General features: G+C 43.8%; 3 protein-coding genes across 11 annotated transcripts; 1 reads left to right on the top strand and 2 right to left on the bottom strand.

Moving 5' to 3' along the window:
* Window positions 1–17621: 17621 nt before the first annotated feature.
* GEMIN6 (gem nuclear organelle associated protein 6) lies at window positions 17622–24155 on the bottom strand. 3 transcript variants are annotated; one of them, XM_062209302.1, is made up of 3 exons: window positions 23823–23970; window positions 23227–23373; window positions 17622–18239 (listed from the first exon to the last, which is right to left on the bottom strand). In XM_062209302.1, the coding sequence occupies exons 2-3, from the start codon at window positions 23352–23354 to the stop codon at window positions 17819–17821; spliced, it is 549 nt and encodes a 182-aa protein (XP_062065286.1). In that variant the 5' UTR covers window positions 23355–23373; window positions 23823–23970; the 3' UTR covers window positions 17622–17818. The 3 variants fall into 3 exon arrangements, with proteins under 3 accessions (XP_062065286.1, XP_062065285.1, XP_062065287.1); XM_062209301.1 differs by lacking the exon at window positions 23823–23970 and adding an exon at window positions 23979–24155 and having other exon boundaries at window positions 17697–18239; XM_062209303.1 differs by lacking the exon at window positions 23823–23970 and adding an exon at window positions 23979–24155 and having other exon boundaries at window positions 17700–18194.
* Window positions 24156–32675: 8520 nt separating this feature from the next.
* Window positions 32676–50630, bottom strand: LOC133773044 (tetratricopeptide repeat protein 39B-like). 2 transcript variants are annotated; one of them, XM_062210181.1, is made up of 3 exons: window positions 50408–50630; window positions 38198–38258; window positions 32676–34967 (listed from the first exon to the last, which is right to left on the bottom strand). In XM_062210181.1, exon 3 carries the CDS (start codon window positions 34842–34844, stop codon window positions 33024–33026), a length of 1821 nt encoding a protein of 606 aa, XP_062066165.1. In that variant the 5' UTR covers window positions 34845–34967; window positions 38198–38258; window positions 50408–50630; the 3' UTR covers window positions 32676–33023. The 2 variants fall into 2 exon arrangements, with proteins under 2 accessions (XP_062066165.1, XP_062066163.1); XM_062210179.1 differs by having other exon boundaries at window positions 38198–38255.
* Window positions 50631–50861: 231 nt separating this feature from the next.
* SRSF7 (serine and arginine rich splicing factor 7) lies at window positions 50862–56724 on the top strand. 6 transcript variants are annotated; one of them, XM_062209297.1, is made up of 8 exons: window positions 50862–51005; window positions 52003–52183; window positions 52424–52600; window positions 53484–53558; window positions 53643–53720; window positions 55235–55288; window positions 55798–55833; window positions 56428–56724. In XM_062209297.1, exons 1-8 carry the CDS (start codon window positions 50978–50980, stop codon window positions 56480–56482), a joined length of 684 nt encoding a protein of 227 aa, XP_062065281.1. In that variant the 5' UTR covers window positions 50862–50977; the 3' UTR covers window positions 56483–56724. The 6 variants fall into 6 exon arrangements, with proteins under 6 accessions (XP_062065281.1, XP_062065280.1, XP_062065279.1 ...); XM_062209296.1 differs by having other exon boundaries at window positions 53643–53744; XM_062209295.1 differs by having other exon boundaries at window positions 53643–53753.
* The last annotated feature ends 1789 nt before the right edge of the window (window positions 56725–58513 follow it).

Here is a 58513-nt window from a genome sequence, read left to right as displayed (position 1 = left end):
CTTTCATCTTTATCTCCCTGTTCTGTTATCTGAGCAGTTGAATTTAAAGAATATATCTAGGGGCTGGCATTGTGGCCAAGTGGGGTAAGCTGTGGCCTACAATGCCAACATCTCATATGAGTGCCAGTTGAAGTCCCAGCTGCTCCACTTCCCATCCAGCTTCCTGCTAATGTGTATGGGAAAGCAACAGAGGATAACTCAACTACCTAGGCCCCTGCATCCATGTGAGAGACCTAGATGAAGCTCCTCGCTTCAGCCTGGCCCAATCTGGCCATTGTGGCCATCTAGGGAGTGAACTTGTGAATGGAAGACCTCTCTCTGTATCTCCTCTCTTTCTCTGTAACTCCGTCTTTCAAATAAAATAAAATAAATCTTAAAAAAAAAAAAATATATATATATATATATGCACAGCCTGTGCATCTGTAGGCCTATGGTAAATGTCAGTTCCTTTCTAGACAATGGCTTGAACATACACCTAAGAGGCTCTCATAAGATACTGTGGACGTACTTTTAAGTGTAATACAACAAATGTAAAGCATTAGGACCAAGGATATGATTTTTGGTTGCAGCCCAGGCGTGTTTTATAGGGATGTAGTTGTGCTCTCAGTTGCTGGTCTAGAAGAGGGGAGCATGGGCCTCACACTCTAAGGGTGTCTTGTGTCACGCAGTTGCTACATATATAATGGATTCCTAAAGGCAGCAGGATATGTGCACACTGCCATTATTATGCTTGTACAAGCCTACGCCAAGGCTTGCTTTTTCCTCCTAAATCGTATGGGAATTAAGCATAATTCCTAGGACTTATTTTCCCCTGCATACAAGGGGGAATATTTGCTTAAAGTACTTAGGCCGTTAATAAATAGAAAGTTGGCTGCTGTTTTCAGAGAGTTAGATCCTGATCATGAATCTGTGTCAGTCAATATTTGAGAGCTCAGTACAGCATGCCCCAGATGGAAACAGCATAGAAACAGCTAATATGTTTTCACAGCAGTAGAGTTCCAGACTGTTCCCTGTCATTTTGGCCCTATAAATGTAAAATGATGCAATGGCTGGATGAACAGCTAATTGTGATGACTCTTTAGAGAGAGACTTCATAACCATTTCTAAGTTATGATATATCAGAGATCGGCCTTAGATAAGATTTGTAGCCAATCACTAATCCTTAAGGTGCTTTAAAATCTTAGATGCTTCAATAATTTGTTTTATCAAGGAGCAGAAAAAGTTCTTTTGAGAATCACTCATTCCTTATACATGAACTATCGGGAATGACTGGAATCAGTGTTTTCTGAAGATAAAGCCCAGCACCCCAAACATGCACTTCTCACAGGCAGTATGAGCTCTCTGGCCCATCTTGGCCCCATTTAGGCCAGCCCACGTCTATTTCTGGGTCAGTTCTAACCCAGCTGTGAGTAAATAGCACAGGACATAGTGTCCCCTGGGAGATGCTATGACAAGAGATGGCTTAGAACCAGTCAACCGGGTTTTTTCACCACCTTCAACTTTTTAGGAAAGCAATAGCAACAAAAACCATTATGAAGGGTTCATTGGTAAAAGCAGCTTCCACGAGGTGGCTTTAGAAATTCAGCTCAATGCCAGGTGCTGTGGTGCAGCAAGTTAAAGCCCTGGCCTGCAGCGCCGGCATCCCATATGGGCACCGGTTCAAGTCACGGCTGCTCCACTTCCGATCCAGCTCTCTGCTATGGCCTGAGAAGGCAGTAGAAGATGGGCCAGGTCCTTGGGCCTCTGTACCAGCATGGGAGACCTGGAGGAAGCTCCAGGCTCCAGGCTTTGGATCAGCTCATCTCTGGCCATTGTGGTTATTTGGGGAGTGAACCAGCGGGTGGAAGACCTCTCTCACTCTCTGGCTCTACCTTTCTGTAACTCTTTCAAATAGATTTAAAAAAAAAAAAAAAAAAAAAAAAAGGAAGGAAGGCAAGGAAGGAAGGAATTCAGCTCAGGGGGCTGGCACTGTGTTGCAGCAGGTTAAAGCCCCGGCCTGTGGCGCCGGCATCCCACATGGGCACCAGTTCATGACCCAGCTGCTCCTCTTCCTATTCAGCTCTCTGCTAATGCACCTGGGAAAGCAGTGGAAGAGGGTCCAAGGGCTTGGGCCCCTGCACCCATGTGGGAGACCTGGAGGAGGCTCCTGGTTCCTGGCTATGGATTGGCTCAGGTCTGCCCGTTGTGGCCACTGGGGAGAGAGAACCAGTGGATGGAAGACTTGTCTCTGTCTCTGTCTCTGCCTCTGCCTCTAACTCTACCTTTCAAATAAATAAATAAATCTTAAAACAAAAAAAAAACCCTGACAAAAGGGAACAGCATCTCAGTATCTCAGTGACCTGTGGGACAATTATAAGTAGTCTAATGTTCTGACAGAAAATAGGACAGAATAAAGAGGTAGTGGCCACATGTCTAAAAAGTTTTCAAAAAAATAAAATTCAGCTCAACCCCTTAGCTACCCACTACCAAACACTGAGACTCAGCATTTAAAGGGATGACCCTGGCTTACTACAAACAGGAGAAAATGTGGTTCCTGTTTTAAACTAGTGGTTTTCAAAGACATCATTGTCACAACTTGGGAGGTGGGGGTGCTACTGGCATTTAGTGGATAGAGGCCTGGGATGCTGCTAAATACCATACAAGGCACCGGACACCACCAACAAAAAACTTTCCAGTCCAAAATGGCAACACCCAGGCAAACCAAGCCCTGTTTGAAGTAAGTAACCACCTGTAAAATCTAATAGCTTTTAGTCAGATATAAATGATGCCCCTGGACATCTCTGAAAATGGAAATGCATTTTAGACTACTGAAAGTGCAAATTTCTGCAGACCAACTCTAACCAACAAGTACTGTGTGAATAAGGGCTCAGAGTACATTGTGTTGCTAACAAGAATACAGAATACAGGGCGGGGCAGCGCTGTGGCATAGCGGGTAAAGCCGCCGCCTGCAGTGCTGGCATCACATATGGGCGCCAGTTAGAGCCGTGGCTGCTCCACTTCCAGTCCAGCTCTCTGTTCTGGCCTTGGAAAGCAGTGGAAGATGGCCCAAGTCCTTGGGCCCCTGCATCTCTGTGGAAGACCTAGAAGAAACTCCTGGCTCCTGGTTTTGGATCGGCTCAGCTCCAGCCATTGTGGCCAGTTGAGAGTGAACTAGTGGATGGAAGACCTCTCTCTCTCTCTCTCTCTCTCTCGCTCTCTCTCCCTCTCCTCTCTCTGTGTAACTTTCAAATAAATACAATAAATCTTTAAAAAAAAAAAAGAATACAGGGTTCGTGTTGTCATATGCTATTAGAGTGCAAGTACAAGTCCTAGCTGCTCCGCTTCTAACCCAGCTCCCTGCTAATGTGCCTGGAAAAGCAGTGGAAGATGGCCCAAGGGCTTGGGCCCTTGTACCTATGTCAGAGACCTGGATGGAGTTCCTGGCTCCTGGTTTTGGCTTGATCCAGCCTCACGTATGGCAACTGCGGCCATTTGGGGAGTGAACTAGTGATGGACGATCTATTTCTCCATCTCTCCTTCTCCTTCCCTCTCTTTCAGATAAATAAGTGTTTACAAAAAAATACAGAATACTGATAGACTTGTGGAAATTGTATGGACATATGAGAAAATCATGCATAGATATATATTTTCCTTAAAAACATGTTCTACTTAAAAGTTGATCTGATTTTTTAAAAATCATTTATTCTGAAAATGTGAAGATATGATTTGTATGTGACTGATAATACTGCTAATATTTGACACTGCAAAACTTAAGATTTCACACTTAAACCCACTTTTGGATTTTCAAAATACATATACATTGGGGCTGGCATTGTGGCACAGCAGGTAAAAAGTGGGCATCATATAGCACTGGTTCAAGTCCTGGCTGCTCCACTTTCAACTCAGCTCCCTGCTAATGTGTCTTGGAAAGCAGCGGAAGGTGGCTCAAGTGTTTAGAGCCTTGTCACCCACAGGGGATACCTGGAAGGAGCTCCTGGCTCCTGGCTTCCACCTATCCCAGGCCTAGCCACTGTGGACATTTGGAAATGAACCAGTAGATCAAAGATATATATTTCTTTCTCTCTCTCTCTCTCTCTCTCTCTCTCCCTCTATGTAACTCTGCCTTTCAAATCATAAATAAATTAAAAAAAAAAAAAAAAAAACACCAGGACCTTATCTTTAAGTTAATTGAACAAAGTCTAACCCAGCAGACTTTGGCCAATATGATAAAGCACAAATTGGGGTAAAATATATGGGGGAGGGAGAGCGGGCAGCATTGTGGCTTAGTGGGTTAACCCACGGTCTGAGACATCAGCATCCCACATAGGCACCAGTTTGAGTTCTGGCTGCTCTGCTTCCAATTCAGCTCCCTGCTGATTCATCTGGGAAAGCAGCAGCAGATGATCCGAGTGTGTGGGCCCCTGACATCCACACGGGAGATCCAGATGGAGTTCCAGGCTCCTGTCTGCAGCTTGGCTCAGCCTCATTCATTGAGGCCATTTGGAAGTGAACCAGCAGATGGAAGATCTCTTTCTCCCCACTCTCCCTTTAACTTTGGCTTTTACATAGATAAGTAAAAATATTTAAACAAAAAAAGAAGAGGGGGAGGTAGGCATTTAGCACAGCAGTTTCAGTTGCCACTCAGGACACCCACAACTCATATGGAAGTGCTTGGGTTCAAGTCTTGCCTGGCTCTGCTCCCAGTTCCAGCTTCTTGCTATTGTGTCTCCCCAGACAGCAGCAGATGAAGGACCAAGTACTTGGGTCCCAGACTTGAATTGAATTCCAAGCTCCTGGCTTCAGCCTGGCTTGGCCCAGGTTCATGCAGGCATTTGCAGAGTGAACCAATAGATGAGATTCATTCTCTCTCTCTCTCTGGCATTGCAAGTTAAGCCACTGCCTGCAGTGCCAGCATCCCATATGGGACCAGTTTGAATCCTAGCTGCTCTACTTCTGATCCAGCCCCCTGCTAATGCACCTGGAAAAGCAGTAGAGGATGGTCCAAGTGCTTGGGTGCCTGCACACACGTGGGAGATACAGAAGAAGCTCCTGGCTCCTGGTTTCAGCTTTGCCCAGGCCTCTATCTCTCCTTCTTTTTCTGCAGCTCTTTCAAATAAATCTTAAATAAATCAAACTCCAGCTGTCCCCATTCTTTTTTTTATTTTAAGATTTTTTTTTTTTATTTGAAAGGCAGAGTTACAGATAGAGAGGGAGAGACAGCAAGAGAGGTCTATGGCTGGGCCAGGCTGAAGCCAGGAGCTTCTTCCAGGTCTCCTATGTGGGTGCAGGGACCCACCTGGGCCATCTTCTGCTGCTTTCAAAGGTGCATTAGCAGGGAGCTGGATCAGAAGTGAAGCAGCCAGGACTTAAACCAGCACCCACATGGGATGCTGGCATCACAGGCAGTGGCTTTGCCCTCTACACAACACCAGCCCCATGTCCGCATTATTTCTAAATCTTTGTACCATCCTGTACTACAGTAAGCATGGTTAAGACTGGATTAATTGAAGCATGCAGTCAGATTAGTTAACAAAAAGTCAATTGTCCCCTTTATAACTGGGTGCTACATGGCTAGTTTGAAGCTCACACTGGGGTTGCAAACTAAATGCCTCCCACATTTATGCTTAATCAACATATTTTTAAAGATTTATTTATTTATTTGAAAATCAAGAGTTACAGAGAGGCAGAAAAGAGAAAGAGGGAGATCTTCCCATCTGCTGGTTCGCTCCCCAAATGGCCGCAACAGCCAGAGCTGGGCCCATCCAAAGCCAGGAGCCAGGAGCGTCTTCCAGGTCTCCCAAATGGGTACAGGGGCCCAAGGACTTGAGCCATTTTCTACTGCTTTCCCAGGCCATAGCAGAGAGCTGGATTGGAAGTAGAGCAGCTGGGACTTGAACCAGCATCCATATGGGATGTCAGTGATGCAGGCAGTGGCTTTATGCACTACACCACAGCACAAGCCTCATAATCAACATTTTTTAAACAGGTGCTACTACATGCCAGTCAGTAACGCTGCTACAGTACAAAGATAGAGAAGAATAAGGAAGTGAAGTTTACTTGAATGAATTTAATCTGGAACACACTTAGCCTAGATGAATAGTCTAGAGACATGCTTGTTGAAACTGAAAGGAACTAAGAGCTTCAACGAAATAGCTGTTTTGTTGTTTTTTGTTTTTTTTTTTAATTTTTTTTGAAAGGCTGAGAGAGATCTTCCATCCACTGGTTCATTCTCCCAAATGTCCACAGGATCTAGGGCTGGACCAGACCAAAGCCAGGAGTCTATAACTCAATTCAGGTCTCCTAAGTGAGTAACAAGGACCCAAGTACTTGGACCATCTCCTGCTGCCTCCCAGGGCACACATTAGCAGGAAGTTGGATCAGAAGTGGAGGATCTAGTACTTGATTATGGGATGTAGACACCCCAAGTGGTATCTGAAGCACTGTACCAAACACTTGCTCCCAACCAAGTCTCTTGCTTTTTTTTTTTTTAAAGATTTATTTGAAAGGCAAAGAGGGAGGTATGGAGGGAGGGAGGGAGACAGGGAGGGAGGAAGGGAGGGAGGCAGGGAGGAAGGAAGGAAGGAAGGAAGATTGATAGGGCTGGCGTGGTGGCACAGTAGGTTAATCCTCCACCTGCAGAGCTGACATCCCATATGGGCGCCAGTTCTGGTTGCTCCTCTTCCAATCCAGCTCTCTGCTGTGGTCTGGGAAAGCAGTAAAAGATGGCCCAAGTCCTTGGGACCCTGCACCCACATGGGAGACCAGGAGGAAGCACCTGGCTCCTGGCTTCGGATCGGCGCAGCGCCATCCATTGCGGCCATTTGGGGAGTGAACCAACAGAAGGAAGACCCCTCTCTCTGTCCTCACTCTCTGTAACTCTACCTCTCAAATAAATAAGTAAAATCTTAAAAAAAAAAAAAAAAAAAAAAAAAAAACATAGATCGATCTGCCATTTCCCAAATGGCCACAACCAGAGCTGGGCCAGACTGAAGCCAGAAGCCAGGTACTTCAAGTCTCTTTCTTCTGTTTTATAAGATTCATCTTGTCCAGCAATTAGAAGTAGCTTATTTAAATCTTGTGAGCAAACTTCTGCATGTAACAGTCTGAATGCAAAATTTATACGGAAATGCAAAGGACTCCGAATAATAAAACAATTTTTTTTTTTTGACAGGCAGAGTGGACAGTGAGAGAAAGACAGAGAGGAAGGTCTTCCTTTTGCCGTTGGTTCACCCTCCAATGGCCGCCGCGGTAGCGCGCTGCGGCCGGCGCACCGTGCTGTTCCGATGGCAGGAGCCAGGTGCTTCTCCTGGTCTCCCATGGGGTGCAGGGCCCAAACACTTGGGCCATCCTCCACTGCACTCCCTGGCCACAGCAGAGAGCTGGCCTGGAAGAGGGGCAACCGGGACAGGATCGGTGCCCCGACCGGGACTAGAACCCGGTGTGCCGGCGCCGCAAGGCGGAGGATTAGCCTGTTGAGCCACGGCGCCGGCCTAATAAAACAATTTTTAAAAGGAATAAAGTTTGGGCCGGGCGCTATGGCACAGCAGGTTAAAGCCCTGGCCTGAAGCGCTGGCATCCCATATGGGTGCTGGTTCTAGTCCGAGATTCTCCTCTTCCAATTCAGCTCTCTGCTATGGCCTGGGAAAGCAGTGTAAAATGGCTGAAGTCCTTGGGCCCCTGCACCCACGTGGGAGACCTGGAGGAAGCTCCTGGCTCCTGGCTTCAGATCGGTGCAGCTCCAGCCATTGCAGCCATCTGGGGAGTGAGCCAGTAGATGGAAGACCTCTCTCTGTAACACTTTCAAATGAATAAAATAAATCTAAAAAAAAAAAAAAAAAAAAAAAGGAATAAAGTTAAAGGACTTACACTTAGGGATTTCAAACTTTCCTTGTAAAGTAACAGTAATTAACATAGTATGTTACTAACACAGGATAGACATCCAGATCAATGAGTACAACTGCAAGCCCAGAAATGAACTCTTGCAATTTACAGGCAACTTATTTTCAACACAAGTGCCAAGGCAATGATAATAAAACAGCCTTCTCAACAAATGGTACTGGGATAACTGGATATCCTTATGCAAAAAGGTAATCTGAGATTCTTACTTCACACTTTATATAAAATTAAAATGGGGGGGGGGGGCAGTACTGTGCTGTAGTAGGCTAAGCATTCTCCCGTGGTGCTGGCATCCCATCTGAGTGCCGGTTCAAGTCGTGGCTGCTCCACTTTCAATCCAGCTCCCTGCTGATGGCCTGGGAAAGCAGTAGAAGATGGCCCAAGTGTTTAGGCTCCTGCACCTGCACGGGAGACCCAGAAGAAGCTCCTGGCTCCTAATCGGCCCAGCTCCGGCTGTTGGGCCATTTGGGAAGCGACCAGTGGATGGAAGACCTCTCTCTCTGTCTCTCCCTCTCTCTGCATATAACTGCATCTTAAGTAAATAAATAAATCCTTAAGAGAGAGAGAATATTGATAAAAAAAAAATTAAAATGGAGCAAAGCCTAAGTTTAAACACAAAAAAAAACATTGTTTTTTAGAAACTTAGTTGTTATGACCTTGGGTTAGCCACAGTTCTTGGATACATAAAAGCAAAACAATTGATAAACTGTCCTTAGTCAATTTTTAATACTTTGACACTTCAGAAGCGCCACTGAGAAAATATTTGCAAATCATATATCCTTTAAAGCACTTGTTTCAAAAAATATAAATAACTGAGGTAGACACTCTATCTTAAAAAGATAAAATATTTGAGTAAATTTTTCATCAAAGAAGAGAAATGGATGGCTTACTAAGGACAAAAGAAGACTCTCAATACTCCCAGGCATTAGGGGAAATCAAAACAAATTCACAGAGATACTGCTTGACAGTCACTACAATGGCTACGATCAATTAGACAACAGAAGTGCTAGCAAGGACGTGGGGAAACAGAAATCCTCATACAATGTCAATGGAATGTGAACCAGGGCCTCCATGTTGGAAAAAGTTTTGACAGTTTCCTAAAAATTTACCTTTTTGACATAATTTTTTTAAAATATTTTTTTGAAAGGCAGAGTTAGAGAGAGAGTGAGAGAGAACGCTAACGAGATCTTCCATCTGCTGGCTCACTCCCCAAATGGACACAAAGCCAGGAGCTAGGAGCTTCTGCCTGTTTTCCCACATGGGTGTAGGGGCGCAAGCACTTGGGCCATCCTTCGCTGCTTTCTCATACCTTTAGCAGGGAGCTGGATCAGAAGTGGAACAGCAAAGACTCGGACCAGCGTCCATATGGAATGCCAGCGCTGCAGGCGGCAGCTTTACCTGCTACACCACAGCACCGGCCCTGACATACAAATTTAACACAGAATTATACCCATGTTTATTGGACAACTCAGCATTCCACTCCAAGGTACTTCATTCATGAGAAATGAAGCTAACATGTCCATAAAGACTTGCCACAGATGTAATCTGGGGGCTGACGCTGTGGCACAGCAGGTTAACACCCTGGCCTGCAGCACCGGCATCCCATATGAGTCCCGGCTGCTCCACTTCTGAGCCAGCTCCTTGCTAATATGCCTGGGAAAGCAGCAGAAGATAGCCCAAGTCCTTGGGCCCCTGTACCCACATGGGAGACCTGGAGAAGCTCCTGGTTCCTGGCTTCAGATTGGCTCAGCTCTGGCTGTTGTGGCCATTTAGGGAGTGAACCAGCAGATGGAAGCCCTCTCTCTCCCTCCCTCCCCACTTTGTAACTCTTTCAAATAAATAAAAATAAATCTTAAAAAAAAAACAGCTGCAATATGGAAGCAATCCAAATACCCACCAACTGGTGAATTAATAAACAAACTGTGGTAACTTTAGATTGAATTATTGTTTAGCAATAAAAAGGAAAAAGCTGGGGTTGACATTTGGCTCAGTGACCCAAGTCACCACTTGGAATGCCACATACCATACTGGCATACCTGGTTTGAGTCCCAGCTACTCCACTTCCACTATGGTTCCCTACTAATGCACATCCTGGGAGGCAACAGATGATGTCTCAAGTACTTGAGTCCCTGCCACCCACATGGGAGACCCATACTGAGTTCTGGGTTCCTGGCTTCAGCCTGGCCCAGCCCTGGCTGTTGCAGGCATTTTAGAAGAGAACTAGCAGATGAAAGATCTCCATGTCTTTCCTTCTCTGTCTCTCTGCCTTTCAAGTAAAATTAAAATAAATAAAATTTTAAAAGAATGGGCTTCTGTCACACCCAACAACATGAATGAGTTTCAAAAACTATGCTATGTGAAGGAAGTCAGACACAAAGATTACATACTGTTCTTATTTATATGAAATATATAGAAAAGTTGAATCTATAATACAGACAGTAGATCAGGGGTTACCTGAGACTGGTGGCATGAATAGGGATTGACTGCAAAATGGACACCTTTTGGGGTGATGGAAATGTTTATCAATTGGATGTAATGATGCCTTTATAACACTAAATTTACTGAAGTATCCCTGGGTTCTACACTTAAAATGTATAAATCCTATGTTTCTTTTTAAGATTTTATTTACTTATTTGAAATTCAGAGTTTTAGAGAGGGAGAGACAGAGGGTCATCTTCTATCCACTGTTTCACTCCCAAGTGGCTGCAACAGCCAGGGCTAAGCCATGCTGAAGCTAGGAGCCTCATAAGAGTTTCCCATGTGGGTGCAGGGACCCAAACACTTGGGTCATCTTCTACTGCTTTCCCAGGCCCACCAGCAGCAAGCTGGATCAGAAGTAGAGTAGCTGGGACATGACCTGGCACCCATATGGGATGCAAGCAGCAGCTTTACCTGCTACACCACATTGCCAGCCCCAATACTAACTTAATAAGAAAGAAACCTGAGAGACACCACCTTAACCAAGTGATCACAGTTGCTATCAAGAGAAATGGGACAAATCAATGCCACATGCATCCTGAGATGATGTATCAAGAACATACATCATTTTCAGGATAGTCTCACCCACAAAAAATGCACTCTCAACTGAATCATAACATCAGACAAACCCAAATTGGGCATTACTCCACAAAATAGCTGGCTTGTATTTTTAAAAATGCCAATGAGGAGCTAGTCCAGATGAAAGGAAACTAAAGAGGAATGCGGCTGAATGCAACACATGATGCAAGTTATCTTTTTGGCCATGAAGGACATTGAGACAATTGACAAAATCTGGATAATGTCTATAAAAAACAGTACAGTGTTGGCCGGTGCCACGGCTCACTAGGCTAATCCTCCACCTTGCGGCGCCGGCACACCGGGTTCTAGTCCCGGTCGGGGCGCCGGATTCTGTCCCGGTTGCCCCTCTTCCAGGCCAGCTCTCTGCTGTGGCCAGGGAGTGCAGTGGAGGATGGTCCAAGTCCTTGGGCCCTGCACCCCATGGGAGACCAGGAGAAGCACCTGGCTCCTGCCATCGGATCAACGCGGTGCGCTGGCTGCAGCGCACCGCGCCAGCCGCAGCGCACCGCACCGGCCGCAGCGCGCCAGCCGCGGCGGCCATTGGAGGGTGAACCAACGGCAAAGGAAGACCTTTCTCCCTGTCTCTCTCTCTCTCACTGTCCAATCTGCCTGTCAAAAAGTAAAAAAAAAAAAAAAAAAAAAAAAAAAGCAGTACGGTGTCAATGTTAATTCCCTGATGCTGATGATTGTGCTAAGGTTATTTTATTTTTTTAAATATTTATTTATTTATTTGAAAGTTAGAGTTACACAGAGAGAGAAAGAGAGGCAGAGGCAGAGGCAGAGGCAGAGAGAGAGAGAGAGAGAGAGAGAGAGTCTTCCATCTGCTGGTTCACTTCCCAATTGGCCACAATGACCAGAGCTGTGCTGATTCAAAGCCAGGAGCCATGAGCTTTTTCTAGGTCTCCCACCTGGGTGCAGGGGTCCGAGGACTTGGGCCATCTTCCACTGTTTCCTAGGCCACAGAAGAGAGCTGGATCGGAAGAGGAGCAGCCAGGACTCGAACCAGCGCCCATACGGGATGCCGGCACTGCAGACAGCAGCTTTACCCACTTCACCACAGCGCCAGCCCTATCTACAGTTATTTTAGAAAATATCCTCATTGCCCCATTTTGTCCATGATTTACTCTCAAACAGTTCAGGGGGCAAAACAAATACATAGAAAAAAGCGAATGAGGGTAAATGTTAACATTTCCTAAGCAAAGAATATACAGGAATTCTTTACCCTAGTCTTGCAAATTTCCTGCCAATGTGAAATCACATCAAAATAAGTTAAAAAGGAAAAGAGTACACGTATGATGTAGTTTTATTTACATATCTGAGGTAGACAGAAACAGAATGAAACAGACATGACAGAATGATTAAATATGGGAGAAATAATTTGTCCAATTTTTAAAATGATATGAGTCAAACAGCTCCCATATTCATTATAAACAGACACATGGAGAATTGCTAATTAATAAAGAAACTTAAGAGGCCAGCACTGAGACATAGCAGGTACAGCAACCGCCTGCAGTGCTGGCATCCCATATGGGCACCGGTTTGAGACCTGGCTGCTCCACTTCCGATCAAGCTCTCTGCTATGGCCTGGGAAAGCAGTAGAAGATGGCCCAAATCCTTGGGCCCCTGCATCCACATGGGAGACCAGGAAGAAGGTCCTGGCTCCTGGCTTCGGGTCCGTACAGCTCCAGCCATTGCAGCCAACTGGGGAGTAAACCAGTAGATGAAAGACCTCTCTCTCTCTTTCTCTCTCTGCCTCTCCTCTCTCTCTGCGTAACTGTGACTTTCAAGTAACTAAATAAATCCTTAAAAAAAACAAAACCTCAAGTTAAAGCAACCTTAAAACATTATTTTTTAAAGATTTACTTATTTATTTGAAAGGCAGAGTTATACAGAGGCAGAGGCAGAGGCAGAGGCAGAGAGAAATCTTCCAACCACTGGTTCACTCCCCAAATGGCCACAATGGTCAGAACTGAGCCAGGCCAAAGCCAGGAGCCAGGAGCTTCTGGGTCTCCTACGTGGGTGCAAGGGCCCAAGCACTTGTCCCATCCTCCACTGCCTTCCCAGGCACATTAGCAGGGAGCTGGATCAGAAGTGGAGAAGCTGGGACTTGAACTGATGCCTATACAGGACATTGGCATCACAGGCAATGGCTTTACCTCTTATGGCACAGTGCCAGCCACTATGTAAAATTCTTTTTAAATGTATTTAAAGTAATATGCAAAGTGGAAAGCAGGCATGGGTGTTGGAAAAAATTTGAAAAATATTTAATGCTGTAAGATTGTTTAAGTATAGAAACAAATTGTGGGGCCAGCACTGTGGTGTAGCGGGTAAGCTGCCACCTGCAGTGCCAGCATCCCATATGGACTCTGATTCGACTCCCAGCTGCTTCACTTCTGATCCAGCTCTCTGCTATGGCCTGGGAAAGCAGTAGAAGATGGCCCAAATCCTTGTGCCCCTGTATCCACATGGAAGACACAGAAGCAGCTCCTGGCTTCTGGCTTCAGATTGGCACAGCTCTGTCCGTTGCGGCCAATTGGGAAGTGAACTAGCAGATGGAAAACCTCTCTCTCTCTCTCTCTCGATGGAAAACATCTCTCTCTCTCTCTCTCTCTCTCTGCTTCTCCTTCTCTCTGTGTAACTTTCAAATGAATAAATAAATCTAGTCTCTCTATGCTCTGATTCCTCTCAAAATTTAAGCATGAATTATGTAGTAATCCCTATCTGTGATTCTAGTCTTCAGCCTACTTTGAGACATAAAATATTCACCAATTCTCATCAAACTAAAACGATTGTGAATGTTTTTAGATTTTTACTTAAAAAAAAAGTTAGGAGGCTGGCGATGTGGTATAGTAGGTGATGTCTCTACCAGTGGTGCCAGCATCCCACATGGGCACGTTTGTGTCCTGATTGTTCCTCTTCTGATCCAGCTCTCTGCATATAGCCTGAGAAAGCAGTGGAAGATAGCCCAAGTGCTATGGGAGACCCAGAGGAAACTCCTGGTTCCTGGCTTCAGATCGGCCCAGCTCTAGCCAGTGTGGCCATTTGGGGAGTGAACCAGCAGATGGAAGATCTCTCTGTGTCTCTGCCTCTCTAACTCTGCCTTCAAAAAGATAAAGGGGCCTGCACTGTGACGCAGCAGATTTATGCCCTAGCCTGAAGTGCCAGCATCCCATATGGGCGCCGGTTCTAGTCCCAGCTGCTCCTTTTCCAATCCAGCTCTCTGCTATGGCCTGGGAAAGCAGCAGAAGATGGCCCAATTCCTTGGGCCCCTGCACCCATGTGGAAGACCCAGAAGAACCTCCTGGCTTTGGATCGGCGCAGTTCCGGCTGTTGCGGTCATCTGGGGAGTGAACCAGTGGATGGAAGACCTCTCTCTGTCTCTACCTCTCTCTGTAACTCTGTCTTTCAAATAAATAAAATAAATCTTTTAAAAAAAAAGATAAATAAAAACCTTAAAAAAAACTGGAATTAAAAGATAATTTTTTTTAAGATTTTACTTTTTTATTTATTTGAAAGACAGAGTTACAGAGAGAGGTAGAGACAGAGAGAGAGGTCTTCCATCCACTGGTTCACTCCCCAGATGGCCGCAATGGCTCGAGCTGCGCGGATCAGGAGCCAGGAGCTTCTTCTGGGTCTCCCACACAGGTGCAGGGGCCCAAGGACTTGGGCCATCTTGCACTGCCTCCCCAGGCCATAGCAGAGAGCTGGATAAGAAGAACAGCCGGGACTGGAACCGGCACCCATATGGGATGCCAAGGCTTTAACCCGCTGCGCCATAGCGCCGGCCCCAATAAAAAAAAAAATTTAAGGAAAAAAATTAGTTAGTGGAAAAATCCATTTCAGCAACATTTGTAGGAGGAAGTGCAGAGTTTTAGGAAATCAGTTATACCATGGGATGGGAAGAACTCAGTGCAAAGGTTAGAAACTTTGCTTCCAAGGAGACCAGAACTTCTCAAGGATAAGTCAAAACAGTACTTTGTTTTAAAAAGTACTCTTGAATAAACTAGAGTGTCAATTTGTTGGGTCAACAACAGGAGCCACTGTGCGCTTGCTCCTGATGTGGGATCTCTGTCCTTAATGTACTGTACATTGTGATTTAATGCTATAACTAGTACTCAAACAGTATGTTTCACTTTGTGTTTCTATGTGGGTGCAAACTGTTGAAATCTTTACTTAATATATACTAAATTGATCTTCTGTATATAAAGAGAATTGAAAATGAATGTTAATGTGAATGGAAGGGGAGAGTGAGCGGGAGAGGGGAGGGTTGCGGGTGGGAGGGAAATTATGGGAAGGGGAAGCCATTGTAATCCATAAGCTGTATACTGGAAATTTATATTCATTAAATAAAAGTTAAAAAAAAAAAAAAAAAAAAAAGTACTCTTGATACTGTGTTCAGAGACTGGACTGGCTGACATCCAGAGCTGGCAGTTAGCAGAGCCAGCTTTGGGGAGGACTCTCTCTCCAGAGAACTTGGAACCACAGATGCTGACAGCCCCAAGGAGGGATCTGAGACAGGTGAGTTAATCTCTGAGGAAGAATCCTGGGTGAGGAGCTGGCTAGGGAAACTCCCTCAGTAGGCAGGTTTCTATGCCTACGGGATCATTAACCCTTCCCAGCACTCAGGTTTTGTGTGCAGGCAAACCCTTTCAACAATCAGAGCACTCAGTTGCCAAGATACAACCTATGTCCTCGGCTCATTAGTCTGATGACAAATAAATCTACCAACACCGATGCACCAAAACCTGCCCCTGGGCCAAGATCGAGTCTGATACTGTGGGTTTTCCCTACATGATTTCTCCCTGTCCAAGGGCCTTCCTCACCTTGTCAGAAACATTTTCATGCTGAATTCAATTACCTCTAAATCCATCCACCATCCCCCTTTTTAAGATTTACTCATTTATTTGAAAGAGAGGCAGGGACAGAGAGACCTTCCAGCCACTGGTCGACTCCCCAAATTCCTGCAATAGCCAGAACTGTGCCAGGCCAAATGCAGAAGTCAGCACCTCTATTTGGATCACCTACGTGGGGGGCAGGAACCCAAGTAATTGGACCATCATCTGCTGCCTCCCAGACACATTAGCAGTAAGTTGGATAAGAAGCAGAGTAGGGGCTGGCATTGTGCTGCAGCGGGTTGAGCCACCACCTGCAATGCTGGCATTCCACATGGATACCAGTTCAAGTCCTGGCTGTTCCACTTCCAATCCACCTCTCTGCTAATGTGCCTGGGAGAACAATGAAAGATTGTCCATTTGCCAACCCCAGTTCTAGGGAGTTAGGGGCTTGAAGTTCTAATCTCATGTGGGCCCCTTGGGGGCCATTCTAGACATGCACCTGAAAAGACTCCCAAACTAATAGATGCCTTTCTAGTCTGGAAGCTCTACATAGAGTCTTGGCCCCGACTGGCTTCCAAGGGATAGGGTCAAGTGTAGATAAAATACAATTATTATCTTTTCTCTCCAAAGCAAAGGATGACTCAGGGAAGAGAGACTACAAGCAAAGAGTTTAAGGCTGTAGGCTGGCCTGAATTCACTAGGCAAATGAACTCTGTTGCATTCAACAGAATACCTTGTCACACTTTGGGAGGTGGAGGGGGGAAGACAGTAAGGGATCTTCCATCCACTAGTTCACACTGGCTGCAACAGCCAGGGCTGGGCCAGGCCAAAGCCAGTAGCCCAGAACTCCAGGTCTCCCATATGGATGGCAGGAGCCCAAGTACTTAGGCCATCATCTGCTACCTTCCCAGGTGCATTAGCAGGAAGCTGGAGTGGAAGCAGGGTAGCCAGGACTTGAACTGTCACTCTCTTATGAAAAGCTCCACCATAACACCTGCCCCAATACTGTGATTTTACCTTGACATTTTATATTCATTCTACCATGTTACATTTTTTGCAAATACATCTCTTGCCCAAAAAAAATGGAAATATATATATAATACATGTATATATATATTTAAAGATTTATTTATTTATTTGAAAATCCGAATTACAGAGAGGGAGAGACAGAAAAAGAAAATCTTCCATCCACTGGTTCACTCCCCAGATGACTGCAATGGAAAAATCTGGGCCAGGCCAAAGCTAGGAGCTTGGGGCTTCTTCCAGGTCTCCCATGTGGATAGCAGGGGCCCAAAGACTTGGACCATCTTCCGCTGCTTTCTCAGGACATTAGCAGAAAACTAGATCAAAAGCAGAGCAGCTAGGACATGTTTTGGTGACCATATGGGATGTCACTTAGGCAGCGGCTTAACCTGCTATGCCACAACCCCAGGCCCTGGAAATATATCCTTATTACAAAAAAAAGACCCCTACGATTCTGACAACCCAGTGCTAATTTTATTGCATGTGATACTCTCCTTGCTCCAGTTCATTTCTCAAGCAAATAAGAAATTAAAATCTGCTTATTTGGGGCCAGCGCAGTGGCACAGTAGGTTAATCCTCCGCCTGCAGTGCTGGCATCCCATATGGGCACTCTTTCTAGTCCCGGCTGCTCCACTTCCAATACAGCTCTCTGCTATGGCCTGGGAAAGCAGTAGAAGATGGCCCAAGTCCTTGGGCCCCTGTACCCCTATGGGAGACTGGAAGAAGCTCCGGGTTCCTGGCTTCGGATCGGAGCAGCTCCGGCTGTTGCAGCCATCTGGGGAGTGAACCAGCAGATGGAAAACCTCTCTCTCTGTCTTTCCCTCTCACTGTCTGTAATTCTACCTCTCAAATAAATAAATAAAATCTTTTTTAAAAATCCACTTATTTGATTTTGGGAAATAACAAAGAATTAACACACACTCATGTGCCTTTGAAGTCCTGTAATAGAATGGATTTACATTCAAAGCATTTCATAGTGGAAAAAAATGAAGTTTATTTCAATCAGTGTGTCCACAGTTCTTGGCCTCTCACTGGGAAGCTGCAAGATGTCCTTGAATAAGATCCTGAACACGGGACAGAATAATCTCATTAGAGCTGCTGCAATTTTCTGGACCATATGGTGGTTCTATAGTCAGGACTCCAGCCACACAGAGAGTGCTTTGTGAATCTCCCTGTTCAGTGATGGGGATGTGGTTCTTCTCAAGCCATTTCTTCAGGCTGTTCTTCCGCTTCTCCAGATCCTCAGGGCTGTAAGCTTGGCAGTCTCCAGACGTGAACAAATGCATCAGCTTCTCTCTCACTCTCTGGTCTCCTTCACTCACGATTTCAACAGTCTGCACGGCATGTCCCATAATTCCAGTCACAGACATGCTGCCATCTTCAAGGAAGTTCACAAGGACAATACTTTGGAAGAAAAGTAAGTTCAGAGCAAATATGCAAAGGAAAAACCTATGGTTGACAATTAATAGAAAAGTTCAAAACAGCAAAGAGGATTTTGAATGTTTCTAACACAAAGAAATGATAAATGTCTGTTCATACCTCCAGCTCCCAAATGTCTGCTAATTACCTTGATGTGAACGTTACATACTGCATGCATTGAAATGTCACACCATTTCATAAATATGTACAACAATTGAAAAGAGAAGAAAAAAGAAAAACCCAAGTAAAGAAAGAAGCAATGAGGGGGCAGTGATGTGACACAGTAAGTTAAAGCCCTGGTCTGTGTGCTGGCATCCCATATGAGCACCGGTTCAAGTCCTGTTTGCTCCACTGCCAATCCAGCTCTCTGCTGTGGCCTGGGAAAACAGCAGAAGATGGCCCAAGTCCTTGGGCCCCGGCACCCACGTGGGAGACCTGGAAGAAGCTTCTGGCTCCTGGCTTTGGATCGGCACAGCTCTGGCTGCTGTGGCCATTTAGGGAGTGAACCAGCGGATGGAAGTCCCCCCCCCCAGCCCTGCCTCTGCCTCTCTGTAACTCTGCCTTCAAATAAATAAATAAGTCTTTAAACAACAACAAAAACAGCAATGAATGAGAGGCATCATCAACCCAAACAGATCACGAGATCAGTAAGGAACAGTCTTCCCTCTTTGAAATGACTTCTCTCCCTACCAAAGGCTTTTTACTTGTTCAACATTCACTGAGGACACCAAACATCTCAACTTTTCATCTAGCTTAAAGCTAATCAGAGTGGAATACGGTTAATATATTATTCAAAAAGTTATATAAATGCCTAAAATATGTATTAGAAAAGAAGGCAGAGTATAGCTTTGACTTTTAGAGAGTTAAATAAAATAATAAACCACTATATTCCTAAAGCTGTACCTATGAAATTTGTATTCATTAAATAAAAGCTTTTTTAAAAAAAAAAAGCACAAAATTAATGAAATAGAAAACAAAAGTCAAAAAGAAGATCATGAAACCTAAAATCTATTCTTTAAAAAAATACATTAAATTCATAAAACTCAAGGAAGATTAATAGAGAAAGAGAGAAGGTACACACAAATATTAGGAATAAGGTAATACAGATTAATAGAAAAAAAACATGAATAAATTTGTGCCAATCATTTTGAAATTCAATTTTTTAAAAAGATGTATTTATTTATTTCAAAGGTAGAGAGAGAGAGAAAGAGAGATCTTCTATCCACTGGTTTATTCCCCAAATGGCCACAGCATTCAGGTCTAGGGCCAGGCTGAAGCTGGGAGACATTCCATCCTGGTCTCCCACACAGTAGACAGGATCCCAAGTACTTGGACCATCTTCCACTGCCTTCCCAGGCCGATTAGTGGGAAGCTGGTTGAGAAGCAGAGCAGCTGGGACTTGAACCAGCACTCCAATATGGCATGCCGACACTGCAAACTTGCTGTGCCACAACACCAAACCCTGTTTTGAAATTTAAAACAGAAAACTGCAGCAGACATTTGGCATAGAATGCTGCTGCTGGGAACACCCACATCTCATACTGGAGTGCCTAGGTTTCAGTCCTGGCTCTGCTTCCAATTCCATTTTCCTGCCAATGTGCACCCTGGGAGGCAGCAAGTAATGGCTTGAGTCCTTCACTCCCTACCACATGGGAAATCTAGATTGAGTTCCAAGCTTCTGGCGGTGCATTTGGGGAGTAAATAAGCAGATGAGGAATATCATTCTCTCTCTGTATTTCAAATAAGATGAAAATAAATGATAAAACTTCATAGAAAATATAGAAATATAAATATTATACAAATATAAATACTAAATAATAATAAAGCTTCAAAGAAAATATGAGTTACTGACTCAAAGAAAAGAGAAAGGGATACCTGTAAATCATATAATCTTTGATAAGAACTGAATATTTCGGGCCGGTGCCGTGGCTCAACAGGCTAATCCTCCGCCTACGGCGCCGGCACACTGGCTTCTAGTCCTGGTTGGGGCGCCGGATTAGGGCCAGCTCTCTGCTATGGCCAGGGAGTGCAGTGGAGGATGGCTCAAGTGCTTGAGCCTTGCACCTACATGGGAGACCAGGAGAAGCACCTGGCTCCTGGCTTCGGATCAGCGCGGTGCGCCGGCCACAGCGCGCCAGCCGCGGTGGCTGTTGGAGGGTGAACCAACGGCAAAAGGAAGACCTTTCTCTCTGTCTGTCTCTCTCTCACTGTCCACTCTGCCTGTCAAAAAAAAAAAAAAAAAAAAAAAAGAACTGAATATTTTAAAGTATTTCCATGGAGGATGAAAAAAAGGCCCAATTTTATTGGTAAGTTCTATAGAATTTTCAAGGGTCATACATTTCTTTATTCCATTTTTCTAGTATGAGAGGCTGACAAAGAGAGAGCTCTTATCCACTGGTCCATGCTCCAAATGCCTACAACAGTCAGCAAGGTGAGCAGTGGGCTAAGCCAGGAGCTGGCACCTCAGCCCAGGTCTCCCACATGATAGGCAGGAATCCAATTACTTTGGCATCAGTACTGCCTCTCAGGATCTGCATTAGCAGGAAGTTGGAGTTAGGAGATGCAGCTGGGGACTGAACCCAAGCATTCTGACAATAGGATCCAGGTCTCCTAACATTTCTAAAGAGATTCTAGAAACTATAGAAAGAAGATTTTTCCTTAATTTATTTAAATGAAACTAATATAACTTTGATGCCAAATGCAGGGGACAGGATGAAAAAAGCAAACCATGGGGACTGGCACTGTAACATAGCAGCTAAGGCCGTGGCCTGCAGAGCCACATCTGCAATTTGAGATTTCCAGATGAAGCCCTTGGCTCCTGGGTTTGGCCTAGCCCAGCCCTGGCTGTTGCAGCCATTTGGGGAGTGAACCAGCAGATGGAAGATCTCTCTTCTCTCTCTTTCTCTGTCTCTCCCTCTCTTTCTCTGTAACTCTGACTTTCAAATAAATAAATGTTTAGAAAAAAATAAAACTGTAAGTTAATCTTATTAATACAAATGCAAAAATTCTGCATAAAATATATTGTGATGTGAAGGGACTCTCACTTTGGTCATACCCTTCCCCAAAACCTATGACTCCAGTCTACGAAAAAATACCACAAAAACCCAAACTGGGAGACGTTCTATAAAATACCTTACCATTACTCTTCAAATCTATCAAGGTCATAAAAAACAAGGAAAGACTGAAAAACTCACAGGTCAGAGGAGACTAAGGAGACATGACAACTAAATGTAACCTGGGATCCTGGAATAGAAAAATGGCATTAACAGAAAAACTGACAAAAGCCAAATAACCTCTGTAGTTTAACGTAAATTCTTAGTTCTGGAAAATGTGCCATGACTACATAAACTGTTAACCTTAGGGGAAGCTGGTTAAAGGGATACTGCCTGTACTCTCTTTGCATTCTTCTATAAATCTAAAATTGTTCCAAAATAAACAGTCTATCTGTATGTGTATCTCCACTTTTAAAGCAGCCATGCAAAAGATACACCTGGTCCTCAATAATCTCTGAATCTGAATACCAATTTACAGGACACATGGTGGATGAGAGAACATTTAAATTACACCCTCATGATGCAATGAACTACATCCAGAATGTTTAATTCTCTCAGACAATGAACCAGTTTTTCAAAAACCAATGACATGGGTGGGGGGGGGGGGGGGGAAGCCATTGTAATCCATAAGCTGTACTTTGGAAATTTATATTCATTAAATAAAAGTTAAAAACAAAACAAAACAAAAAACCAATGACATGAGCAACAAAAAATAAGAGAGAAAGTACAGAGACATAAAGATACTGTAGAGACATATCAACCAAACTGAATCAACTAATACGAAAAGAACTCTGACACAACTGGGAAAAAATCTGAATTGTTTTAGAATCAGCTAATATTAAGGTTATTGTTGCTTTTGTTAGGGGTTACAAAAGTATTCTGAACAAGACCACATGGTTGTGTAGCAGGTTAAGGCTCTGCCTGCAATGCAAGCAGCCAGCTGATCCACTTCCGATCCCAGCTCCGCTCTGTTAATGCACCTGGGAAAGCAGCGGAAGAAGGCCCAAGTGCATGGGCCCCTGTACCTATGTGGGAGACGTGGAAGAAGCTCTGGGCTCCTTGCTTTGGCCTGGCAGAGCCCTAGATGTGGCCATTTGGGGAGGGGACCAGCAGATGGAAGGTCTCTCTCTCCTCTACTCTCTGTAACTTTGCCTTTTTTTTTTTTTTAAGATTTATTTATTTATTTGAAATTCAGAGTTACACAGAGAGAGGAGAGGGAGAGAGGGAGAGAGGGAGAGAGGGAGAGAGGGAGAGAGGGAGAGGGAGGGAGAGGGAGAGAGAGAGGTCTTCTGTCCGCTGGTTCACTTCCCAACTGGCTGCAATGGCCAGAGCTGCGCCGATCCAAAGCCAGGAGCCAGGAGCTTCTTCCGGGTCTCCCACGCGGGTGCAGGGGCCCAAGGACTGCTATCTACTATCTAGTAGATAGCAGTCACTGCTATCACAGGCCATAGCATAGAACTGGATTGGAAGTGGAGTATCTAGGTCTCAAACCGGAACCCACATGGGATGCCGGCGCTTCAGGCCAGGGCATTAACCCACTGCGTCACAGCACCGGCCCTTACTTTGCCTTTCAAATAAATTAAAAATAAATCTTTTTTATAAAAAAAATTTTGATTACATGTATTAAAAAGTCCTCCTAAGACACATGTTGAAACTTATGAACAATTCTGTGATGTCTAGCACTGGCTTTAAAATACCTAGAGGAGATTTGGGGTCTGTATCTGATGTACCACTTTCCTTGTATTTGTGTATTTTGAAATTTTTCACTAAAAATAGGAAAAGAACTTGTGTGACTGATCTCTATTAACTTGGCTGGTCTGACAGGGTAACCCAGTTAGAACAGCACCCAAGATTCAAAGGCAACTCTATTCAATTCTTTCTTTCCCTTCTTTCCCAGTTTGGATAGAGCATACATACAGGCAGCACAAAAGGAAGCCACGACTTCAGAGAGGACGAATACTCACTTGGCAGAGACTGGGTCTGTAGTTAAAACCCATCCTTTATACTCGTTCTTCTCACTGGCTACCACTCTGACTTCTTTGTAAACGTAATCTTGCCATTCTAAAGGGCCTTTCTTCGTCCATTCACTCATGGTTGCCAGCTGGCTAGATCTAAAACCACCACCAAGTTTGGGTTAATATGTTTAGGCTCCACCCAAGCAAATGCCTTCCCTCTCAGCTCCGTCCCGGGGTTCAGAAAAACGTGTGATTTGCCTCAAGTTCTTAACAAGTTACTTAATGCAATTAACTATTAATACATGATACTGTTCAAGCAACCGAGAGTATGGCTGGGGAACACAACATACGGGTAGAGGATGCATGAGATCACAAGGCGTAAGGTGGCTAATATTTTTAGCGCGGTCTGAAAGCCAAGGGGACACCGAGCGGCCGCGGGTCGGGTCTGGTCTGGGGAAAGTTATCCGGCGCAGTTCTGCTTCACGCCCCCAAAGCCGTGCCAGACAGCCTCACTCCCACCCCGCGCTCTGCTCTGCACCTGCCGCTCCAACTCTTCAACTCCGCCTTCCCTTCCACCACCGGAATTCGCCCCACACTACTTTTACCCAAAAGTGAAGCAGAGAACTCCCCTGACAGCCACCCTCTCGCTCTCTGGTTATGCCAAGGAGATCTGGCCGAGGAGACGTCCCCGACTTGTGACAATTTCCTCTTAAAAATTTGAGCGGAAGCACAAACGAGGGGGCAACAGCTATGGCTCATACCCGGTCCTGTCTGCAGCCGCACGGTTCTCCACGCGGTCCTCGAGCCGAGCGGTACTTAACTTTTGTCTGATCCTGACACAGGGGAAATAACCGGCTACACCTCCTTGCAACACCACGTTATCCGCAGCCACGCCGAGTGAGGCTGAAGCATCGAGCGGAGCCCGCCTGAGACCAGCATGCTTTGCGCCAAACGTCACTTCCTTCCCCCAGAATTCTCTGCTTTGTAGTCTTCGGCTTCGGTCGCTCCCTCGGGCTATAAGGGTAGCTGCGCTGAGCTGGGGCGGAGATTTTTAATAATAATGACAGCGGTAGTTAAGCTCTCGTGTTCACTAGGGTCTCCCCTCTCCATTACCACAATGGACATTTCAAATCATCTTTTTTTTTTTTTTTTCCAGCAGTGAAGGCTCGTGCTGTGTCCTCAATGGAAATAGACGTAGAAGTGCGCGTTTACCCTGGGCCTAAGGCACTTGGACCAAAGCTCTAGAAATGTGAGATGAACATGCGTGGAGAGGAGCCATAGGCCAGGGTCTTGTTTGGCTCGCCCGGGGCAATTAAAATGCCTGCTCTTTGGAGATGAAGTGCACCGGTTCAGATTGAATTCACCCCAGCGGACCCTCTGTACAACTCTTCTAATCAAAGTGGAAAAAGACTTGCTCCCGCCTCTGCTTAGTGGTCACGCACTAACTTGGCTACTCGCGGGGTCTAGAATCTTTTGGGAATGTGATCCCGACAAATGGTACAAGGCAATAAACATTGAGATCCTATAAGTGTGAAAATCAAGGGAGATACCTCTTATTTTTCTCATCAATACTTTATAGTTTTCAGTGTACAGATCTTTACCTCTTTGGTTAAAGTTATTCCTAAGTGTTTGTTTATTTTTATGCTACTCTAACTGGGATTATTACTTTTTGGATAGTTCATTGTTAGTGTACAGAAATGGTATCAATTTTATATTCCACAACTTTATTAAATTTGCTTGTTAGTTTGAAAAAAAATCAAGGGAGATATACAAAAACCTAATTGGAATACTATCAAACCAAGGTGTAGAAAACACGGAAAACTAATCAGATTTTCCATTACTACTTTGGATTAAAGTCCCACATAATCCTTGAAACATTTTTTATTGTCACCATTTCAACAACCCTTCCCAAAACCTTTGCTCTTTGAATGATTGTCTGATTACATTAATGTGACAGCGCTTTGTTGATTAGATTATATTTTACCACTTAGAGCGCGCTATAAATCTGCAAAAAGCTAATATAAATACCAGTTGTTATAATATGAGTTAAAACATTTGGCTTAATAAAAATCCAGCTAGAAGAGCTACACCCAGTTGTGACAACTGTTCATTTGCACTTTAGGCTTTATTCTATTCAGTAGAATGAAGGACTTTGGCTTTTTTTTTTTTTTTTTTTTTTTTGACAGGCAGAATTAGACAGTGAGAGAGACAGAGAGAAAGGTCTTCCTTTTTCTGTTGGTTCACCCCCCAAGTGGCTGCTATGGCTGGCACATTGCGGCTGGCATGCTGCACCCATCTTAAGCCAGGAGCCAGGTGCTTCCTCCCGGTCTCCCATGTGGGTGCAGGGCCCAAGGACCTGGGCCATCCTCCACTGCCTTCCTGGGCCACAGCAGAGAGCTGGACTGGAAGAGGAGCAACCAGGACAGAACCAGTGCCCCAACCAGGACTAGAACACGGGGTGCCTAGTGAGCCGCGGCACTGGCCCAGGACTTTGGCTTTTGAGATATACCTATAGGAGAGGAATCATTAGAAAATTCATGAGGAGCTAGCAGTTAGCCTATCAGTTAAATATGTCTGCATCTTATAGAAGGGTGCCTGATTGGAGTCCTGGCTCCTACACTTCTGATCCAGCTTCCTGCTAATGGGTCCCCTGGGATATAGTGGTGGTGGCTCACATACTTGTGAGTCCTTGCTACGTATGTGGGATACGCAGATTGAGTTCTTGTCTCCTGGCTTCTGCCTGCCCCTGCCCTGGTTGTGGCACACATTTGGGGAATGAACCAGCAGATGAAAGGTCTGTCTCCTTGTTTCTCTGCTTTTCAAATAAAATTTTTAAAAACTTAAACATTTTGGCCGGCGCCGTGGCTCAACAGGCTAATCCTCCGCCTAGCGGCGCCGGCACACCAGGTTCTAGTCCTAGTCGGGGCGCCGGATTCTATCCCGGTTGCCCCTCTTCCAGGCCAGTTCTCTGCTGTGGCCCGGGAGTGCAGTGGAGGATGGCCCAAGTGCTTGGGCCCTGCACCCCATGGGAGACCAGGAGAAGCACCTGGCTCCTGGCTTCGGATCAGCGCAGTGCGCTGGCCACAGCGGCCACTGGAGGGTGAACCAACGGCAAAGGAAGACCACCTTTCTCTCTGTCTCTCTCACACTGTCCACTCTGCCTGTCAAAAAAAGAAAAAAAAAACTTAAACATTTTAAAAGGATGATAACTAGAGTAATTTCCCTCCTTTCTTGGCCCCTTTCCCTTCTTAAACTAAAAGCTCATTCCCAGGAATTGCTGATGCAAATAACTGGCTTACAATAAACTGGTTCACAGCCCATTCCCTAACACAAGCTCTCAGAAGGCCCTCTCTTGTAGCTGGTCCTCACTGCTTTCAAATGGTGCCACCTCATTTCTCAGGTCAGCCCCAACCATTGGTCCCCTGCTGCCTTCCTAGCTTCAGTTGATGTCACTCCCCTTACATTCTCTGATTTCTTTCCTCTTTCCCCTCTGTTTCCTTCGAAAGATTTGCCTCTTCCCATCAAACCTATACACAACTTAAACATTTTCCTACCAACTTCAAACTTGCTTTAGATTTTCAGGTACATTTTTTAATTTTAGCAAAAATTTATTGCGATAGAAACATTTCTTCTTAAATGCCCTGAAGAAAATAAAATTTAAAAACTGTCAATCTTATATATATTTTTAAAGATTTTTTATTTGAAAGGCAGAGTTACACAGAGAGAGGAGAGGCAGAGAGAGAGAGGTCTTCCATCCGACAGTTCACTCCTCAGATGGCTGCAACGGCAGGAGCTGCGCCGATCCAAAGCCAGGAACCCGGATCTTCTTCCGGGTCTCCCATGTGGGTGCAGGGGCCCAAGGACTTGGGCCATCTTCTACTGCTTTCCCAGGCCATAGCAGAGAGCTGATCAGAAGTGGAGCAGCCGGTCTCGAACTGGCGCCCATGTGGGATGCTGGTGCTTCAGGCCAGGGCGTTAACCCACTCCGCCACAGCCCCAGCCCCAACAATCTTATATTTTTTAAAGACTTATTTATTTGAAAGACAGAGTTATTGTGGGGGTGCTTCCATCTGCTGGTTCACTCCCCAAATGGCCTCCATGGCTGGGGCTGGGGCAGGCCAAAGCCGGGAGCCTAGAGCTTATTCTGGGTCTCCCACATCAGTGCAGGGGGCCCAAGGACTTAGGCCATCTTCTGTTGTTTTCCCAGGCATTTTACCAAGGAACTACATTGGGAGCAGAACAGCCAGGACTCAAATAGTTGCCAGCATCGCAGGGATCAGCTTAGCCCACAACCACACTACCAGTCCATGTCAATCTTCTTAAACTGTGTAATGATCTTTATTGTGGGGCAAAGATAATGTTGCCCCAGCCAAACTGTCACAAATTTCAGTTCATAGTGTAGGGTATGAAAACTAGGTAGAAGATGGAGAGAGACAGTAATTTGCTGAGTATACCTCATGGAAGATATGATCAGGAGACCAAAAAAACATTGCTAAGATGTGGATATGGTTTGAGCATGTTCCCCAAAGATTTGTGTGTTAAAAGCTTGGTTCCATGTAGCGATGTGCAAGGTAACTTGGTCACTGGGGGCTAAGCACTTAGAAGGGATTAATGCAGTTCTCATGGGAACCCAGTTAGTTCACAAGAGAGTGTGTTGTTATTAAAAGAGCCTGACTCCTAAGTTGTTCTAGCTTCCTGTCTTACCAGATGATTTCTGTATACACTTCCATCATGTGTGTACTATAGCCAAGGGGGCCCTTACTAGAGTTGAACAGATAAGGATACCATGCTCTTCAAGGTCCAGAACTATAAGCTAAATCAGCTTCTTTTCTTTATAAAATAACCAGCCTCAGGTATTTTGTTATAGTAACTGAAAATGTACTAGAACACAAAGTATAATCAGGCAAAAAATAACCCTGGTCATTTTGGTCCAACACTTTTAAAACACTCCAGGTTTTCCATTCATTCAACAAGTAGTACCCACTGGAAGTATCTCCTTTAGTTTTGTAATATTTATTTGAAAGGCAGAGTGACAGGGAGAGGGAGAGAGAGATCTATCTTCCATCCACTGGTTTATGCCCCAGAAGCCCACAACAGCCAGAGCTGGGCTAGGCCAAAGCCAGGAGCCTGGAATTCCATCTGGGTCTCCTACATGGGTGGCAGGAACCCAAGTACATTGGCCATCATCTGCTGCCTTCCTAGGCACATTAGCATGAAGCTGGATTAGAAACAGAGAAGGTAGGACTCAAACTGATACTCCAATATGAGATACAGCTGTCCCAAGCAGTGGCTTAGCCCAGTGCATCACAATGCCTGCTATTAATTTATTAATTATTTTTGAGAGACAGAAGGAAAGAATGCTCATCTGCTCGTTCACTTCCCAAATGCTCACAGCAGCCAGGGCTGGCCCAGGGCCTAAGCTGGGAGACAGGAATGTTGATACACATCTCCCATATGGGTAGCAGGGACCCATCTATTTGTGCTATCTCATGCTGCCTCCTAGGGCTGCTTTGGCTGAAAGTTGGAGTCAGGAACCAAATAAGGTATCAAACCCAGTGGCCAGCGCTGGCGCCGTGGCTCACTTGGTTAATCCTCCGCCTGTGGTGCTGGCACCCCGGGGTTCTAGTCCCGGTTGGTGCACCAGGTACTAGTCCCGGTTGCCCCTCTTCCAGGCCAGCTCTCTGCTGTGGCCCGGGAGGGCAGTGGAGGATGGCCCAAGTGCTTGGGCCCTGCACCCACATGGGAGACCGGGAGGAAGTACCCGGCTCCTGGCTTCGGATCAGCACAGCGCTGGCCGTAGCAGCCATTAGGGGAGTGAACCAATGGAAAGGAAGACTTTTCTCTCTGTCTCTCTCACACTGTCTATAACTCTGTCTCTCTCTCTCACTGTCTAACTCTGCCTGGCAAAAAATAAAATAAATTAAAAAAAAAAAAAAGGTATCAAACCCAGGTACTCTAACGTGGAATACAGGCATATTATTGCAAGGCTGAGTGCCTGCCCCCTATTCTATATTTCTGTATTTATCCATTCAAGCATATATTGATGTAGTTGTTTATGCTCTACTTTTTTTTTTAAAGATTTATTTATTTATTTGAAAGTCAGAGTTACACAGAGAGAGGAGAGGCAGAGAGAGAGAGTATCCGATAGTTCACTCCCCAGATGGCCACAACGGCCAGAGCTGTGCCGATCCGAAGCCAGGAGCCAGGAGCTTCTTCCGGGTCTCCCATGTGGGTGCAGGGGCCCAAGGACCTGGGCCATCCTCTACTGTTTTCCCAGGCTTTAGCAGAGAGCTGGATCACATGAGGAGCAGCCGGGACTAGAACTGGCGCCCATGTGGGATGCCGGCGCTTCAGGCCAGGGCATTAGCCCATTGTGCCACAGCGCAGGCCCCTATGCTCTACTTTTTAAAAACCAGGATTCAAAAACTAACAAAACATTTATTTTGGTGGAGTTGGTAATTTCTCTATGTACATGTCTTTCTTTTTTAAATATTTATTTGAAAGGCAGAGTGGCAGAGGAAGGGAGAGACAGAGCAAGATATCTTCCATTCACTGGTTCACTCCCTAAATGGCTACAACAGCAAGGGCTGGGAGAGGCGGAAGCCAGGAGCTCCAGCCTTGTCTCCTATGTGGTAGCAAGTCCCAAGTACTTGAGACATCTTCCTTTGCCTTCCTAGGTGCTTTAAAAGGAAGGTGGATGGGAGGCAGAGTAGCTGGGACTTGAACTTGCATTCCAATATGGAATGGCAGCGTTGGAAATGGAGGCTTAATCCACTATACCACAACATCCCTCACGCAGTCTTCTCTAGGTGCTTCCTTGATCTGGCTGCGGCCTTGCCCTCTCTTCAATTGTGGCCCTCAATACCATTTTGTAGTTGACATTTGTATGTGTGGTGGCAACTACTGGAGGTTGGCTCATTGAACAGTTCTTTTCCAGAACCTCCTAAAGACATTCGAAAGCTACAACTTAATATGCAGTGTCCCTCGCAAGTAAGAGTAGTCTCATGAGTAGTTCTAACCAATGAGATAACTGCTGATGTCCCTAGGATGGAAATAAAAAGGCAGAGCCTCTGGGAGGGGGAAAGCCTTTTTCATCCCTTACCATTTTTCCAGCCTGCCTGACTTGGACATAAGGCCTGGAGATGAGGCAGTCTTTTTCCACCCCGAGAGGAACAGGACCAAGAAGGCATATGTGCTAAGCAGAAAGATAAAAAAAAAAAAACCATTGCACACGTGAACTATCTACTTTTAGATTTCCTCTTTGGGAGGACAAAGAAATTCTTATTTGTTAAGTAAGTGTTTTAAATGTTTCCAACCACAATAAAACCCATTTCTAATTATCTCCCTGATAAGGCCCTCAGGAGAGAGATCATGCTTTATATCCTTAGTACTGTGTTCAGTGCCTCCATATAGTAGGTATTCAATAAGTATTTACCTAACTGATTAACATAACTGCTTTCCATTGGAGAAAGCTGGGGTATTTTATATAACACAAAGCAGTTATTTAGGCAGAGAGTTACTCGTAAGTGACTAAGATGAATTAAGAACCGAAGAAGCAAGTTAACAGGTCGAAAAGCAGGTAACAAAGGAATGTTTGCTTCTTCCAAGCAAGTTCTCTGTTCTAGATAACAACGCACTACTATTCTTAGTAGAGAAAAGAACAATGCATTTAGTGAGTCAACTTTTAATACAGTAAATCCATGAGATAGGTACTATTATTCTATTTTACAGCTAAGGAAACCAAAACCCAAGTTGGTAACAGCTAGGATAAAAATCCAGGCAATCACGCCAGAATCTGCCTCCCTAACTATTACACTATACTAGTTAAAAAATAGGGGATCATTCAAGCACAATTGTTCATTTAAAAGTCAAAATGTATGAGGGAAATGTTTTTGTAAGCATTGCTAAATTTGAAATACTAATTCCTCACTATGATCCATTTGGTTATCTGGATACCCAAAGCATTAAGATAATGTGCCTTCCTGATGTATCTCAGGGAGTCAGACTTTTCCAGCAACTTCTGTTTCAAAGTGTGCCTTTAAGAACACACGCTGAGAACACGCGCTGCCAGAAATTAGGGGCTGGTGTTTATGTCTAAAGCAGGTAAAACCACATCAAGTCCCACCCTTAAAGGTGTTATTTATACTCAGATTAGCAATGAATGGATTAAGTGGTTTTAAATGTTGAAACACTGATCTTAACAGGAATTATACTTTAGGGAGGGCAGTTAAGGGAAGGTTACTTGGTAACTAAACTCTTCCTCCAACTGTTTAGTTTTTTTGTTTCTTAACTTAACAGAGTTATAGACAGAGAAAGAGAGAGAAAGGTCTTCCTTCCGTTGGTTCATTCCCCAAATGGCCGCCACGGCTGGCACTGCGCCGATCTGAAGCCAGGAGGCAGGTGCTTTCTCCTGGTCTCCCATGCGGGTGCAGGGCCCAAGCATTTGGGCCATCCTCCACTGCCCTCCCAGGCCACAACAGAGAGCTGGACTGGAAGAGGAGCAGCCGGGACTAGAACACAGCACCCATATGGGATGCAGGTGCCGCAGGCAGAGGATTAACGAAGTGACCTGCGGCGCTGGCCCCTGGCCTTTTGTTTTTTAATCCAGTGACCTATCTTGGCCCCCTCCAATCATCTTCAAAGGAGATGTGTGTGTGTGTGTGTATATACATACACAAGGTGGGGGGAGGGGGCTTCTCTCTTCTCTGTAGCCATTATAAATCCATATCTGAGCTTCCTAATGAAACAGGACAAAACCTAAAGCCAGTAGAAGGGATCACGTGGGGCCGGCCGCTGTGGTGTAGTGGGTAAAGCTGCTGCCTGCAGCGCCGCAGCATCCTACATGGGAACCGGTTTGAGTTCCGGCTGCTCCACTTCTCTGCTAGGGTCTGGGAAGGCAGTAGAAGATGGCCCAACTCCTTGGGCTCCTGCACCCGCATGGGAGACTCAGAAGCTCCTGGCTTCGGATTGGCACAGCTCCAGCTGTTGTGGCCAACTGGGGAGTGAACCAGCGGATGGAAGACCTCTCTCTCTCTCTCTCTCTCTCTGCCTCTCCTCCTCTCTCTGTGTAACTCTTTCAAGCAAATATATCTTTTTTTTTTTTTGGACAGGCAGAGTGGACAGTGAGAGAGAGAGACAGAGAGAAAGGTCTTCCTTTTGCCGTTGGTTCACCCCTCAATGGCCACTGCGGCCCACGTGCCGCAGCTGACAAGCTGCGGCCGGCGCACCACGCTGATCCAAAGTCAGGGGCCAGGTGCTTCTCCTGGTCCCCAAGCAAATAAATCTTTAAAAAAAAAAAAAGAAAAGAAAAGAAATGATCATGTGTAAGTCCATGCTACTCCCATTCAGTGCACCATTGTTGAAAACTCAGTAAGACCTGAAATAATTTAAAAAAATAAAAATAAAATAAAAACATTTATAGAGCACTAAGATCCCTAGTGTAGCTACTTATACTGTTTTACTTGCATATTGCATACATTATCTACTGAGATGTTGAAAACATTTTTTGAGATTTGGAAAACGTTATGTGACATAATCAATACATTAATAACATAACAGAGAGCACTTTCATAATGTATGTCATTTGCCCTTTTTCAAGGATGAGTATCACTCCATTTGCCAGTCTAAGACATTCCATTTTATAGGTATGCAGAAGGAAACAGGGAAAAGTCATGGCAAAGTCCTTTCTTACTTGCTACTGATCAAATTCTTAGCAGCTGCCTCTTGGATTTTTCTCCACAAAGAAATCATTTTTTCTACCTGCTAACTGTTGATTGCAGATATTTCACTCATAATACGCAAAGCTATTACTTTTCTTTAGCTATTTGCTCAAGGGCTATATGAGCCCTAAACTGTAACCGGGCTTCCATGGAATAGTCTTTGTAGTTTTTTATGTTGTCTAGGTTTTTTGTTGCACTGGCATAATCTCCTTTTAGATAGTGTAGAATTCCCAGTTCATAGTAAGTATATGGCACCAGATAATGGTCATATTTTAAGAATTTTTCCTTTTGAATGACACGATTAAAGTAGTGCTCAGCCTTCAAATATTTACCTAAGTGTTTCAGGCACAGACCTTTCAGTAAATTTAACAAACTTAAGTCATCTGTGCCATATTCTTCATTTGGGTTTTCTTGTAAAAGGCCTTTTCCTTTGTCAATTATGGATAGCCAGCTTGAAATAAGCTCTATTTTTTTGCTCATGACTCGGAAACCACTCCAGGCATAAATGAATTCCAGAAGGGGCTGTGCTGTAAACCAGCCTGTAGTCGTAGCGTAGCGCTGACCTTTCTCAGCAACAAACTTTTCTATTGGCACAGGAGTTCCTAAAAATTTGATTCTCAGGCTATCCACTTTTAAGAAGAGAGCATTCCTGTCCTCACTCACTGATTTCACAAATTCAGAAGGAAGCAAAGCCAATATGATAGCTTTACTGTACATATAAATTGCCTTGGACCACCTGCTATGTTGAGACAGTAGGTTGGCATAGTGGTAAGCCTGCCTCCACTCTTGCATAAAGATGTGACACCACATGAGTTCCCAGTAGCAGAGGTGATGAATCTGTTTCCACTCATTCTGAGTAAAAATGCACTCCTGTAATTTTAACTGTGCCCTTTCAAAATTTCCTCTCAGCATAGTAAAACGTGCATGAAAAAATTTAAGTACCACACAGTTTGGAAATTTATGGAGGTAGACTAAGAAGAGATTCTCTGTAGCAGATATTGAAACCTTTTCAACACCAAAAGCTACAAAGATGTAACTATAATAGAAGAATAAAGTTAAAACACTTAGAATATTATTTATATGGATCTCAGATGCACTTTCATTAAGCAAAGCCAAGCCTACCTCTCTATCACCAGAATATCCAACAATATTGAGCAGTTTCAGAGTCTTTGGTGGCACAAGTGATAACATTAAATTGAATGCTCCAAGTCCAAATTTGACTCCTCCAACCAGGTGCTTGTGGGCTTTGCTTTGGTTATTAGGTATATGCATTAATACTTGCTGACAGTCTTTGTATATTTGGTAACTTGACCCAACGTTGATCCCACTTTTAAGAAAACCAAGCATGCTGTCATCCTGTATAAATGTTATGGTGGATTTCAAGATCAGACACTCAGCATAACAGACTTCTGCATGCAATTCTTCTTCTTTGATAGCTTTTATTCCCTGTCTACTCACAAGACGAGACAAAGCCATTATCCTAGGCTTTTTTCGGAAACTGTTACAGGTTTTCAAAGCTTCCTTTGCGGCAGTCATTCCAATCTGTATGTCTTGTGGCTCAAAAGTCAGAATGGCCTTGACAACCATAAGGATACCATACATGAGGGCATGGTATGTGCTGTTTTTAGACCATGGATAAATGAGACTTATTGCATCTGAGAATCTGTTATTTAGAAATAAATACAATGCAGTTGTACATTCTTCCAAGGAAGATAGTAGATTCATTGTTGTTGCCACGGGGATGGTTTCATAGGCATCCTCAAAGGTGTCCTCCTGATCAGTTTCTCTTCTTAGAGAAAGTGATCTATTTAACATGATCTCCCTGTCACTCCCTGCTTTAGTTAGAGTAAGTGACATATTTAACTTGTCCTTCTGATTATTTTCTCTTTTACTTAGAATAAGTGACATATTTGCTTCCCCACTTAGAGATGGGAACTATCTAACATGGAGTGATGTGGTCACAACGAGGGTAGCTTCTTGCTCTCCTGATGGGGGACACTTCTTCCACACAAAGCACGGCCTGAGGTGTCGCTGTTAAAATGGAGACAAACAAACAACCAGCTGTGAGGTACAGCATTAGGATAGTCTCATCTATGTCAGACAGGGGGAAAAGAAAAGAGAGTTTTATTTCATTTAAAAAATTGTTTAAATAAAGGCAGAGAGACAGAGACAGAGATTTTCCATCTGCTTGTTCATTTCCCCAAATGCCCTAAGCAAAGCTGAAGTCAGGATCCAGGAACTTCATCGAAGTCTCCCATAAGGGTGGTAGGAACCTCAGTACTATAGCCATCATTTGCTGCCTTTTAGGGTGCACATTGGCAGGAGGCTGGAATCAGGTGCAAAGCTGGGATTCAAACCCAAGCACTCTGATATATGGGATGCAAGCACTTAACTATACACCAAACACCTGTCCCTAAAGATAATTTTATTTATCTAGAAGATGCATTTGTAAAAAGTTCAGATCATTTGGCATGTAGTAAAGTAAACCTGCTGTTTAAAAACACTCTGAAGTAAATCCTTTGTAAACAAAAGAGGTTCTTTTTGAACCATCTTTTTAATGTACCAATTTCAAAAGAGCATACTTTATGTATTTCTATTTTAGAATTGTATACCGGCCAGCGCCGTGGCTCACTAGGCTAATCCTCTGCTTGTGGCCCAGCACTCAGGGTTCTAGTCCCGGTTGCCCCTCTTCCAGTCCAGCTCTCTGCTGTGGCCCGGGAGGGCAGTGGAGGATGGCCCAAGTGCTTGGGCCCTGCACCCGAATGGGAGACCAGGAGGAAGCACCTGGCTCCTGGCTTTAGATCGGTGCAGCGCCAGCCATAGCGGCCATTTGGGGGTGAACCAACGGAAGGAAGACCTTTATCTCTGCTCTCTGTCTCTCTCTCTCTCACTGTCTAACTCTGCTTGTCAAAAAAAAAAAAAAAAAAAAAAAAGAATTGTATACTGATAGCTGTAAATTTTCTATATGGGAAGCTTCAGGGGACACAAACCTGGCTGGAAATGGGAAGGTATTTACATGGCTCTCCAATTAAGACTAAAGGGATGAATTATCCAAAGAATTAAAAATGCATCCTGGGGTCGCTGCTATGGTGTAGTGAGTAGAGCCACTGCCTGCTGTGCCAGTATCCCATATGGGCGCCAGTTCAAGTCCCGGCTGCTCCATTTTCAATCCAGCTCTCTGCTATGGCCTGGGAAAGCAGTGGAGGATGGTCCAAGTCCTTGGACTCCTGCACCACGTGGAAGACCTGGAGGAAGCTCCTGGCTCCTGGCTTCGGATCAGCACAGCTCCAGCAGTTGCGGCCAATTGGGAGTGAACTAGCAGATGGAAGACCTCTCTCTCTCTCTCTCTGCCTCTCCTTCTCTCTCTGTGTAACTCTTTCAAATAAATAAATCTTTAAAAAAAAAAACGCATCTCATGCTGTTCTTAGGACCATCACTGCACTTGCATGTATTTTCATGAAAAATCAGAAATGAAATATTATGGTCAGTCATATGGGACTGTGGACATGGAGACAGCATTATAAACTGAAATGACTTCCTAGCACTATTGACATTAGGAAGAAGACATTTAAGTGTAATATTATCACAATACTACTCTAAAATTTTGGTAGATCTCTTTTCTCCAGGAAGGAGGGGATGAGGGTGGGCACAATGGAAGCCCAGTTTCAAATATCAAGCTATTTAACACTATACAACACTAGAGGTTCAATTAATCTATTTTTAACAGTAGAAACAGCTAGCAGAACACTTTAACAGAAACTATTAAAATGATGATTTATAATAATCACAAGTGTACTTAAGAAGCAAAAGAGCATAATCAAAAGAAAAATAAAAAGAGGTGCAGATTTTTAAACAGACGGGGAGAGCAAATGGATTACATTAGAGGGACAAAAATGATGGGAGCACAGCCTCCGAGTTGTTATTTTAGAGAAATTCTTGTTTTTATTCCTTAAAGTTCAGTTATGCTTCAGGAATTTAGTAACTGAAACCACTATGCTTTGCAAGGCTCAGTTTTACACATAGACCTGAAAGGCTCAGTTCTGCGAGGAACAGCCTTGAAGACCATTAGGAGGGAAATCATTCTTGAGGCAGCAATAGTACCTGCTAGATCAAGGTTATCCAAAGAAACCTACATAACAGCCAGATGCAATCCAAGAACAAAGGTTCCTTTCCTCTGGCCTAAACCAAATGAATTCAAATTTCTATGCTCTATGCAAGACAGCTCAAATTTTACTTTTCTGAAACCTCATCAAATTCTGTCTGCATAATCACTCTCCTGGCCCTCTAGGTCTCTATTTGTGTTTCTCTAGCTGCATTCAAACTACTTATACACCTGTTTTTACCAGTAGCCTGGGAGCTTCAAGGCTTCACTTGTGTTTTATTCAGCTTTATATCCCAGTTTTAGCACATTCCCTGGAACAAAGTAGGCATTAATAAATGAACTTACTAAGTGAATTCAAGTGTCCAAAAAATAAGTCTAGGAATTTCTTGAAAACAAGCTGTGAACTTTCTACCACATAATTTCTGGGTTCCCTATTCCCAAGGAACACATATATATAGTCATTTGTTTTTCTTTAGTATTTTTTAGGATTGGGATTCTATTTTTCCCCACTTCAAGGACTAACACTTGTGTTGTCAATAATGTTAAGTTTTCAGAGATGCTGTTGGGGGGTACTTATTCTCTCTTCTTAGTGATTCCATTAGGGAAATTTTGTACTAGAGGAATATTCCTGGCTGGTGAGCTGATTGCTAGCTGGGAGGTGACAGAAGGTACTGGAAAAGTGTGGTAATGGAGAACTAAATGCCTTCTGGATTCTTTTGTTTTGGAGCCAGCCTCTCTGAAGTCTAATATCAAAAAATAGGAAGAGTTTGTTTTTTGATCTCCAGCTGTGCCTGGCACCAGGTGGGTAAATCTGTTTAATGAGGGGTGAATTATTAAAGAGTGCACCTGACAGCACATGAGAAACCACAATCACTATCAACTTAATCATAAAGGTCATACTTTGGTCTCCTTCCACCTGAGTCTTGCATCAGCCTCTCATGAGTTCTGAACTCAGGGGAGAAATAAGGATATTATTTATTGACCTCTAAAACTAGCACCTTCTTCTACCTCAGACTCCCTGTCCTTTTCCCCTCCCATGGGTGACCAAACCCTATAAATTCTCCTTGCTGATTTGAGGTGCCTCTTACCTCTCCAACAATGCTTATCACTAAGGTTGTCAAACAGTAACAAGCACAGACTGTGAAGCCAAACTGCTTACCTTTGAATCCTGGTTTTGTCCCTTCTTGGCCTTACTGCGTCCTCTGTTTCCTCATCTGCTACTAGGGAAAAAGAGTCATGATCAAAGAGTTGTGGGGAACAATGAACATGAGGCAGTTAGACAGTACCTGTACACGCAGTGAGTCCTCAGGAGAACAGTATTATTCTGTACATCCTCCCCACCCAGTCTCCACACATGGCTTGCCACAAGGTGTCCACTGAATTGTTTTAAGTGATGTTTAGGGTGCTGACCTCTTTGTATAGAAGCCCCAAAATGTTTGCTAATAAAGGTGGAGTCACACTCCTGTTGCTCTTATTTAAAATATTCTCTCTGAAGTGGCTTCTTTACCTTTACCTGCTGTGTAACTTTTTCATTTGGGGGTCGGCGTTATGGCCTAATGGGGTAAGCCACTGCCTGCAATGCTGGCTTCCCAAGTGGGCACTGGTTAGAGTCCTGGCTGTTCCACTTCCCATCCAGCTCCCTGCTAATGTGTGGGAAAACAGTGGAGGGTGACCCAAGTGCTTCGGCCCCTGCACCTATGTGGGAGACCGGGAGGAAGCTCCTGGCTCCTGGCTTCAGATTGGCTCAGCTCTGACCATGGTGGTAATTTGGGGAGTGAACCAGCAGATGGAAGATCTCTCTGTCTCTCTCTGTCTCTCTCTCTCTGTAACTCGGCCTTTCAAATAAATAAAATATATCTTTTTAAAAAATATTTTTAATTGGAAAGATCAATCTGGTGAGGAGAATGGTTTACGGGAGGCTAATATTGAGCCAGGAAGATCAATCAGTTAGGGGGCTTGAGTGAGATGGAGAGGGAGAGGTTGAGATGACCAAAAAATAAAAAAAATTAAAAAAAAAAAAAGAGGCAGAAGTGACTACACAGAGAACAGATGAAGGGAGGAGCTGCGATGGACAAGGATGAGGCAAACCTCTTCTACCAACACACAAGAGGCTTCCTTCTTTTCATTCAACACCTATTTAAATGAATTCCTATGGGCCGGCGCCTTGGCTTAACAGGCTAATCCTCCACCTTGCGGCGCCGGCACACCGGGTTCTAGTCCTGGTTGGGGCACCGGATTCTATCCCGGTTGCCCCTCTTCGAGGCCAGCTCTCTGCTATGGCCCGGGAAGGCAGTGGAGGATGGCCCAAATCATGGGAGACCAGGAGAAGCACCTGGCTCCTGGCTTCGGATCAGTGAGATGCGCTGGCCGCAGTGGCCATTGGAGGGTGAACCAACGGCAAAAAGGAAGACCCTCCTCTCTGTCTCTCTCTCTCACTATCCACTCAGCCTGTCAAAAAAAAAAAAATTAAAAAAAATGAATTCCTGTGAATAACACTCTTATGGAATTGATTTTCTTAAGGGAGAGACACTGGTGGGAGGAGAGAAACAAGAAATAAAAGAATTAAATAACATGCCAGCTGTTTTTACATGCTGCACCAGTTAGGGCAGAATAAGGAATCTGGAGAGCTACTTGGTATGAAATATTTGCTTTTTATGTACAAGAGTCAGGGAAGTCCTCCCTGATCAGGTGACATTTGACCAGAGGTTTAGAAGACATGGGGGTCTCGATCTTTTTTTTCAGACCAAAATAAGCAGATATCCTATGTGCTCCTGCAATGCCCTGTGCTATCACAGCACTTGGAATACAGTCACCCCTCGGCAGCCATGACGGATTGGTTCCAGACCACCCATAGATATTGAAATTCAGATCCTCAAATTCCTCATATAAAATGTTCATATTTGCATATAACCTATGTATATCCTCTATATATTACGTTTTATAAAAACTAATACCTTGTAAATGCTATATAAGTATTTGTTATATTGTATTATTTAGTGAATAATAACAAGGAAAAAAATCTGTACATGTTCAGTAGACTCAATTTTTCCAACCCACAGTTGATTAAATTCATGGATATGGAACCCTCAGCTGTGAGACCTGATTCTCTAGATTTTTTTATTTTTAAATATTAATTAATTAATTAGAGAGGCAGAGAAAGAAAGAGCGCCCATCTACAGGTTCGGTCCCCAGCTGCCCAAATGAGCCAGGGCTGGAGCCAGGAGCTAGGCACACAATTCGGGACTCTGATGTGGGTGGCCAGAACCCAATCACTTGGGCTCCCAAGTTTCTGCACTGGTGGAAATCTGGAGTCAGGAGCTGGAGCCAGGAAACGAATCCAACATTTCCATATGGGAGGTGAGCATCTTAACCGCTAGGTAAACTGCCCTCTCCCTGGTACTACATATATATATTTTTTTTTTAAAAAAAGATTTTATTTATTTATTTGAGAGGTAGAGTTACAGTGAGAGGGAGAGGCAGAGAGAAAGGTCTTCCTTCTGTTGGTTCACTCCTCAAATGGCTGCAACGGCTGGAGCTGTGTCGATCCAAAGCCAGGAGCCAGGAGCTTCTTCTGGGTCTCCCGTGTGGGTGCAGGGGCCTAAGCACTTGGGCCATTCTTCTACTGCTTTCCCAGGCCATAGCAGAGAGCTGGATTGGAGGAGAAGCAGCTGGGACTAGAACTGGCGCCCACATGGAATGCCAGTGCTGCAGGTGCCACGGCGCCAGCCCCATGGACTGCATATATTATTAAAGCCTGTTTTCTAACTATGATTTTATACCTGTTTTTATCACCAAGTGTAACAGTTGGCATTTAGTCATTAATATAACATCTTATCAAATGGTTATGACACTTTTCAAGTTATATACACTAAAATAAATCAATTGACTATGCATACTAAAAGTCATGGAAACACATCAGTGAATACAAAAAGGATAGATGTCCTTAACATTGAAAGAGTCCCTTTGAATCAAAAGATAGGTAAAATACTCCAAATTGTCGATAAACTTCTGTTCAACCTATTAATCAACATAATACACATTAAAAATATCTATTTTTAAAACCAAATGTTTACAAAGCCATAAAATTACAAAACTATAAAGCCCAGCATTAGCTAATACATGGTGAATCAAATAACCAAGTGGACTTGTTGACAATGTGTTTAAATGGGTGGGACAATTTTGGAGTGCTAATTGACATGCTTTAAAAACTTTTTATACTTTTCAGACTCTTTAGCCCAGCAATTTAACTTATGGAATTATTCTAAAGAAACAATCAGGGATGTGCATAAAATCTATGCAAGCTATTTTCATTCCAACCTTTATGTAAAACATATAAAACAAAAGCAACCTTAAATTTCTTACAACAGAAGATATCCATATAGTGAATTACTATGTGAACATTATAATATTGTAGAATATTTAGTGACTTGGCAAATTGTTTATGGTATAATGCACAGTATTAGTCAGGGTTCTCCTGGGAATATTTATGTCCATGCCTATATCTATGTTGATATTATATCCTCTATATACACATCTATCTATCAAGATTTATTATAAGGAATTGGTTCATGCAATAAGAGTGGCTGAGAAGCCTCAAGACCAGGAGCCAATGGTGTAATTCCAGTGAGAATTCAAAGTCCTGCAAACCAAGAGAGCCAATGTTATAAATTTCCATCCCAAATATGACAGATTTAAGACTCAAAAAGAATCAATTTTACAGTTCTAGTTGGAAGGCAGGAAAAGAGAAATATCCCAACTCAGTAAGGCAGGAGGAGTTCCCTCTCACCCTTTTTTTTTCTGGGACCTAAATGACTAGATAAGGCCTCCTCGTATTCAGTAGATCAATGTCCTCTACTCAAATGTTAATGTCATTCACAAACATCCTTATAGACACATTGGGAATAATGTCTGGGCACCCCATGGCCCTGTCAATTTGACACATTAACAGTCACATGCAGCAAAAAAGCAGGTTTCAGGGTGAGTGTTATGGCACAGCAGGTTAAGCCACCACTTAGGATACCTACATCCTATCCTGGAGTGTCCAGTTTGAGTCCTGACTCTGCTTTGGATGTAACTTCTTGCTAATGTACATCCTGGAAGGAGTGCTAATTGACATGACTTAAGCTCAAGGCTTAAGTAATTGAGTCTGTTCCATCCATATGGGAGACCCAGATGGAATTCCAGGCTCTGGACTTTGACCTGGCCCAGTCCTGTCCCAGCTGTTGAGGGCCTTTCGTAGTCAGTGGATGGAAGATATCTTTCTCTCTTTCTCTCTGTCTGTCTGTCTGTCTCTCTGTTTCTCTATGTAGCTTTGCCCTTCAACTAAATAAACTTTAAAAAATAACAAAAGGCAAACATATTACCTTTACAGAATGCCTACAGATCTGTAGCAGTGAGGGAGACTCTCCTTTAAAAAATTATATTTTCTAAGACTGTAGAACAGTTGAGCTTTTGGATAAAATCTGGAGGCACAAAATCCTAGAAAACATTTAACCAGATTGTCTTCTCATTGGTGGGAGGGTGGAAGGGCCGGAAAGAACATACTAACACAAAATATGGACGAGTGTGCTTGAAGACAACTTAAGAGATGCCAGATTGAGCAGGTTTATACAAACCAATGACTGGTTATAAACAAAGGATCTACATGGAAAGAAATTATGCAGTGATAAGAATACCATAAGAAATAGTTGCTCTGGAATTTCACAGCACCTAAAGTCAGGAGAGAGAAAAGAGGGAAATGATTTGTGAACAATTTGATTAGAACTCTGAACAAATTTGATGAGCACTCTGAAAAGTAATTTGGTTTTAAAAATATGTATTTTATGTGTTTGTATCCTACTAGACTTATCTGAGGGCAAAGTCCTTACATTTATCTTTTTATTCTGGTGCTTTCTTAAGTACAATAGCTAACACTTATTCTAACACTTATTAAGTGTATCATACAGGCTTTTGAAGAATGGAAGATGAAAAGGAGTATACCTAGCATAACTAAGATTGTAAATCAGGTGGTATAAAGGTTGTGTTGGGTGATTTATACTCTCCCTGCAGTATTCCAAATATTCAGTTGTCCTCTTTTTTTTTTTTTTTTTTTAAGATTTTATTTATTTATTTGAGAGGTAGAGTTACAGACAGAGAGGGAGAGACAGAGAAAAAGGTCTTCCATCTGCTGGTTCACTACCCAGATGGGATGTAGGTACAATAGGCAAAGGCTTAGTCTACTATCCCACAGTGCTGTCCCTTTTTATAAAAGCTAGAAGGCTGGGGGCTGGCGCCGTGGCTCACTTGGTTAATCCTCCGCCTTGAGGTGACGGCATCCCATATGGGCACTGGGTTCTAGTCCCGGTTGCTTCTCTTCCAGTCCAGCTCTCTACTGCAGCCAGGAAGGGCAGTGGAGAATGGCCCAAGTGCTTGGGCTCTTGCACCCACATGGGAGACCAGGAGGAAGCACCTGGCTCCTGGCTTCGGATTGGCACAGTGCCAGCCGTAGTGGCCATTTGGGGAATGAACCAATGGAAGTAAGATCTGTCTCTCTCTATCACTCTCTCATTATCTATAACTCTGTCAAATACATAAGTAAAAAATTTTAAAAAATAAATAAAAGCTGGAGGGCTACTATGGGAAACAAAACTTGGACCTCATTAGCACCTTTTCCAAGACAGTAGTAAAACTGCTTCACTGAAATCTGAGGTAATGGAAATCAAAATGCCTTTCAAGATTGTGACAGAATAAGTGTAAAGTCCAGGAAAATAATGGGAAGACCGACTAAGAATTTTAAAATTATAGTTAAAATGATCTGTGTGAGAAACATTGGGTGAGAAACTCTGAATAAGCTGCATCTGGCTGAGGAGGGATAGGGGTATTTGTGCATAAAAATACAATAAACAATTTTTCACAGAACATAACCTAATACAGCAATTTTAGGGTAAAATGGGGTAGGTCTTTTGAATTGTTTATAATTTTTGTTTAAAAAAATTTTACTGGGGCCAGCACTGTGGTGCAGTAGGTTAATCCTCCACCTGCAGTGCCAGCATCCCTTATGGGCACTGGTTCTAGTCCCAGTTGCTCCTCCTCCCATCCAGCTCTCTGCTTATGGCCTGGGATAGCAGTAGAGGATGGCCTGGGTCTTTGAGCCCCTGCACCCACTTGGGAGACCCAGAAGAAGTTCCTGGCTCCTGACTTCAGATCGGCGCAGCTCCGGCCGTTGTGGCCAACTGGAGAATGAATAAGCGGCTGGAAGACCTCTCTCTGTCTCTACCTCTCTCTGTAACTCTGTCTTTCAAATAAATGAAATAAATCTTTAAAAATTTTTACTATTTAATTTATTTATTTGAAAAGCAGGGAGAGAGAAATGTGAGAGCGAGACAGAGATCCATCTTCCATCTTCTGGTTCACTCCCCAAATGTCTGCAACAGCCATGGCTGGGCCAGGCTGATGTCAGGAGCTCAGAATTCCATCTGGGTCTCTCACATGGGTGGCAGGGACCCAGTTATTTGGGTTTTCACCTGATGGTTCCCAGGAGGCATTAGCAGGAAGCTGGATTGGAAGCAGAGTAGCTGGGACTGAAAACTGCACTTCAGTATGGGCTGTGGGTATCCCTAAGCCAACTCTCAAGAAATTGATAAAATGCTAAAACAAATTACTTTTAGGGAAGAAATCTGCTGTCACAGAAACCTCTCTGGACTGTGAGAATCAGAGGTTCTGAATTTGGGCACTAAGCAGCTAATTGTATAGCTTTGGGAAAATTATTCATCTTCTAATACTAATTGAGCAATAATGCAGTGAAGAAACTGAAATAGCTTTTTAGTAAAATTCATTAATTTAACAAAACGTTATTGAGAACCAGGTGTAGGTCTAATTACAATGCTAGGCAGTGAGAATGCACGAGGGTGAAACAGTCCTTGTGCTTGTGGATCTCGCACTGTAGCTGGGAGAGACTCCAATGCAATGAGCGAGTAAGTCAGAGGGTGAGAAGAGCTACAAAGAAAAATAAGGCTGATAGCCGGCGCCGCGGCTCAATAGGCTAATCCTCCGCCTAGCGGCGCCGGCACACCGGGTTCTAGTCCCGGTCGGGGCACCGATCCTGTCCCGGTTGCCCCTCTTCCAGGCCAGCTCTCTGCTGTGGCCAGGGAGTGCAGTGGAGGATGGCCCAAGTGCTTGGGCTCTGCACCCCATGGGAGACCAGGAGAAGCACCTGGCTTCTGCCATCGGATCAGCGCGGTGCACCGGCCGCAGCGCGCCAACCGCGGCGGCCATTGGAGGGTGAAACAACGGCAAAAAGGAAGACCTTTCTCTCTCTCTCTCTCTCTCACTGTCCACTCTGCCTGTCAAAAAATAAATAAAAAGAAAAAAAAAAAAAGAAAAATAAGGCTGAGTAAGATGGTTTAGAAAGGTATGGGGGAAGGGCATATTATGATGTATAAAATTGTTGTAAAAGTAGTATATTTTAAAAAACAAGACTTTCAAATTATAAAGTTAAAAAATAAAAGTTCCTCCCTGTCTTCAAGCTGCCCCCAATTCCCAGGGGGTAACCACAGTCAACAGTTTGGGAATATATGTATTAATGATAGACTCTTTATATATTTTTTCTTTTATTTAGACTCTTTATATATTAACGTTCCTGCTTAATTCCTCCACTATTACCTCCACCTGAAAATTTGTATTTTTTTCTTTAAAATAAGATTACTTTTAATTTTTTCTTTGTAATCAATCCAGCTCATAACAGAAAAAATCAGTAAATAACCAAAATGTATAAACAGTATGCTCATAATTCTAGCCATGCACAGATAGCATCTTTATTACCTTCATTTTCTCCCAATCAATCTAGAGCCTAAAATGACAATGATAATATATTTCAATTTACACAGCTTTGGTGATTTCTAAGTTCAATTTGAAGTTCCTCCCTCTCCAAGCACCCCACTTAAAAAAAGAAATAGAAAATTGAAAAATATTGGAACGTAAACAAGAAAACTTAAATTACTTTTTCTTAATACAGTTTATTTTTACAAAACCAGAATCATTCTGAGCATGCTTTTGGTTTTGAAGTCTACTTTTGTTACTTAACTATATACCATAAACATTTTTCTGACATCAAAAATTCTTACATAATATGATTTTAAATGGTCATATACTTAAACTAATCCTTTTCTGTGTGGTTTTCAAGTTAGTTCCAAATTTTTAACATATAAATAAGACATTATGAACATTTTGCATGTAAATCTATGAATATTTCCTACAATAAATTCCATCAAGTAGATTTCTGGGTCAAAGTACATGTGTAATTTAGTATATCTTTAAATATTTATTTTCATCTATTTGAAGGATAGAGTAACTGAGAGAGGAAGGTGGGGGAGAGAGAGAGAGAGAGATTGTTCTTCCATCCACTGGTTTACTCCCCAAATAGCTGCAACAGTCAGGGGTGGGCTAGGTGTAAAGCCAGGAGCCAGGAATTCCAACTGAATTTGATACATGGAGAGCAGGGTCCCAAGTACTTGGGCCATCATCTGCTGCCTCCCAGAATGTATTAGCAGGAAGCTGGATTGGAAATAGAGCAGCCAGGCTCAACTGGCAATCTGATATAGGATGTGGGTGTCTCAAGCAGCAGCTTAACCTCCTGTACCACAACGCCCAACCCCAGTTTAATAATTTTAAAACATATTGTCATTAACCTTCAAATAAAATATATATATATCACTGCATAATCCTATCAGCACTATAGGTGCCAATTTCCCCCCCCCCCTTTTTTTTTTAATTTGACAGGTAGAGGGTAGAGTTACAGAGAGAGAGAGAGAGACAGAGAGAGAGACAGAGAGACAGAGAGAAAGGTCTTCCTTCCGTTGTTTCACTCCTCAAATGGCTGCCACAGCCAGAGTTGAGCCGATCCGAAGCCAGGAGCCAGGTGCTTCCTACTGGTCTCCCATGCGGGTGCAGGCGCCCAAGCACCTGGGGCATCCTCCACTGCCTTCAGGGGCCATAGCAGAGAGCTGGACTGGAAGAGAAGCAGCTAGGACTAGAACCAGCACCCATATGGGATGCCAGCACCACAGGCAGAGGATTAACCAAGTGAACGGTGGTGCCGCCCCGGTTTTAAATGTTTTAATTTGCATTTAATTTAAATGTTTTAATTTGCATTTCTTTTTTAGTGAGGATAGACATTTTTTCTTTGTTATAGACCTACCTTTGCTTTCTTTTAAACATTATTTTCAATGTTTCTCAGAAACTGCCTTTGGATGAGATTAACATTTTAGAAATCATTATTATTTAAGAAACAGAGAGATAGTTCCCATCTTCTGGTTCACTTTCCAAATGCCTGCAATGAACAGGGCTGAGCTGGCTCTGGAGGCAGGGGGCAGGAATGCAATCCAGGTTTCCTTCATGGGTGGCAGGGACGTACTCACTTGAGCCATCTCCTGATGTCTCCAGGGTCTGTATTGGCAGGAAGCTGGAATTGGGAGCAGGAGCTTAAAGATATCTTATCTGCTAGGAGAAACACCAGCCCCTTTGCATATTTTTTATAGAGGAAAGTCGTGCTTTGTTCATTACTAGAAATTTTAGATTCCTGGATTTTGAGGACTAAATAGACTAGGAAAAAAATGTGGTAACACAAGGCACAAACTTTTTCTACTAAGAAAACAAGAGATTAAAAAAGTTAGCATTCTTTCAATTAAAAAAGGTGGAGGAGGAGTGGACGTTGTGACAAAGCCTCTGCTTGGGATGCCCGTATCTCATATCTAAGGCCTAGATGGAGTCCCAGTTGCTCCACTTCTGAGCCAGCTTTCTGCTGGAAGCCAGCACCCGGGGAGTTTAGCAGACCAAGTACCTGGGTCCCTGCCACCCACGTCGGAGACATATGTGGAGTTCTGGGCTCCTGGCTTTGGCCTGGCCCAACCCTGGCTGCTGTGGCATGTTGTGAATCAGCATGAAAAAGCCTCTCTCTCTCTCTCTCACTCTCTCTCTCTCTTATTTTTAAATAAATAATCTTTTTAGAAAATGGGGGAGCAGGGGTTGGCGCTGTGGTGTAGCAGGTACAGCTGCTGCCTGCAGTGCCAGCATTCAGTTTGGACACCAGTCTGAGTCCCAGCGGCTCCACTTCTGATCCAGCTCTCTGCTATGGCCTGGAAAAGCAGCAGAAAATGGTTCAAGTCTTTGGGCCCCTGTTTCTGCTTGGGAGACCAGGAAGAAGTTCCTGGCTCCTGGATTCAGATCGGCACAGCTCTGGCCATTGCAGACATATGAAGAATGAACCAGTGGATGAATACTCTCTCTGTCACTCTTTTCCTCTGCAATCACCCTCTCAACTAAATAAATAAATCTTTAAAAAAAAAAAAGCACAATCAAGTCTCCCTAATTTGGACTCACATTCATTTATTTATTTTTAAAGAGTTATTTATTTATTTGCAAAGCAGAGTTAGGCAGAGAGAGAGAGAGAGACTTTTCATCCCCTGGTTCACTCTCCAAATGGCTACAACAGCCAAGACTGGGACAAGCCAAAGCTTGGAGCCTGGAACTTCATCCAGGTCTCCCATGTGGGTAGCAGGACCAAGCACTTGGGCCATCTTCCACTGCTTTCCCAGGAGCATTAGCAGGGAGCTGGATTGGAAGTGGAGCAGCAGAGACTGGAACTGGTGCTCATATGGGATGCTAGCATCGAAAGTGGCAGATTAATCCTCTGCACCACAACGCCAGTCCCTGGACCGACATTCAGTGAAAATAACTGGGTGTGTGCTCTTAGAGAAAGACTGTATAGTAACATAGTGTATGGAGATAATGTGCAGAATTATTATTTTTTCAAGGTAACCAGGTTAGCAGAGCCTGGCCAGGAATTGGCCCTGGGAATAAATAATACCTAAATGGGGGGCTGGTGTTTGGTTCAGTGACTTAAGTTGTTGTTTGGTCACGTCGGAGTGCCTAGGATGAGCCCTGGATACTCTTCTTCCCATCCAGCTTCCTGCTAATGTTTAAACCAGGAGGCAGTAGGTGATGACTCAAGTACTTGAGTCCCTGCCATCAACACAGGAGACTGGGATGGAGTTCCCAGCTCCTGGCTTCAGTGTGGCTGTTGTAGGCATTTATGGAGTAAACCAGTGGGTGAAGATCTCTCTATGCCTGTCTCTCTTTGCCTTTCAAATAAAACGAAAGTAACTAACTAAAACATTAAAAAAATAATTTGTAATTAGCTCATCAAATGCCTGCCTCTGGGAGAGGATGGATGCTGGTCAGGGTGCACTCCTTTCCCTTTAATGTGTTTGAAAGTAGTTTGTTGTAAGTCGGCAGACTGCTTCTGTTCACTTTGAAATTCTCTTCAGTACAGTTGACTTTGTAGTCAATTAAAAAAATATTTATTGAGGTCTGTTAGTAGTTATATAGCATATATAATAAATACTATCTTTCATTAAGTTATATATGCTTAACCCAACAGCAATTTTCATAAATTCTTAATAGAAGAAAGTTAAATCAGTAAGGCTTGAAAGAATTGATATTCTGTCATTCAGGAGATTATAAAATTATCTTTATAATTATTGTTTAATCCTCTGGAGAAGAACACTGCTAAGCAGATAAAAACAAAAATCAGTAAGACTAAGGGAGAATAAATATATTCTATAGAGCTTCTATTTTCTTGAGACAGTCTAATTCTTTTCATAAGTTCATAAATTTGAAAATAATATACAGGCATAAATTACCTGGAGACAATCTATACTCTATTCACGAACTTTCCCTGCACTCTATTCCACGTGGATAAATACCAAGTGAAGTTAAAGCAGATGAAACAGATAAAAACACAATACGTAAGGAATTTTAGTGCGACAGTTCCAACTCTGGTGCATTTGTGATGTGTAATGCCTGTTTTGTTGTTGTTGTTTGTTTGTTTTTGTGGCCAAGAACTTAAATCTGTTGTCAATAGAGTTGGTGTCTAGCAAATAAATTGTGTAAAATCAAAACTGACCTTTAAGCCATTCTAACTTCAGAAAAGGATCCCTGGTGGCCGATTCTCAGACGCGGCCCCCAGGATCTGAGCACTAGTGGACGAGATGTGTCACTACAGTACGAAACGGACCGGCACCAGAAGGGAACGAACCACTTAGTGCTTCAGAGGCGAATTCATTTCTGAATTGCAGCTGGCCAGATCGCTTTAAGGACTTGGGCTTTTGACACAATTTCAATACAACGGGGAGCCTCCACCCCCCGAAACATACACATGTATGTGTCCCCTCCGGGTCCCAGAACTCAGACCCAGTTGGTGACAAATGGGTGACCGGCTCTGAAGGGTGGGAGGTATCGCGAGTCCCTGAGGGGCAGCGTCCCTCTCCAGGGCTGGAGACTGCTCAGAACGGCGCGGGTAACGGAGATCTCCCCCGGCCAAACTCCCGGTTACCTCGGATGCGCCCCAGAGACCACGGAGCAGCCGACTAGGCCGGGTTCCCCAACAGAAAGGCGGCGACTGCTGCAACATCAGCGGCTAAATTGTACAGCCCTCCATAGGCCGGCCTAATGCACCTGTACTTAGATTACTAACGTGGAGGGTCCCCAGAGCGGGGGCCGATGTAAGGGGGAGTGGGGTAGGGGAGAGGAGAGGAAGCAGAGACGGGTTTAGGGGAAGGGGGAGGGGAGGGGGCGGGACGCCGCGGGGAAGGCCCAGGGGTTTACAGGCGAGATCGTGGCGTTCCCATGGAAACGTATCCCTCCGCCCGTGAGCCGCGTCTTCGCCGCCTCAGTTCCCTCCGCGCCGCTGCTCGCTGTTTCCGCCCAGCTCCTTTGTGCCGCGCAGAACGTTGCGATGACGCATGCGCACTACGCCCCAGCCGCCGCGTATATAAGCGCGGACCCGGGCTCTTCCTCGTAGTGCCGCTGGGACCGTTGGCGAGTGAGGGCGTGCAGCGCTTCCGTGTCCCTCGAGCCCTTGTGCGCTGCGAGCTGAGAGAGCAGAGCACGCGGGCGGATCATCATGTCGCGTTACGGGCGGTATGGAGGAGGTAAGAAGCCCGGGGCCTGGTGCGGGACGTGGCCGCGGGTGTAGTGAGTAGTGCGAGGCCGAGGGGTTAGCGCGGCGGTTGGGAGACGGTTATTCCGCGTGCGTAATGGCGGCTTCGGCGCACGCCATACGAAGCTGGAGGCAGCGGGGGCGGGGTGCCGAGGGAGGAGGCGGACGGCGCGTGTGTCCGGCTCGGGTCTCGTCGTGCAGGGCGCTTGGGTCGCCCGCGCCGAGCCGAAGCCCGGTCCAGGATGACGGTTTTCCCGGTGCCCTTCTCGGAGCGGCCCGCCCGGCCCCTCCCCCTCCCCCGCCCTCGGCGGCGGCTGCCATTTTGCGCACATTGACGACCGTGGTGGCGCATTTCCTCAGCGCTTTCCCGCCACTGGAGCGGACAGATGCGGTCGCGGTCGGCCGAGGGCGCTGGAATCGGAGACGGAAGGGAGCCGGCAGCCGCGAGCCGCGCGCCCTCGTCACGCAGTCGGTTGCCTTGCGGGATGGGGACGCGGGGGACGTAATGTTTGCGACTGGCGGCCGGTGTCTTTTCTCCTTCCTAGCTCTTGGCGAGCGCGGGTTGGGCGTCTGGGGCCGGGGAGCTGGAGCGTGGGGCCAGCCTGCGCCCGGGGCGGTTGCCGCGGAGGACGAGTGCTCTGGGCCGGGCCCGCCCGCCACCGCCGCCGGCCCGCGCGCTCCCAGCGCGCCCGGGGCTGCCGGGAGTCGGGGGCGGGGCCGGCCGGGGCCCGCCCCACGCCGCCGAGTATCCTACCACGCATCTTCGCCTGTGTTGTGGAGCTTTTTTTCTCTCTGGTCGGAGTGTTCAGAACTTTATGATAATGCTGTAGCTTGTCAGGAATTAAGGACTAAGGATGCTGAAACGTCGGTAGAGAGCATCGGTCCTGTTTTTCACGGTCCTTGGGAAGGCCCGTCTTAAGGCAAAAGGTTTCAGAGTTGGGCCAGATTTTGCATAACGTGCATTCTTCTATTTGCATTTTTTTAAACAGAAACCAAGGTGTATGTTGGTAACCTGGGAACTGGTGCTGGCAAAGGCGAGTTAGAAAGGGCTTTCAGTTATTATGGTCCCTTGAGAACTGTATGGATTGCGAGGAATCCTCCGGGATTTGCCTTCGTGGAGTTTGAAGATCCTAGAGATGCTGAGGATGCAGTACGAGGATTGGATGGGAAGTAAGTAAGATGCTAAAAATTTAAAACGACCTTTTAAAACATTCACGTGTTCTGGATGGTGATTTGTGTGCTTGAGCTTGGATTTTGTGATTTGGGTAAATACCTGATAATCATGATACTGTTTAAGATGTGAAGATTAAGAAGGGTAACAAAGGTGGAGTTGGGAGGTCTTATTAGAGGCAGTTTAAAAGTTACACGTGTATTTTTAACTTTAGGATTTTGTTAACTTTTCTTTCATAGAGTGATTTGTGGTTCCCGAGTAAGGGTTGAGCTATCAACAGGCATGCCACGGAGATCTCGTTTTGATAGGCCACCTGCCCGACGTCCCTTTGATCCCAATGATAGATGCTATGAATGTGGCGAAAAGGGACATTATGCTTATGATTGTCATCGCTATAGCCGGCGAAGAAGAAGCAGGTATTTAATTTAATAAAGAAATGGTTGGTATTCTAGTCAATGAATTTTTTATTGGCAAGGCAGATATTAGTGTTTTTTTCTATAAATTTGAATGTTAATTGTACAGGTGTATTTTACAATTTTTGTTTAATTAAAAATGTTAATATATTAATAATCAACCTGGTCAAAACCTTTCAGGTTTCTTCGTTTGAGTCAGTCGCCTTGATTCAGAATGTCACGAGCCTTATGATATCATGCTGAGGCGCCTTGCAAATCCGACAATTAAGATCCTCCTAGACCTTGAGGTGATCAGCATAAGAGGCCAGATCCCCTCGAGTCATCTACACCTAGCTTCACCTTATTCTTTAAAGGGCAGAAAATTTGAGACGGTGATCGCCGTAACAGTAAATTTGGCTTACAATTGGGGCCCCCTCCGGTTTAGAAAGAGGAACACCAGATTGACCACATTCCCAACTAGAAAAATCTTCTTGCGTCAATCAAGCCTCACCTGGCTCATTTGGCTGTCAGTTTGATCGTCGTTAGATTGAAGAAAACATCTAGATGCAGCGATCGGCTATAGATACTTCTAGATCGTCTAGATCATCTAGACCTACTACTAGACCATGGGCCAAAGAGGGTCGACCTGCAAACTTGCAAGGTTTATTTTAAATACACATTATAGTGTTTTATATTATGTAATTCTAAGTTGTAATTCAGCTTTTTAACAAATCTCTTTTTAGGTAGTAAAAAAAAAAAAAAACTCGACAACTAATAGGCCCAGACTTTTATTTCCAAATGAGACACTAAATTTAAATAGTTTGGAGATTTGATTTCAGCAGAGGCAATAAAACTCTAAAAACGAGTTATCATCTAACATTTTGTTACTTTCCAACTTGAAAAATAGGTCACGGTCTAGATCACATTCTCGGTCCAGAGGAAGGCGATATTCTCGCTCACGCAGCAGGAGCAGGGGACGGAGGTGAGAGGTCTTGTTGAAGTCAAATTTTAACATGATAGGTAACTTGATTTGGAGATGGACTTACACTTGTGATGAAATTTTTAGGTCAAGATCGGCATCTCCTCGGCGATCAAGATCTGTGTCTCTCCGTAGATCGAGATCAGCTTCACTCAGGAGATCTAGGTCTGGTTCTATAAAAGGATCGAGGTATTTCCAGTATGTAACACTTTTTTCTCCTTTTTGTAGTTGGATTATCATGTCTTAAGGGCATGATTCAAGTGGATGGCTTCAGAGAATGTTTGAGATGTCAAAGTTGTAATTATGGGTGACTTAGAAAAGCACAAATAAAGGTTTTAAGGTTTGTTGAGGCTGGTGGTAAAGAAGGGTCCAAAGCAAGGAATCGTTCCAGTGACTGCTCTGGATAGGCAGATTGGTGTAAATTTTTCTGGTATCCGATTATACTTGTTGTATAGATAGTGAAACCTAACTCCAGAAGATGCTAGGCATTTGGATTTTTGATAGGAAGGGCCATTACAACCAGGAAGAGAGATTTCCAAGCAAGTTGAAATGCTGATTATTTGGAATGATGGGGTTAATTTGAAACCCTGGGAAGGCTGTCTTGGGGGCAGCAGTATACATGTGGGTGAACATGGAGTTTTCTTTAACTACACACTGTGTTTCAACATGATTTTAAGAAGTGAAAAACACAATGGACCCCCAACTTTATTGCCTTTGTAGAAGACTTAAAAGGTGACAGAATGGATAAAATTACAGAAAACAAGTTAATACTACAGATGATGAAGCAGAATGCCACTGGGGCTTAATAGTACAAAGCCTTATAAATGCAGGGATTTTTAATCCTGGGGTTCCTTTGAGAAAGTCATGGTCCAGTCTCTCTAGGTAAGTATTTGATTATAGGATTCCAAGATCTTTAAGAGATACACATCAGGTCCTGATCTGGTCTGACAAATTAGTGGCCTTTGGACCATGAAAATTTGCTTATGATCCAGGATAGTGCCTTATTCAGTGGTGGCTTTATTTATTTATTTTTTTAAGATTTTATTTGAGAGGCAGAGTTAACAGACATCTTCTATCTGCTGTTTCGCACCTCACATGGTTGCAATGGCCAGAGCTGAGCTGATCCGAAGCCAGGAGCTTCTTCTGGATCTCCCAGTTGAATGCAAGGGGTCTAAGCACTTTGGCCATTTTCCACTGCTTTCCCAGGCCATAGGCAGAGAGCTGGATCAGAAGAGATGAACTGGCGCCCTAGGCGGAGGCTTAACCTACCACACCACAGCAGTGGCCCCAGTGGTGGCTTTCTTCTCATGGATCTGTATCACCCAAAGAAGTCTCAGTTCAGGGGTGTGCTAAGTATGGTTAATTTGATTCCTTTAAAATGAAATCATGTTATTTTCAAATAGAAACCATCCATGGATATTCCATATGGTTTGAGAATGTTGCTCATCTTGTACAGGAACAGTGACCAGTTGAGTATAAGAGAAGTAATTGAAATTGTGGTTCCTTAATCCACTTATTTGAAAATGGTCATTTGTCCTGCTTTAGACTGATACAAGGCAAGAGTTGTGAATTACTGTTTTTGCTCTTCTCCTAGCCTAACCTGATAAGGTACTCAGAAAGTGTTTAAGGAAATTTGTATGGACTAGTTGATAAATTGTATTTTTGCCCTTTTTATTAAGATCTCGATCCAGATCCAGATCCAGATCCAGGTCTCTTTCACGACCAAGAAGCAGGTAGGGTAAAAATCGGATGTAATTGCTCTTCTAGTATATGGCACCAATCTCCAAAGAGTTCAAAGTGTTTTGAATGGTTGAAATTTTTGATTAATGCTAAGCCTAGATTTTAAGTGGAAACATGGTACCCTATTAAATCAAACTTAAACGTGATTTATATGTGGCCTGTTTTGGCTGGATTCCTGGACTAGGGAATATGAAGCAGTTTGTTATATCGGGGATTACATTAAGAGGCCCTTGTTAGAGCGGATAGGTGCATGGAGACAAATCCTGAGATACATGTGCTTAAGGCAGAATGTGAAAGAGTAGTGATAAAACACAGTGGTTTGTGCATTTTATGAAATAAATGTTGGAAGATTGGCTTTGAAAATTTAAAAAAAGGCGCTTGGTTTAACGCAGCCTGACATTTTCAGCTTAGGACAATTTGGGGATTTGTTTCATGATATTGTGACTAGTAAGAAAGGGATTGGTTAGTACGTTTCTTAATAGAATTTCTCATGTTTTAACAGCCGATCAAAGTCCAGATCTCCATCTCCAAAAAGAAGGTAAGCTAAATAACGTTTTGTTGCCAAATCTTACCTGTCAAGTATGGCCTCTGCAGAATTTGTTTGCTTACTGCTTTTTAGAAGTCTTTGAGCTCTTTGGAAAATTGGTGCTATATAGATTAGTTACTATATTTCTGGGATGGTTGCTTTTTTATTTCAATATTAGCTTAGGTTTTTGGGGAAGTTTTTAATCAAAATATTAGTGATAAAAATGTGTTTAGTTTTGTGAATCCTTAATAAAAATTTAAGGTTAAAAAATTCCACTCCCTCCCACATTACAGTTTAAAAGGAATGCTCACATGAGAAAATAAATTTTGTAACTAAATCATTATCTGCTTAGAGCTGTTTAATGACCAAAAAAAATCTGTACAAATAATTGTCCTATTTAACTTAACCTTGCAGTTTTGGCAAGGGTTGTGTTAAATAACACTAAGGGACAAAAAATAAATTTCTAAGTATGTAATTTTGAGGTGTTTGCAAACTTCGTGCCATTGGTCTACTTTAATTGCTGTAATTGTTTTCTTGACATGCACATGAGAAAAGGATGTTTTAATAGCCACTAACTGGTTCCAAACCTAATGTTTCTCTTTTTAGTCGTTCCCCATCAGGAAGTCCTCGCAGAAGTGCAAGTCCTGAAAGAATGGACTGAAGTTCGAGTTCACCCTTTAGGGAAAAGCTATTTTGTTTACATTATTATAAGGGATTTGTGATGTCTGTAAAGTGTAACCTAGGAAGGCTATTTCAACCATCTAATCAAAATGGATCTGGATTATTACTCTGTAAATTCACAGCAGTAAGATAATATACATTTTTGTTGAATGTATTAACATCCTATGGTCTGAAAATGTGGGTTTTTATTTGGCACATTTAAATAAAATGTTTCTAACTAGATTTTTGATCTGTGTTCAATTTGGTTTAAACATTGGAAGTCTAGACTGATAGTGGTTAATCATATTCGTACAGATCTGCATTCGAAGTTCAGTGGTGTTGGTTGAGTCCTTGAACTTTTTTTTTTTTACATATAACATTTTGGGGAGGGTCTTAAAGGGACTTTGAAAATTCTATTTTATCCTTAAAGCTTTGGGTAGGATGATATTGAGCCCTCTGTAGTGGCATGAATGCATTTTGACAATTCCCTAAATAATCTGTCCACCCTAAAGATCTGATGAGCTAGAGGGGCCATTGATTTGCTTATAAATGAGTGTAACAGGAACTGAGCAGAGCTCAAAGTAATGTATAAGAAATAGAGACAAAACATTTCTTCTAGAGGTTGTTCAATATAGTAAAAGGTTTTTAGATGCAGGTGGGGTATAATGTCTACTTTTTTGTTTTAAACATTAATTTTATACCAAAAATGCATGTTTGAAGAATTGTCTGAATTTGGGGCTAAACATCTTCATGTAAACCAGCTTTGCAAAATTTGCCAGCACAGAAACCCTCCCATGTTTCTTTAAACAGATTGCCTATTGTGAGCAAAGGCCTGTTAATTTCCAAGTGAGGTTTTGCAGTTCCCAACCAACAACAACCTATTTTGCCAGGCTGGTGAAGTTATTAAAGATGTCAATCAGAAATGTTAATGGGACTCGAGGAATTTTGTAAATTTCACATAACACTTCCTATAGTTTTTAGGGTAGTATCTGGTAGGTGTAGAATGTTAAAGCCAGTAGGTTCTTTATATTTAGACTTTAAATGTCCTAAGTACAGCAGGGTGGTAATAGTTTGGAGAGATTTTTGGTCTCTACTGGTGTGAAAGTAACACAGGTAACATAGGTATGGCTTTGCAGCAAAACCATTTGATGGTATTGCCATGTGAGCGTAGTGATCTTCCTCAAACTCACTGGTGGTCCGAGTGACCCATTAGTATGTTGGAAGTTACTTGGATTCTTTGTTTTTGAAAATTTGACAATTGGCTGAAATAATATGGTTGGTATAAAGCTGTGTATAATTGGCATTTGGTTAGCTTTACTTGTTCCTGTATTACATAAAGATAAGTTTACCCAACAATAAACCTACAGAGATTGAATAAACAATCCTGATAACTCAGTGTTTGGAAGTGTGAGCTCTTAGCCAAATCCTAGAAATTATTACGAAGGGATAAAAGGTATGGAGGGGAGGGGTGGAGTCAAATTATTAAGAAACAAGTTTGTTAGCCTTGTGAGGAAAGCGAATACTGGCTGTCTGGGCCAACATCCTTTACATTCACATGCAACTCTAATTTGTTTAGCAGTACATAGCTTTTTAGTTTTAAAGATTTATCTAATTGAAAAGCAGTGTTGGCCGGCGCTGCGGCTCAATAGGCTAATCCTCCACCGGATTCTGTCCCGGTTGCTCCTCTTCCAGTCCAGCTCTCTGCTGTGGCCCGGGAGAGCAGGAAAAGCACCTGGCTCCTGGCTTTAGATCATCGCAGTACACCGGCCGCGGTGACCATTGTGTGGATGAACCAATGGGAAAAAGGAAGACCTTTCTCTCTCTGTCCACTCTGCCTGTCAAAAAAGAAAACAGGGTTAGGGAGAGAAGGATCCCCAAATGATAGCAACAGTTTCTGTGCCTTTCTGAAATCAGGAGTCTGGAACTCCCATCTGGGTCTGGCACATGGATAGCAAGGGTCCATGTACTTGGGCTATTGTCTGCCGCTTCCCCAGGTGCTTTAGCAGGGAGCCAGATCAGAAACAGCAGCTGG

The sequence above is a fragment of the Lepus europaeus genome, chromosome 13 (genome assembly GCF_033115175.1).
Source record: "Lepus europaeus isolate LE1 chromosome 13, mLepTim1.pri, whole genome shotgun sequence".
Lineage (NCBI taxonomy): Eukaryota > Metazoa > Chordata > Mammalia > Lagomorpha > Leporidae > Lepus > Lepus europaeus.
The sequence above is the reverse complement of the archived record's forward strand: the minus strand, read 5'-3'. Positions and strand labels throughout refer to the sequence as shown.

Excerpts from the sequence above, each read along its gene's own strand:
- GEMIN6 (XM_062209301.1), bottom strand. The coding sequence starts at position 23,354 with ATGAGTGAATGGACGAAGAAAGGCCCTTTAGAATGGCAAGATTACGTT. Across the intron at positions 18,240-23,226 it reads ACAGACCCAGTCTCTGCCAA|GTTTTTCCTTTGCATATTTG; the intron begins GTGAGTATTCGT and ends TGTCAACCATAG.
- LOC133773044 (XM_062210181.1), bottom strand. The coding sequence starts at position 34,844 with ATGTCACTTATTCTAAGTAAAAGAGAAAATAATCAGAAGGACAAGTTA.
- SRSF7 (XM_062209295.1), top strand. The coding sequence starts at position 50,978 with ATGTCGCGTTACGGGCGGTATGGAGGAG. Across the intron at positions 52,184-52,423 it reads GTACGAGGATTGGATGGGAA|AGTGATTTGTGGTTCCCGAG; the intron begins GTAAGTAAGATG and ends TTTCTTTCATAG. Across the intron at positions 53,754-55,234 it reads AAAGGATCGAGGTATTTCCA|ATCTCGATCCAGATCCAGAT; the intron begins GTATGTAACACT and ends CTTTTTATTAAG.